The 72,089-nt window shown below is 42.5% G+C and overlaps 1 protein-coding gene and 3 long non-coding RNA genes across 4 annotated transcripts; 1 reads left to right on the plus strand and 3 right to left on the minus strand.

Annotated features, from left to right (window-relative positions):
- Nucleotides 1-5,087: 5,087 nt before the first annotated feature.
- On the minus strand, nt 5,088-31,525 carry LOC116412442 (coiled-coil domain-containing protein 172-like). The gene is made up of 7 exons (XM_031906678.1): nt 31,490-31,525; nt 20,573-20,663; nt 17,847-17,932; nt 15,436-15,552; nt 14,780-14,886; nt 13,149-13,250; nt 5,088-5,264 (listed from the first exon to the last, which is right to left on the minus strand). Exons 1-5 carry the CDS (start codon nt 31,523-31,525, stop codon nt 14,857-14,859), a joined length of 360 nt encoding a protein of 119 aa, XP_031762538.1. The 3' UTR covers nt 5,088-5,264; nt 13,149-13,250; nt 14,780-14,856.
- A 10,306-nt stretch (nt 31,526-41,831) lies between these two features.
- On the plus strand, nt 41,832-50,254 carry LOC108645639. Its single transcript, XR_004220642.1, has 5 exons — nt 41,832-41,963; nt 46,535-46,618; nt 47,585-47,784; nt 48,898-49,021; nt 50,112-50,254. It is a non-coding gene; the product is annotated as an uncharacterized LOC108645639 (long non-coding RNA).
- Nucleotides 50,255-62,193: 11,939 nt separating this feature from the next.
- Nucleotides 62,194-63,544, minus strand: LOC116408349. Its single transcript, XR_004220890.1, has 3 exons — nt 63,207-63,544; nt 62,578-62,658; nt 62,194-62,388 (listed from the first exon to the last, which is right to left on the minus strand). It is a non-coding gene; the product is annotated as an uncharacterized LOC116408349 (long non-coding RNA).
- Nucleotides 63,545-64,725: 1,181 nt separating this feature from the next.
- LOC116408350 lies at nt 64,726-66,085 on the minus strand. The gene is made up of 4 exons (XR_004220891.1): nt 66,021-66,085; nt 65,689-65,752; nt 65,516-65,607; nt 64,726-64,794 (listed from the first exon to the last, which is right to left on the minus strand). It is a non-coding gene; the product is annotated as an uncharacterized LOC116408350 (long non-coding RNA).
- Nucleotides 66,086-72,089: the final 6,004 nt, after the last annotated feature.

Genomic DNA, 72,089 nt, shown 5'->3' on the forward strand with positions numbered 1-72,089 from the left:
GGGGCAGCCATTCCTGCACCGGTACAGCTGGGGTGTTTGCTACAGAAACCCTACTATAGTTTATATAAATACCCCGCTGTGTAGCCCCGGGGGCAGCCGTTCCTGCACTGGTACAGCTGGGGTGTTTGCTACAGAAACCCTACTATAGTTTATATAAATACCCCGCTGTGTAGCCCCGGGGGCAGCCGTTCCTGCACTGGTACAGCTGGGGTGTTTGCTACAGAAACCCTACTATAGTTTATATAAATACCCCGCTGTGTAGCCCCGGGGGCAGCCATTCCTGCACTGGTACAGCTGGGGTGTTTGCTACAGAAACCCTACTTTAGTTTATATAAATACCCCGCTGTGTAGCCCCGGGGGCAGCCATTCCTGCACTGGTACAGCTGGGGTGTTTGCTACAGAAACCCTACTATAGTTTATATAAATACCCCGCTGTGTAGCCCCGGGGGCAGCCATTCCTGCACTGGTACAGCTGGGGTGTTTGCTACAGAAACCCTACTATAGTTTATATAAATACCCTGCTGTGTAGCCCCGGGGGCAGCCGTTCCTGCACCGGTACAGCTGGGGTGTTTGCTACAGAAACCCTACTATAGTTTATATAAATACCCCGCTGTGTAGCCCCGGGGGCAGCCATTCCTGCACTGGTACAGCTGGGGTGTTTGCTACAGAAACCCTACTTTAGTTTATATAAATATCCCGCTGTGTAGCCCCGGGGGCAGCCATTCCTGCACTGGTACAGCTGGGGTGTTTGCTACAGAAACCCTACTATAGTTTATATAAATACCCCGCTGTGTAGCCCCGGGGGCAGCCATTCCTGCACTGGTACAGCTGGGGTGTTTGCTACAGAAACCCTACTATAGTTTATATAAATACCCCGCTGTGTAGCCCCGGGGGCAGCCGTTCCTGCACTGGTACAGCTGGGGTGTTTGCTATAGAAACCCTACTATAGTTTATATAAATACCCCGCTGTGTAGCCCCGGGGGCAGCCGTTCCTGCACTGGTACAGCTGGGGTGTTTGCTACAGAAACCCTACTATAGTTTATATAAATACCCCACTGTGTAGCCCCGGGGGCAGCCATTCCTGCACCGGTACAGCTGGGGTGTTTGCTACAGAAACCCTACTATAGTTTATATAAATACCCCGCTGTGTAGCCCCGGGGGCAGCCGTTCCTGCACTGGTACAGCTGGGGTGTTTGCTACAGAAACCCTACTATAGTTTATATAAATACCCCGCTGTGTAGCCCCGGGGGCAGCCGTTCCTGCACTGGTACAGCTGGGGTGTTTGCTACAGAAACCCTACTTTAGTTTATATAAATACCCCGCTGTGTAGCCCCGGGGGCAGCCGTTCCTGCACTGGTACAGCTGGGGTGTTTGCTACAGAAACCCTACTATAGTTTATATAAATACCCCGCTGTGTAGCCCCGGGGGCAGCCATTCCTGCACTGGTACAGCTGGGGTGTTTGCTACAGAAACCCTACTATAGTTTATATAAATACCCCGCTGTGTAGCCCCGGGGGCAGCCGTTCCTGCACTGGTACAGCTGGGGTGTTTGCTATAGAAACCCTACTATAGTTTATATAAATACCCCGCTGTGTAGCCCCGGGGGCAGCCGTTCCTGCACTGGTACAGCTGGGGTGTTTGCTACAGAAACCCTACTATAGTTTATATAAATACCCCACTGTGTAGCCCCGGGGGCAGCCATTCCTGCACCGGTACAGCTGGGGTGTTTGCTACAGAAACCCTACTATAGTTTATATAAATACCCCGCTGTGTAGCCCCGGGGGCAGCCGTTCCTGCACTGGTACAGCTGGGGTGTTTGCTACAGAAACCCTACTATAGTTTATATAAATACCCCGCTGTGTAGCCCCGGGGGCAGCCGTTCCTGCACTGGTACAGCTGGGGTGTTTGCTACAGAAACCCTACTATAGTTTATATAAATACCCCGCTGTGTAGCCCCGGGGGCAGCCATTCCTGCACTGGTACAGCTGGGGTGTTTGCTACAGAAACCCTACTTTAGTTTATATAAATACCCCGCTGTGTAGCCCCGGGGGCAGCCATTCCTGCACTGGTACAGCTGGGGTGTTTGCTACAGAAACCCTACTATAGTTTATATAAATACCCCGCTGTGTAGCCCCGGGGGCAGCCATTCCTGCACTGGTACAGCTGGGGTGTTTGCTACAGAAACCCTACTATAGTTTATATAAATACCCTGCTATGTAGCCCCGGGGGCAGCCGTTCCTGCACCGGTACAGCTGGGGTGTTTGCTACAGAAACCCTACTATAGTTTATATAAATACCCCGCTGTGTAGCCCCGGGGGCAGCCATTCCTGCACTGGTACAGCTGGGGTGTTTGCTACAGAAACCCTACTTTAGTTTATATAAATACCCCGCTGTGTAGCCCCGGGGGCAGCCATTCCTGCACTGGTACAGCTGGGGTGTTTGCTACAGAAACCCTACTATAGTTTATATAAATACCCCGCTGTGTAGCCCCGGGGGCAGCCATTCCTGCACTGGTACAGCTGGGGTGTTTGCTACAGAAACCCTACTATAGTTTATATAAATACCCCGCTGTATAGCCCCGGGGGCAGCCGTTCCTGCACTGGTACAGCTGGGGTGTTTGCTATAGAAACCCTACTATAGTTTATATAAATACCCCGCTGTGTAGCCCCGGGGGCAGCCGTTCCTGCACTGGTACAGCTGGGGTGTTTGCTACAGAAACCCTACTATAGTTTATATAAATACCCCGCTGTGTAGCCCCGGGGGCAGCCGTTCCTGCACTGGTACAGCTGGGGTGTTTGCTACAGAAACCCTACTATAGTTTATATAAATACCCTGCTGTGTAGCCCCGGGGGCAGCCGTTCCTGCACTGGTACAGCTGGGGTGTTTGCTACAGAAACCCTACTATAGTTTATATAAATACCCCGCTGTGTAGCCCCGGGGGCAGCCATTCCTGCACTGGTACAGCTGGGGTGTTTGCTACAGAAACCCTACTATAGTTTATATAAATACCCCGCTGTGTAGCCCCGGGGGCAGCCATTCCTGCACTGGTACAGCTGGGGTGTTTGCTACAGAAACCCTACTATAGTTTATATAAATACCCCGCTGTGTAGCCCCGGGGGCAGCCGTTCAAAGGAGAAAAGGCACAGGCACATAGCAGATAACAGATAAAACACTATTGTATTCTACAGAACTTGTCTGTTATCTGCTATGTAACCTGTGCCTTTTCTCCTTTTTTCCACCTTGAATGGCTGCCCCCGGGGCTACACAGCAGCTTATTATATACATTATAGCAGTGTTACTGTAGCAAACACACCAGTTTTACCAGTGCAGGGCAACAGTGCATTATATTTTTATTACTTTAAAGCTCTTTTATTTTTTGGTGTTACTGTTCCTTTAAGACTGAAGCTTTAAAACATTTGAAAAACTGCTGTAATTCAGCTGTAATGTTAGCTTAAACTTTAAACATGACTATGGGATTCTAGGGAAATCATTAGGAGTAGGAGTATAGATAACATTGTCTATCAGTTTATTATCAGTTCAGTTGTGTTTTAAGTGCCCCTTCCCCTTCCTGGATGTATCAAATACATTAGCATATTAAAAACAGAGGAGTCGGAGTCGGAAGTATCAGAAACTGAGGAGTCGGAGTTGGAGAATTTATCTACCGACTCCACAGCCCTAAAAAAAAGTTGTGGTCAGTTAACCCTAAGGTTGCTGAATTTCAGTTGAGCCAACAGCCTGATAATAGCAGCTTAAAAGTGCAAATATAAAAAAAAAATGCTGAGTGAAACTCCGGCTATGTTTACAGCAACTTATTTTTTTGAGTTTAGTTTTAAAGGGGTTGTTCACTTTTGGGTTCTTATTATTATTATTATTAACATTTATTTATAAAGCGCCAACATATGCCGCAGCGCTGTACAATAAGTGGGTTTCATACATTGGACATACAGAGTAACATATAAAGCAAACAATAACCGATACAGGAGCCCTGCCCAAAGAGCTTACAATTTAGTATGATGTAGGGACTGGTATTCTGAGACTATTTGCAGTTGGTCTATATTTTTTATTATTTGGAGTTTTTGAATGATTTTACTTTTTGTTCAGCAACTTTTAGATATAAATGTATCTGGAAAACAATGTAAGAAAAGTCAGTTCTCTCCCCCAGGCCTGTTAATCTGTACAGATACAGTGTTTAGGGAGTCAGAACCAGCAGTGCAGGGACAGATACTGCTTCACCTGCCATTACGTTTGCAACTACATGTAAAACAATTTAAATGTTTATTTGAATATTGCTTTATTATTTTATATATATATATATATATATATATATATATATATATATATATATATATATATATATATATATATAATATAAACCATAAAGATAGATTCCGCACTCACAGGACTTAAATAAATTACCACTTTTATTTAAGTCATGTGAGTGCGGAATCAATCTTTATGGTTTATGTGATATCTGCTATACTGCACCCAGGCACATTAGCCCCAGAATTATACGTGAGTGCCTGTATTACCATGTAATATATATATATTCATTAAGCAATTAAAAAAACACTGTTCACAGTAAAGATTTTCTTCCACTTGGGCTGTGGGTGCAGCATGGAACTATGGGAAACCAAATAAAATCAGAGTAAAATACAGTCAGTGTAGGAGTCACACTTTCAAGTCTCAATAACTGATATTCCCTAAATACATGTTGGCAAAAACTTATACCAAAACAGTAAGGGGCAATTCTCTGCTCTACTAGGGGCCCCCATAAAGCCTTAGGCCATAGGTCTTCTACATACAGCTATTTTACTTCTGCAGTAGTGTCAGCCATGATAGACAGAATGTAATTACACATGTTGTACATGTTGTGCGTAAATGTTTGTAGCTTCCAGTGTTTGTTGCTAAAGGGGCATTAGGGGGTGATAGTTTGGGAGCGAGTCTGTTGCACCCCATAATGCGGCCTCTGTGGGCACCCTGGGATTATCAACCTGCTCACGGTGAGGGTAACCCCAGGGGGCTCAAGACAATGAGGAATGAGGAAGCCTACAAAGTCTAAAAAACATGTTTGGACACAAATACCTTTAATGAATAGAGCAAGTACAGCCATGCAGGGTGGGACTGGGTTGGGGGGTCCCATCCCTCGTGGGCCCCACTGACCCAGACCAGATCCCTGCCTGGCCTTCCCCATCACAGAGATTATTCCAGAGTCTCCTTGCCCTGTGTAGAACCTGCCCAGTCTTCTGCCCGTTGTTCTGTTTCTTCTGTAACAGGGAAACAAAAACATGATATTAAGCCTGTGAGATATTCCTATGATACAGACACGCTACATTCTGCAATAAATATGGTGCTTATGGTCCAACCATAATATCCACGGCTTGTGGATTACTTTTCCATAACATCCCAAAATATGAGGAGTTACCAAATGCTTCAATCTTTTGCCTTTCATAAATGTAACCACAGCAGGCCCAGGGAACAGTAGGCAAGGGGGGGGGCAGTAAGGGAAGGTGGTAATTGTAGGTAAAAATGATACGAGTTGGGGAAAGTAAGAAAAGATGGTGACTGTAGGAAACGGTGGTGACAATTGGGTCACATGGAGACAGTAGGGCAAGATGGCGACTGTAGGGCAAGAAGGGAATAGCTGGGCAAGTTGGAGACAGTAGAACAAGATGGAGACAGTAGGGCAAGATGGAGACAGTAGAACAAGATGGAGACAGTAGGGCAAGATGGAGACAGTAGAACAAGATGGAGACAGTAGGGCAAGATGGAGACAGTAGAACAAGATGGAGACAGTAGGGCAAGTTGGAGACAGTAGAACAAGATGGAGACAGTAGGGCAAGATGGAGACAGTAGAACAAGATGGAGACAGTAGGGCAAGATGGAGACAGTAGAACAAGATGGAGACAGTAGGGAAAGATGGAGACAGTAGGGCAAGATGGAGACAGTAGGGCAAGAGGGAGACAGCAGGGGCAAGATGGAAATAGCAGGGTCAGATGGAGACAGTAGGGGGATATGAATGGACAATGGAGCCCTAAACCGTCTGACAGATATCTGGCCAATGCCCATTCACTTTCCTTATCTGCTCAGGTTGTTTAGTGATAGTTATTTACATGGAATTGCCCCCTATTTAGTGGCATTCTGCCCTTGGCACAGTTGTTCCGTCAGACAAATTAAGGCGGCCATACAGGGGTAGATTTAAGAGCAATTTGGCAGCTTATCTGCCTGTGTATGGGCTCCCCCAACAGGCCTACCCAACCAACATCTGCCCTACAATTGGCCAGATATCAACCAGGCAGGTTAACATTTAGTTAACTTTTTTTGTAATAAAAAAAAAAAAATTCGGCAGGTTTGATCTGTCGACTGCCGAGTCCTATGGAGCCTTAGAATTGTAGTAATTACTTCATTGGTTTCTATTTCACCCGGTTTAATGGGGAAGTTAATCACTTCATTGTTTCTATTTCACCCAGTTTCAAGTGAAACTTAAACACATTAGGGCTGATTCACTAAAGTGCGTTAAAACGTGCGCTATTTATAGCGTGCGGTAAAAATTTTATGGCATCTAAATTTTCGCGACTTAACGCACAATTCACTATAAGCATACTTGCGCTAATTTACGCGCAAATTAACGCATGCAATAATACTGTAGTGACTCGCGCGCTAATTGTCGCGTCTTTTTTAACGAAAAAAAACGTGCGATAAAATTTATCGCACTTTAGTGAATCAACCCCATTATTTTTTTCCAAGAATGAGCCCCAATGCTCCTTAAATGGCTGCTGGAGCAATTCCCGTTTGGGAAAAATAAAGACGATTTATGGAAATGAACTTCCATTTAAACTCGAATTTGTCAAGTTTTAACAATAAATTAACTGTTCCCAGCCCAGCCAACCCGGTCAGTATTCAATGTATTCTCATTCGGTACCACTAGATGGCAGTAGAGGATTATTGCAGCAATTGTAATAGCTTCAGCATCGGCACAAAGCCAGAGTTATTTTAAAAGGAACATATATTTTGTAACTTTTATAATGTTGTAATTAGCGGCATTATAAGATAATAAGCACATTGTGTGCATTGCTGTCAGGGACTGTGGGATTTATAATGCATTGTAACCTCGTTTTCAGCTCAATAACTGCCGTCCCGGATTAGTACCAGTAGAACATGGGTTACACTGGACTCTCTCACCCAGAATGGGCCTTCGCTAAGTGGAAGTCCGGCTTGGGACTCCTCCAGTTACATGGGAGTAGGCGAAACAATAGGTTAGCTGAAAGCAGTTCTAATGTGTAGCCCTGGCTCCTTCTGAAAGCTCAGACTCAGGCACACTTTACTGCTGCGCTGCAAGTTGGAGTGATATCCCCCCCCCTCACCCCCAGCAGCTGATCAGCAGAACAATGGGAAGGGAGCAAGATAACAGCTCCCAGTAGGTATCAGCATAGCACTCAATAGTAAGAAATCCAAGTCCGGCTTGGGACTCCTCCAGTTACATGGGAGTAGGAGAAACAATAGGTTAGCTGAAAGCAGTTCTAATGTGTAGCGCTGGCTGAAAGCTCAGACTAAGGCACAATGCACAGAGATGGAGCCTACACACCAATATTACAGCTACAAATACATTTGTTGGTCTGAGAACAAAAGGTTAAATGGCAGAGGGAATTATTAGCTAGATATACAAAGTCCCCCATAAATATCATGATGGTGTCCCTTTAAATAAATATAGGTTAAGGTTGGAAGCATTTTAGGGGATACAAGATGACAATTAAGTGCCACTTCCGTGCAGGGGGGAGGGTATAAATGAAAGTAACAGCCCCCCCCATGCAGTGAAGGGGGCAGAATACATAGGAACCAGGGCTACTTAGTGACACATTAAAGCCATTATTCCAACAGACTATTAATGGACACAACAGGCTGGGCACTAATAGGGAGGGAAGGGAGTGTTTGTGCTGAATGGAAGTCATAAAGCAAAGAATCATAAAACCCAAAGCCCAATTATAAATAATTCATTTCACTGAGCAGAAAAGGAGCGAGGGAATGAATGAGCTGTTGGAGATTAGCAGAATATGCTACAGAAAATAAAAATGCTGCTTGATACTGATTTGTGCAAAGGATTTTGGGGACAAGATCAGCGAAATCAGGGCTGGAGTTTGAATAATAATAATAAGCCCTGCAGTCAATGGGCTTCTATATGGGCACAGAACCCCTCAGTGACTGCTAATATCCTTATCATTTACAGTAGGGGGTACATCATCCCTTATAATACATAGTGATACTCAGAGTTCCCTGTATAACTCAGCCTGCAGCCTTGTGCCTTTATATGGGCACAGAACCCCTCAGTGACTGCTAATATCCTTATCATTTACAGTAGGGGGTACATTATCCCTTATAATACATGAGTTATGCTCAGAGTTCCCTGTATAACTCAGCCTGCAGCCTGTCCCCATCTTGCCCTACTGTCTCCATCTTGCCCTACTGTCTTCATCTTGCCCTACTGTCTCCATATTGCTCTACTGTTTCCATCTTGCCCTAATGTCTCCATCTGACCCTACTGTTTCCACCTTGCCCTACTGTCTCCATCTTGCCCTACTGTCTCCATCTTGCTCCACTGTTTCCATCTTGCCCTAATGTCTCCATCTGACCCTACTGTTTCCATCTTGCCCTACTGTCTCCATATTGCTCTACTGTTTCCATCTTGCCCTACTGTCTCCATCTTGCCCTACTGTCTCCATCTTGCTCCACTGTTTCCATCTTGCCCTAATGTCTCCATCTGACTCTACTGTTTCCATCTTGCCCCTACTGTCTCCATCTTGCCCCTACTGTCTCCATCTTGCCCTACTGTCTCCATTTGACCCTACTGTTTCCATCTTGCCCTACTGTCTTCATCTTGCCCTACTGTCTCCATCTTGCCCCTACTGTCTCCATCTTGCCTTACTGTCTCCATCTTGCCCCAACTGTCTCCATCTTGTCCTACTGTCTCCATCTTGCCCTACAGTTTCCATCTTGTCCTACTGTCTCCATCTTGCCCCTACTGTCTCCATCTTGTCCTACTGTCTCCATCTTGCCCTACTGTTTCCATCTTGTCCTACTGTCTCCATCTTGTCCTACTGTCTCCATCTTGTCCTACTGTCTTCATCTTGCCCTACTGTCTCCATCTTGCCCTACTGTTTCCATCTTGTCCTACTGTTTCCATCTTGTCCTACTGTCTCCATCTTGTCCTACTGTCTCCATCTTGTCCTACTGTTTCCATATTGTCCTACTGTCTCCATCTTGCCCTTCTGTCTCCATCTTGTCCTACTGTCTCCATCTTGCCCCTACTGTCTCCATCTTGTCCTACTGTCCCCATCTTGTCCTACTGTTTCCATATTGCCCTACTGTCTCCATCTTGCCCTTCTGTCTCCATCTTGTCCTACTGTCTCCATCTTGCCCCTACTGTCTCCATCTTGTCCTACTGTCCCCATCTTGTCCTACTGTTTCCATCTTGCTCCTACTGTCTCCATCTTGCCCCTACTGTCTCCATATTGTCCTACTGTCCCCATCTTGCCCCTACTGTCTCCATCTTGCCCCTACTGTCTCCATCTTGTCCTACTGTCCCCATCTTGTCCTACTGTTTCCATCTTGCCATACTGTTTCCATCTTGCCCCTACTGTCTACATCTTGTCCTACTGTCCCCATCTTGCCCTTACTGTCTCCATCTTGCCCCTACTGTCTCCATCTTGTCCTACTGTCCCCATCTTGTCCTACTGTTTCCATCTTGCCATACTGTTTCCATCTTGCCTTTTTCTCAACATCTAAACTTATTTGCACTTCTGTCACATAGCCATACTGTGCCCACCTTGCCCTGTGGTCACTTAATTATCCTGCTGCCTCCAGCTTGCCTCTTTGTCACCATCTTACCCGCCTCTATCTTGCCATATTGTATTCCTCTAGCTCTAGTGTTGTTTCATTTCATCACACCAGAGAAATATTTTTCAGTTCAGACAGGCTGTGATGCAGCTGTACAGTACATAGGGGAGCGTAACTATGGATTTTTAACCCTTAAAATGTCTGGCTATTGTTTGAATGGGCTACATTTCCATTTTGGGATAGGGCAGTTTGGAACTAGGTGCTCCTGTCAGGAACCAGAGGGTGTAATAATGAGAATTATTTTAACAAATGAATATAATCTCCCAGTAGATTAATTAGTATGGTGCAGATCAAATGTCTTCCTGACCCAGAAGGGCACTAACTAAATCCTATTGGGTACAGCACTGCTTACTACTCTAAACTCACTAGTCCTCACCTTAACAAACAAATACTAACACTAAATAGGACACTAAGAATACACAGAGGCTGCAGTGGTTAGCCACTGTAATTGGATAGAGAACTGGCTGAAGGATAGATTACAAAGAGTGGTTGTAAATGGAACATTTTCTAATTGGACCAGTGTGGTTAGTGGAGTACCGCAGGGGTCAGTCCTTGGTCCTTTGCTTTTTAACTTGTTTATTAATGACCTGGAGGTGGGCATAGACAGTACTGTTTCTATTTTTGCTGATGACACAAAATTGTGCAAAACTATAAGTTCCATGCAGGATGCTGCCGCTTTGCAGAGCGATTTGACAAAATTAGATAACTGGGCAGCAAACTGGAAAATGAGGTTCAATGTTGATAAGTGCAAAGTTATGCACTTTGGTAGAAATAATACAAACGCAAACTATCTACTGAATGGTAGTGTGTTGGGGGTATCCTTAATGGAGAAGGATCTAGGGGTTTTTGTAGATCACAAGTTGTCTAATTCCAGGCAGTGTCATTCTGTGGCTACTAAAGCAAATAAAGTGCTGTCTTGTATAAAAAAGGGCATTGACTCAAGGGATGAGAACATAATTTTGCCTCTTTATAGGTCCCTGGTAAGGCCTCACCTTGAGTATGCAGTGCAGTTTTGGGCTCCAGTCCTTAAGAAGGATATTAATGAGCTGGAGAGAGTGCAGAGACGTGCAACTAAACTGGTAAAGGGGATGGAAGATTTAAGCTATGAGGTGAGACTGTCGAGGTTGAGGTTGTTTTCTCTGGAAAAGAGGCGCTTGCGAGGGGACATGATTACTCTGTACAAGTACATTAGAGGGGATTATAGGCAGTTGGGGGATGTTCTTTTTTCCCATAAAAACAATCAACGCACCAGAGGTCACCCCTTTAGATTAGAGGAATGGAACTTCCATTTGAAGCAGCGTAGGGGGTTTTTCACGGTGAGGGCAGTGAGGTTGTGGAATGCCCTTCCTAGTGATGTGGTAATGGCAGATTCTGTTAATGCCTTTAAGAGGGGCCTGGTTGAGTTCTTGATCAATCAGAATATCCAAGGCTATTGTGATACTAATATCTACAGTTAGTACTAGTGGTTGTATATATAGTTTATGTATGTGAGTGTATAGATTGGTAGGTGTGCGTTAGGTGTGCTGGGTTTACCCTATGTAACTATGTAACTAACTATGTAACTATGTGGTTACTGTTCCCCTCAGGAGCCAAACAGGATTTGCCATAAGTCCCTGGTGGGGGGGGGCGGGCAAATTGATACTGGTACTTTTTGCTCAGCAACCAGCTTCTTCCAGTCTTCCTGGTATCCCCAGTCAGGCCTGGACAAGTGAATGTGTGGTATGGAACTTCTAACAAGACTTCTGTACTATACATGCACCCTAATAGATATGGCCCAGGGGTCACTCAAGAGTATGGAAGAAAAATTTAACAAAGTAACTACAATGTGCTATGGGACACTGGTGTACGGCAGACAAGTGGTTAAGGCACTGCATCCCCAAAGTACAGGGGGCATATATAACACTAATTGCCCCTCTGCGGCGCTACAGGAGAGATGGTGCACCTTCTGTGCCAATATTGTACTGCAATCCCTGGTACAGCGGCACGGCTAATTGTGAGTGACGGTTGCCTTTCTATGGCTGTCAGAGAAGGTCAGGCAAATAAATATCATCAATCAAAGTGAAATGTGTGTTTTACTGAGCCCTGGCTAAACGAATGATTTGCTTCCAAGCAACATGAACCTTTTTTACTTCTATGAATCAATGGCTGGATGTATGTTTTCTGCCAAGCGCTCTTTGGATTGACATTAAATAAAGGTGATATTTTTGTGACATGATATAGTGGTTCTATGGGCATGTCATTGGCAATCTTTTATCAGCTGTAACATGCGATTGGTCGTAGATATCCTGGGGGCCTATTGCTGCCCCCCCATTTCTATTTCCGTCTTCTCAACTCTTGTTCACTCTTCCATTTTTCCTCCATCTCCCCTGCTCTCACACTTTTGGGCACCATTTATATAGGTTCTTTTTATGTATAATCTTTAAGTCCAGTGCAACAATCTCCAGCCCCCCCCCCAAACAGGGGAGCGGGCCTGGGTTAGCAGGAGCCCACCAGGTTTTCTTCCAGTGCCCCACCGGTCTAGTCTGACCCTGCCCCTACGCCCAACCATGTATGCTGCAGTCCTATTCCCTTATTCCAAGCTATAAGCTCCCCAAAGAGGGTAGGATTTATAGTACAGGTGTAACTGCATTATTGGTTCAAAGCCATGGCCCATAAAGAAGTAACAGCAGTTAAAAGAAAAACAATTCAGTGTGGAGTAAGCACTGATATTCAGGGCCCCGTCTACTACTTCTACTGCCTCCAGTCTTTACAGCTGACATAAAGTACAATATGGATAGCTAATATGGCTGTTTTCAAACAGGGCACACCAGGGCTGCCCCCTAGTCTGACCCTGAGGGTGTATCTTAAACTATGTTATTTTCTATCTTTCTTTCTTTTTAGTCTTCTATTAAAAATTCCCCATGGGGGCTAATTTCAATATGCTGTAATGGATGTATTGTTGTATTGACAATAAAGTTCTCTTGATCCTTTTGTCTACTTGGGGCATCTTCAGGGGCACAGATCTTCACTGCCTAAAAACTGTAGGTGCCTTGTGCTGGTACAGAACCCCAAAACATAAACTTTGATCAAATTTAGTTCTCCTTTAAAGCACAGTTATCTGTTCGGCTACATATGATGTTCTCTTGCTCACTGGTGTAAAATGGTGCTTGTCTTCAACATCTGGTTGAAAGTGTAGCCATAGCAAGAAAGCCCATTGGATCACAAACACATACGTTACTGAACTTTCCAATAGAGATCCAATTATAGAAAGGAGCGGGTACCTTTCAGAGTATTTTGTAGTTGCGCCAGATTATCGCTGAGTGTCTTCTTCTGAACTTGTAGAGCCTTTACATGGAAACTTTCATGTTTCAAGGATTCTATTTCTGAAAAAAAAATCATCATTATGGAACAAAACTGGCAAAACCAAATTAACAGAATTTGTTTGTGAATTTAAATCAAGTGACTTTTATGGTTTTTTCAGGTCATTTTGGAAAACAAGATAATACTAAGAGGGTGATTTATCCACGGCCGTGCTTAAAAAAAAAATCTATTTTGAGTTATGCTTTGAAAACTCAAATGTTTTGGTTTGGTAAGTGCAAAAAATCCGAAAACTGGAAAATAAAAATGTGCCATGTAAAAAGCTTGCGAGTTTCTATAGAAGTCAGTGGGGGTTGTCATGTTCTAAAACTCAATGTTTTAGAGCTCGTAGACTTGAAAAATTTGAGATGTTCGAGTTTTTAATTAGAACGAGTTTTCCTTATAAATAATAAATAAATAATAAAAATAAGCGACTATTTGGTATGCAAGGTTTTTCAATGTAGCCAAATTGCATTTGCAGTCTGTTGGCACGATGGCCAAGTACTTTAATTTCGTGCAAAAGTGGGGGTGAGGTGCAGCCAACAGAATTATCTATTTGGAAAGATAAATATCACAAACCACCCAAAGGAATGCACACAGGACATGCCACATTACAAGGGTGAAGACACACTGAGCTACTAGTAGCAGCTACTTTTTCATGGCTACTAAACTACATAAAATACTTTGCCAGTAAATGATCAGCATTGTCTATTTTAGTAGCTGTGACAAGTAGCTGCTACTAGTAGCTCTGTGTGTCTTCACCCTAAGGGCAGTGACAGACAGGGAGATTAGTCGCCCGTGACAAATCTTCGTTGCCGCGGGCGACTTCTCTCCCCGAAATGCCATCCCACAGGAGAGAATGTAAATTGCCGGTGGGATGGCATTAGCGTCACTACGATTTCCGGAAGCTGCCCGATCTTGCCTTGAGAGGAAACTAAGAGTGAAGACACACAGAGCTACTAGTAGCAGCTACAGAAATAGACAATGCTGATCATTTACTGATAACTGACACTATGTGAGTTTTACCAGAGGCAATTCTCAGTATTGTCTATGGCAGGGGATTTTCTGGCATTTAGTAGCTGCGACAAGTAGCTGCTTCTAAGTAGCTCCATGTGTCTTCACCCTAATGGTGAAGACACTGAGCTACTAGTAGCAGCTAGAGAAACAGACAATGCTGATCATTTACTGATAACTGTCTCTATGTGAGTTTTAGCAGAGGCAATTCTCAGTATTGTCTATGGCAGGGGATTTTCTGGCATTTAGTAGCTGCGACAAGTAGCTGCTTCTAAGTAGCTCCATGTGTCTTCACCCTAATGGTGAAGACACAGAGCTACTAGTAGCAGCTAAAGAAACAGACAATGCTGATCATTTACTGATAACTGTCTCTATGTGAGTTTTAGTAGAGGCAATTCTCAGTATTGTCTATGGCAGGGGATTTTCTGGCATTTAGTAGCCGTGACAAACAGCAGCCCATCCAAATCCCAGAAAGACAAGCCATTCCCAAGGTGGCAACTAGGCTGGCAGTCAAGTTGCCCATATTATTTGTAGTACCTACCACTCATTAGTGCCGCTGCCTCCATGTCTATCTGCTCCATCTCAGCTTTGGCTTGTTCTCTGAGCAGCAGATCTCTGTTACTTGTCAGCCGTGAAGGGGTAGTTCACCTGCAAGTTAATTTTTATTATGTTATAGAAAGGCCAATTCTTAGGAACTTTTTAATTGGTCTTCATTATTTATTATTTATAGTGTTCAAATTATTTGCCTTCTTCTTCAAACTCTTTGCAGCTTTTAAATGGGGGTCACTGACCCTGGCAGCCAAAAACTATTGCTTTGTGAGGCTCCAGGTTTATTGTTAATTTACATTACTTATTTTTCTATTTAGGTCCTCTCCTGTTCATATATCAGTCTTTCATTCAAACCACACCCTGGTTGTTAAGGTAATTTGTATCCTAGCAAACAAATAGCTGCTGAAACTCCAAATGGGAGAGCTGCTGAACAAAAAATGAAATTATTAAAAAAAACTACAAATAATAAAAAATGAAGACCAATTGCAAATTGTCTCAGAATATTACTCTCTACATCATACTAAAAACTAAACTCCTAAATACAAATTCACCACACTTTACCACAATAGAAATCTATCCTAAAGGCTTTACAGTGAAAGAACCCCCCAGATACAATGCAGTAAAATACCCCTAAAGCTTTTGACATACACGCATGGTTAAAAGTTCCTCTTTCTCCTTTAGCAGATCTTCCTTTTGAGATTCTAAAAAATCCTGGTGCTTCTTCAAAAGGAGTCGCTGGCATTGTTTCTCAGCAAGTCGCTGAACCTGAAAGCAAATGAGATAAAATGAGAGCAGGAGCAGGCAACTAGGGCAAGTTGGTATCATTATAGAGAAAAAATGGCCTTGGTTGAACAGGAAGGATGGAGCAGGCTTAAAGGAACAGTAACATTAAAAATGGAAGTGTAAAAAAGTAATGACAATATAATTTAATGTTGCCTACTTACTAACTGTTTATACCCTCCTATGAGTCTCTTATAAAGGTCTATTTTATATATATTGTATATTATGTAATAGGGACAGAATTCAATTTTTTTTGTGTATTAGCCCAAAGCCATGAACCCCATTTGATACAAATGCCAGTACACAAGCCCCACCCATTTATAAAATATTTGTGATTACATGTCCCACACAATGTCCTTTCTGTCTGGGCAGGGTCCCTCTGTGGTTCCCCATTCTCTATGTGCCCCTCACCTTCCCCTCTGTCTGGACAGGGTCCCTCTGTGGTTCCCCGTTTTGTATGTGCCCCTCACCTTCCCCTCTGTCTGGGCAGGGTCCCTCTGGGGTTCCCCGTTTTGTATGTGCCCCTCACCTTCCCCTCTGTCTGGGCAGGGTCCCTCTGGGGTTCCCCGTTTTGTATGTGCCCCTCACCTTCCCCTCTGTCTGGACAGGGTCCCTCTGTGGTTCCCCGTTTTGTATGTGCCCCTCACCTTCCCCTCTGTCTGGGCAGGGTCCCTCTGGGGTTCCCCGTTTTGTATGTGCCCCTCACCTTCCCCTCTGTCTGGGCAGGGTCCCTCTGGGGTTCCCCATTCTCTATGTGCCCCTCACCTTACCCCCTGTCTGGGCAGGGTCCCTCTGGGGTTCCCCATTCTCTATGTGCCCCTCACCTTACCCCCTGTCTGGGCAGGGTCCCTCTGGGGTTCCCCATTCTCTCTGTGCCCCTCACCTTACCCCCTGTCTGGGCAGGGTCCCTCTGGGGTTCCCCATTCTCTATGTGCCCCTCACCTTCCCCTCTGTCTGGGCAGGGTCCCTCTGGGGTTCCCCATTCTCTATGTGCCCCTCACCTTCCCCTCTGTCTGGGCAGGGTCCCTCTGGGGTTCCTCAGGGGAGCACAAGGGACGATTTTTGCAGGGGGCAGAGGACCATCATCTTTTGAGTTACACAACTGGTTACTTATTCTGTATTATCTCAGCAGAGCCCTTGCTGCAAGTGTCTGGAAGAAAGCTGTTGTTGCTGAACTGTAACTGGAGATGCTGTGGCAGCCTTGTGTGTTTATATGGTCACAGAACCCCTCATTGACTTCTAATATCCTTATCATTTACAGTAGGGGGTACATCATCCCTTATAAACATGAGTGATACTCAGAGTTCCCTGTATAACTCAGCCTGCAGCCTTGTGCCTTTATATTGTCACAGAATCCCTCAGTGACTTCTAATATCCTTATCATTTACAGTAGGGGGTACATTATCCCTTATAATAAATGAGTGATACTCAGAGTTCCCTGTATAACTCAGCCTGCAGCCTTGTGCCTTTATATTGTCACAGAATCCCTCAGTGACTTCTAACATCCTTATAATTTACAGTAGGGGGTACATCATCCCTTATAAAACATGAGTAATACTCAGAGTTCCCTGTATAACTCAGCCTGCAGCCTTGTGCCTTAATATTGTCACAGAATCCCTCAGTGACTTCTAATATCCTTATAATTTACAGTAGGGGGGTACATTATCCCTTAAAATACATGAGTGATACTCAGAGATCCCTGTATAACTCAGCCTGCAGCCTTGTGCCTTAATATTGTCACAGAATCCCTCAGTGACTTCTAATATCCTTATAATTTACAGTAGGGGGTACATCATTCCTTATAAAACATGAGTGATACTCAGAGTTCCCTGTATAACTCAGCCTGCAGCCTTGTGCCTTTATATGGTCACAGAATCCCTCAGTGACTTTTAATATCCTTATCATTTACAGTAGGGGGTACATTATCCCTTAGAATAAATGAGTGATACTCAGAGTTCCCTGTATAACTCAGCCTCAAGCCTTGTGCCTTTATATGGTCACAGAACACCTCACATCATAAACAATATCCATTCATTGTTGCATTTCTTCCCAAACGTACCTAAAAATATTTTAGAAAATCATAAAATTAGAAAATGCAACAGTTTTTGGTTAACAGCTGTGTGATAAAAGGTGAAATTTGCCCTGTGGTTGATGGTGGATTAAGACCAAGTCTACCTCTTTTACTCATAGTTTTACACATTTTTATGGCAAGAATAAAAGTTAAGGTTTAATCTGAGTGCATCTTTCACACATTGGAAATAAAATTGTGTGAATAATACCTTGGTCTCCAGCGTTGCCTTTGCCTCTTCAAGCCTCCCTGTGAGACTTCTTGCTTCTTCCTGACACCTGTGAATTTCTGATTTCACTAAAATAAAATAATAATAATTACCATATTTTCAATAATATAAAGTTTGGTGACAAATGGCAGTGAGGACCCACAGGGGATATATTGGCCTTGATTTATTTTCCAGCGTTCATGTCGGCTCCCATGGGCAAAGGGTATTAACACTTGCATACAATTTATTGTATAGTTAATTTACATTAGTTCTTAGTAGGTTTCTGGCGCTGTTCAACAACTGAAGGCCCACAGGACCGGCACCACAGGTATAAAGTGCCACCAGGACCATTTGCCCAGTTGCAGTTGATGCTATAACTCTCTTATAATAAAAAGCTACCTATTTCTTGTTATGTTTATGCACTTAAGGAATTAATATGACTAAAAATGCCACATTTTATATACAGAAGTTATTACGCCAGCCTAAAGTTTCAGCATCTCAATAGCAGCCATGATTTAGGACTTTAAACTTGTCACAGAGGGTTACCGTCTTGGAAAGTGTCTGCGACACTGCACATGCTCAGTGGGCTCTGAGCAACTGTTGAAAAGCTGAGCTTTGGGGTCATCTCAAATGATCAAGCAGAAAATGAGGTTGGTCTGTAATATAAGCTGATGCTACAGGGCTGATTATTACATTCTGATGCTAATTGCACTGGTTTCTGGGCTGCCACTCAGTAATAATTATCTGTATTAATTACTAATCAGCCTCTTTTTGTGACATTTTTATACAGTATATTGTGAGTCGCCCCTAAGCGACACAGAGCATGTGCTGGGAATCAGCAGAAAAGAAGATGGGGGGCTACTAGGGACATCTTTGGGGGCACAGATCTTCACCGCTAAAGGGCAGTGGTTGCCTTGGGCTGGTACTTGGCCTACTTCTTTAGTTAGGCTTTAGTTCTCCTTTAACCTGAAAAGCCCCAAATCTTATCAACTTCCTGGTTAGCCCCACCCCTTATATATTCCTTGATTTGGAAGTGTTGCCCCTAAATCTTGCCTATTGGGAGGCAACACCATCTTGCCCTGTAACCCTACAGTCACCACCTTGGAATGCTGGGAGTGCTAAAAGTGCGTATCCATAACATGAATACGAAACATCTTATCTCCACATATTCACACACAGTAATTACACAGGGGCAGCAGGACTATAATAGGAGCAGTCTCTCCGGGGAGTTTCAGCCATTCCCAGCACTTCCAATATGTTGGCTGCAGTGTCACCTTTTTGGAATAATCTCCATGCTGAATAGCTAATTAGTTAAGGTGCATATAGGGTTACACCCTGGCCGCCCCATCTGCCCATTTCCCCACTCAATGTCCTCATTGCCCCTCTCCTCTCCTGGTAAATTTATAATACCCTATAAATCCCTTTCTTTCCTCATCGGCTCCACTACCCGATTACCCTTATAAGAACAGACCCAGCTCCACTCTGCCCATTTCCCTGCTCAACCCACCCCATGTCTTTATCACCCCCCTGCCGTTAAATTTGTAATACCCTAAATCCCTTTTTTCCTTATGGGCTCAACTGCCCGATTACCCTTATAAGAACAGGCCCACCTCCACTTCGCCTATTTCCCTGCTCCACCCATCCATTTCCCCACCCCATGTCTTTATCACCCCCTGCCGTTAAATTTGTAATGCCCTATAAATCCCTTTTTTCCTTACCGGCTCCACTGCCCGATTACCCTTATAAGAACAGGCCCACCTCCATTCTGCCCATTTCCCTGCTCCACCCATCCATTTCCCCACTCTACGTCTTTATCACCCCCCTGCCAGTAAATTTGTAATACCCTATCAATCCCTTTTTCCTCACCGGCTCCACTGCCTGATTACCCTTATAAGAATAGGCCCACCTCCACTCTGCCCATTTTCCGGCTCCACCCACCCATTTCCCCACTACAGCCCATTTCCCTGCCCAATCTGTCCATTTCCCTACCCTATTATCGTCATCACTGCACCCCCAAGTGCTCTCATTGCTGCCCCCACCCGAAGGCCAGTATAAAACCCTATTGTTGCACAGAAATCATTGTAGTCTGCAGCAGGCATTAAAAATTGGACAGCCATGTTGGGCATGTATCTACACATAAATAACTTTGCCCCATGCAATCTTTGTGATGCTTATGGAGGTCCCAGCTGGATCAATAAGCAGCTGAAGTAACAAATGCAGCGCCACCAATGCACAGACTCGTTACAGTTACACACAGAGACTTATGAATTACTGGAAATTGATAAACAAGGATTTAAAAGGAATAAAAAAAAAACAGCCCTCCTATATTTTTAAACGTTTGCCCTTTTGGCATTGGCTAATGTTTACAGGCTAGGCTGGTAAAATACCAGACAGGTGGCAACATTACCCAATATGACAACAGAATTACCACCACCTCCCTTTTAAACCAGACATAGGGGGTTATGTAATAAAAGGCGCTACTTTTGCCCAGGAGCAGTAACCCATAGCAACCAAACAACAAGTAGAATTTACTGGTCACCTGTTTAAAAGCAAAAGTCTTATTGGTTGCTATGGGTTAATAGTATATATTTACCTTGCATGGCTTATTAGCGGATATACTGCATATAGCAGGGCACATACCGGATAGCCACAGGGAGAGCTGCTAACTTTTCTGGAAAAAAATACCGGCCTTCCTATAGTTTTATGTTTGTATCAGAGCTAATATTCACCCTCTCGTAGGTGTCGGTTCATCTCAGAGGCCTGTTGTTCTGTCAGCAGAATGTACTGGAACAGAGAATCCAGACTCCTTGTGATGTCTCCCTATATCTCCTGCCCCTTCTTATAATCTAATGTTCCCCTTCACAGCAACAAAATGTCTGACAGTATTCAGGCCTGGGCCCTCCCACTGGCTTAGCTAGGCCTCGTTGCCAGGGCAACCCACAGCAAACATCAACTAAACTGCAGGGAAACTGCATATATTTTTATTGATATAGCATGAATACTTTCATTTTAACCCTTTAAGTGCCAGCCGAATTCGTCATTTCGGTTCCCCCCAGTGCCAGACGTTTTTTAAGCATTTTGTACTCATTCACTTTAACAATGTTTTTTGGTAGGAAAACCTCCACGAAACTAGGGAAATTATATATCGTTTTTTTCGTCACTAATTGGGCTTCGACATACATACCAAATTTTATAACTTTTCTGGAGATATGATGTGTATTTTGGGTGAAATATGTAAAAAAAAAATAAAATTATGAAAAATTTCTGTATATTTTGAGGTTTTTTTCCATAGAAAAGTTAATTTTACTCACTTTTTTTTATTGTTTGTAAAAGCCCTGATACTCCCAATTCCAACGATACCAAATATGTGGTGGTACCCCACAGTTCCTGTCCAGAAGTAACCCCCAAACTAAGGCAATACTTAGTACAATATCACACCAGAACAAAGCAGAAAAGCGCTTGTAACAGTTAATGCAGCATAACTTATATGTAAATCTAAAATATCCCCTCATGTTTGGTATCTTTAGAAACTACAGACCTTCAGGTTTCTAGGTGCAATGTAGTTTTCACTCAAAAGCCAAATACCTTTTGTCAGTGCATTGTGAAATTTGGAACTTTTTATGACATTTTTTTTTTTTTCTAAAACGTAAACTTGGACGCATGATCAAATGTGGATTTGACAAAAAAAAATCTCATAAAAATTTTCTAGCAAAGGCATATTTGAAAGACAAACTTCTCCTGAATAAAATGATGCCCCATATGTATGGGTGCACATAAAGACATGGGCACCAAACACTCCAAAGCAGGGGCAATGCACAAGGGCAATTACAGCTAAAAATGTGGGGGCTGCGCTCTATGTGCACTTCCTGCAGTTTTTCAGTGTTAACCCCCCCTACCTGTGAAATAACCCCCACAAACTATATATTTCTGAAAAGTGCACACCTTCAGCTATTCAGAGACGCCACTCTCCTCTTTCTACATGGAAAATTGTGGCCGCAGTCCCTTGCAGAAGTTAGCGCTTTGGTCAGAAATCAAGGAAAAACCAGATACAAACCTAGATTTCTCCCCAAAATCTCCATGGCAACTACCAAAAACTTACTAACCATCAATCTGCAAGTTCCCCTGAATAAAACGATACCCCATATGTATGGGTGCACATAAAGACGTGGCCACCAAATGCCCCCAAACAGGGGCAATGCATAAGGGCAATTTCAGTTGAAATTTTGGGGGCTGCGCTCTATGTGCACTACCTGCAGTTTTTCAGTGTTAACCCCCCCTACCTGTGAAATAACCCCCACAAACTATATATTTCTGAAAAGTGCACACCTTCAGCTATTCAGAGACACCACTCTTCTCTTTCTACATGGAAAATTGTGGCCGCAGTCCCTTGCAGAAGTCAGCGCTTTGGTCAGAAATCAAGGAAAAACCAGATAAAAAACCTAGATTTCTCCCCAAAATCTCCATGGCAACTACCAAAAACTTACTAACCATCAATCTGCAAGTTCCCCTGAATAAAACGATACCCCATATGTATGGGTGCACATAAAGACGTGGCCACCAAATGCCCCAAAACAGGGGCAATGCATAAGGGCAATTTCAGTTGAAATTTTGGGGGCTGCGCTCTATGTGCACTACCTGCAGTTTTTCAGTGTTAACCCCCCCTACCTGTGAGATAACCCCCACAATCTATATATTTACGAAATGTGCACACCTTCAGCTATTCAGAGACACCACTCTTCTCTTTCTACATGGAAAATTGTGGCCGCAGTCCCTTGCAGAAGTTAGCGCTTTGGTCAGAAATCAAGGAAAAACTAGATACAAACCTAGATTTCTCCCCAAAATCTCCATGGCAACTACCAAAAACTTACTAACCATCAATCTGCAAGTTCCCCTGAATAAAACGATACCCGATATGTATGGGTGCACATAAAGACGTGGCCACCAAATGCCCCAAAACAGGGGCAATGCATAAGGGGAATTTCAGTTGAAATTTTGGGGGCTGCGCTCTATGTGCACTACCTGCAGTTTTTCAGTGATAACCCCCCCTACCTGTGAGATACCCCCACAATCTATATATTTACGAAAAGTGCACACCTTCAGCTATTCAGAGACACCACTCTTCTCTTTCTACATGGAAAATTGTGGCCGCAGTCCCTTGCAGAAGTCAGCGCTTTGGTCAGAAATCAAGGAAAAACCAGATACAACCCTAGATTTTGGTCAGAAATCAAGGAAAAACCAGATAAAAACCTAGATTTCTCCCCAAAATCTCCATGGCAACTACCAAAAACTTACTAAACCTCAATTTGCAAGTTCCCCTGAATAAAACGATACCCCATATGTATGGGTGCACATAAAGACGTGGCCACCAAATGCCCCAAAACAGGGGCAATGCATAAAAGCAATTTCAGTTGAAATTTTGGGGGCTGCGCTCTATGTGCACTACCTGCAGTTTTTCAGTGTTAACCCCCCCTACCTGTGAGATAACCCCCACAATCTATATATTTACGAAAAGTGCACACCTTCAGCTATTCAGAGACACCACTCTTCTCTTTCTACATGGAAAATTGTGGCCGCAGTCCCTTGCAGAAGTTAGCGCTTTGGTCAGAAATCAAGGAAAAACTAGATACAAACCTAGATTTCTCCCCAAAATCTCCATGGCAACTACCAAAAACTTACTAACCATCAATCTGCAAGTTCCCCTGAATAAAACGATACCCCATATGTATGGGTGCACATAAAGACGTGGCCACCAAATGCCCCAAAACAGGGGCAATGCATAAGGGGAATTTCAGTTGAAATTTTGGGGGCTGCGCTCTATGTGCACTACCTGCAGTTTTTCAGTGATAACCCCCCCTACCTGTGAGATACCCCCACAATCTATATATTTACGAAAAGTGCACACCTTCAGCTATTCAGAGACACCACTCTTCTCTTTCTACATGGAAAATTGTGGCCGCAGTCCCTTGCAGAAGTCAGCGCTTTGGTCAGAAATCAAGGAAAAACCAGATACAACCCTAGATTTTGGTCAGAAATCAAGGAAAAACCAGATAAAAACCTAGATTTCTCCCCAAAATCTCCATGGCAACTACCAAAAACTTACTAAACCTCAATTTGCAAGTTCCCCTGAATAAAACGATACCCCATATGTATGGGTGCACATAAAGACGTGGCCACCAAATGCCCCCAAACAGGGGCAATGCATAAGGGGGGGCTGTGCTCTATCTGCAGTTATTTAGTCTAAACACCCCCATACCTGTGAAATAACCCCCGCAAACTATATATTTCTGAAAAGTGCACACCTTCAGCTATTCAGAGACGCCACTCTCCTCTTTCTACATGGAAAATTGTGGCCGCAGTCCCTTGCAGAAGTTAGCGCTTTGGTCAGAAATCAAGGAAAAACCAGATACAAACCTAGATTTCTCCCCAAAATCTCCATGGCAACTACCAAAAACTTACTAACCATCAATCTGCAAGTTCCCCTGAATAAAACGATACCCCATATGTATGGGTGCACATAAAGACGTGGCCACCAAATGCCCCCAAACAGGGGCAATGCATAAGGGCAATTTCAGTTGAAATTTTGGGGGCTGCGCTCTATGTGCACTACCTGCAGTTTTTCAGTGTTAACCCCCCCTACCTGTGAGATAACCCCCACAATCTATATATTTACGAAAAGTGCACACCTTCAGCTATTCAGAGACGCCACTCTTCTCTTTCTACATGGAAAATTGTGGCCGCAGTCCCTTGCAGAAGTCAGCGCTTTGGTCAGAAATCAAGGAAAAACCAGATACAACCCTAGATTTTGGTCAGAAATCAAGGAAAAACCAGATAAAAACCTAGATTTCTCCCCAAAATCTCCATGGCAACTACCAAAAACTTACTAAACCTCAATTTGCAAGTTCCCCTGAATAAAACGATACCCCATATGTATGGGTGCACATAAAGACGTGGCCACCAAATGCCCCCAAACAGGGGCAATGCATAAGGGGGGGCTGTGCTCTATCTGCAGTTATTTAGTCTAAACACCCCCATACCTGTGAAATAACCCCCGCAAACTATATATTTCTGAAAAGTGCACACCTTCAGCTATTCAAAGACGCCACTCTCCTCTTTCTACATGGAAAATTGTGGCCGCAGTCCCTTGCAGAAGTTAGCGCTTTGGTCAGAAATCAAGGAAAAACCAGATACAAACCTAGATTTCTCCCCAAAATCTCCATGGCAACTACCAAAAACTTACTAAACCTCAATTTGCAAGTTCCCCTGAATAAAACGATACCCCATATGTATGGGTGCACATAAAGACGTGGCCACCAAATGCCCCCAAACAGGGGCAATGCATAAGGGCAATTTCAGTTGAAATTTTGGGGGCTGCGCTCTATGTGCACTACCTGCAGTTTTTCAGTGTTAACCCCCCCTACCTGTGAGATAACCCCCACAATCTATATATTTACGAAAAGTGCACACCTTCAGCTATTCAGAGACGCCACTCTTCTCTTTCTACATGGAAAATTGTGGCCGCAGTCCCTTGCAGAAGTCAGCGCTTTGGTCAGAAATCAAGGAAAAACCAGATACAAACCTAGATTTCTCCCCAAAATCTCCATGGCAACTACCAAAAACTTACTAACCATCAATCTGCAAGTTCCCCTGAATAAAACGATACCCCATATGTATGGGTGCACATAAAGACGTGGCCACCAAATGCCCCCAAACAGGGGCAATGCATAAGGGCAATTTCAGTTGAAATTTTGGGGGCTGCGCTCTATGTGCACTACCTGCAGTTTTTCAGTGTTAACCCCCCCTACCTGTGAGATAACCCCCACAATCTATATATTTACGAAAAGTGCACACCTTCAGCTATTCAGAGACGCCACTCTTCTCTTTCTACATGGAAAATTGTGGCCGCAGTCCCTTGCAGAAGTCAGCGCTTTGGTCAGAAATCAAGGAAAAACCAGATAAAAAAACCTAGATTTCTCCCCAAAATCTCCATGGCAACTACCAAAAACTTACTAACCATCAATCTGCAAGTTCCCCTGAATAAAACGATACCTATGTCTGGTTGCACATAAGTACATGGCCGCCAAACCTGAAAATGCATAATATTGGGGCTGCACTCTATGCACCCCTTTTTTTTTGCCTGCACCCGAATGAATGGGATACGCTCGGGTGCAGGCACATGTAGCCGATATACGCATGAAAACGCGTGAGAATGCAAAGTCTCGCGTTTTCATGCGTATATCGGCTACACGTGCCTGCACCCGAGCGTATCCCATTCATTCGGGTGCAGGAACAAGTAGCAGGCGTAGGGCTGAATTTTCGGCAAGCGTTTTTCCACTTGCTGAAAAAATCAGCCCTACGCCTCGTGTGGCATCAGCCTAACCCTTGGCAATAGAAACTACCAGAACAATCTTAGCACCTCTGGACCTTTCTAGAACAACTGAAATCAAATGGAATAAAACCACTAAAAGCAATCAAAGAACAATAGTTGCAATGAAATCGGTAAGAGCCCTGGATCCACCAATGTCACTGCAAAAGCAACCTTTTTGGGGGCACTAAACACACAATAAAGAACAATGCAAAGATAAAACACCGTAAAATCCAATAAAACCACCTAAACCAACAGAAGAACAATAATTGCAATGAAATCGGTGGTCAGAGCCCTGGATCCACCAACGTCACTGCAAATTCAGCACCAAATAGCAATAAAAAAGTTACAGTGCAATAGAATAATTCAAAAACAGAAATCAATTATGAAAATGCCAAAAAAACACTAAAATGCAACCAAATAAATCAGATAATTATAGAGCAAGATCAGAAATAAAGTTTTAGTAAAAAAAAAGACTGCCAAAGAAAGCAAAGACAGAAAGAAAAGAAAAGAAAGAAAGAAAAAAAAAAAAAAAAAAAAAAAAAAAAAAGTGTAAGTGTAAGTGTGTGTGTAAGTGTCTGTGTGTGCTTGGGAAAGTTGTAAATAAGTGTGTATGTGTACAAAAGTGTAATAATGACAAAGATAGAAGAAAAAATGCAAAAAAAAAAAAAAAAAATTTTTTTAGACAGTTGAGATAGAAATAAGCAAAATAAACAGTGGTAGAGAGTTGTAGTTCAGCTTACCCAAGGCAGGCAGACGATCAGGGGCGATCAATCCAGCAGGAAGGCAGCAGGGGAGCTCCATCTTGTCCCAAGTGCGCAGCAGGAGTGAGGGAGCCGACAGTAGGCGGCGCTATTTAAAGGGACAGCAGTGGACACGTCATCAACGCGTGTCCACTGCTGTCATTGGCTGGCGACGCGATCGGTGCGGCTGGGGGACCCGGATCGGTAAGTATGTCTTCATTGCTCGTTGCCTAGGGGGATCTGAGGGGTTTACAAGCGCTGCGCTGCTTTAAAAGCGAGCGCAGCGCTTGTAAACCCGACAGTGCCATTGGACGTAGATTCTACGTCCCATGGCACTTTGGTCCCTTGGTACCTGGGACGTAGAATCTACGTCCCTTGGCACTTAAAGGGTTAAACAAAAGAATCAAAAGTTTGTTTTCCCAGTGATTACATTTATAGTAGATATTCACTCCTCAGTCAGGAATAGGAGAATGCAGCTGTTTGTTTCTTGAGGGGGCTTGGAAAAAACTTCCTTCTTCATGTCTATCAATAAGATTGACATATATAGTATATACAGTAATCACATAGGGTCATTGGAACTTTAATCTGAGAATTTAAAATGTGTTGAGAATAATTCCTTGAACTTTCCATGTGATCTTGGACCTACTGCAGGGGGTATAGCAATAAGGGTTCAAAGGGGATTTCAGAGGTAATGGGAGGCAGTTTGGATAACAGTCCCTGATCAGATCACTACAAAAAGGTGTTAAAATGTCAGAGGGATTCTGGGAGTTGTACCATAATAACAATTAGATGGTCATATGTTTGACAACACTGATGTATATACTGAAAATATCTAAAACACTTTATACCTGCTGGGAAGAAGCAGGGATTTTTGCTTCAGAACGGATTGCAGAGACCTGCAGCAAAGAAAAGTATGGAAGGTAGATGCAAAGTGCAAAAGAATTGGAAATTTTGCCCATTTTGTGCAATTTGCTCCTATTTTTCCACTTCACAAATCAGCCTTATAATACATTATCCCTTATAATACACAAGTGATACTCAGAGTTCCCTGTATAACTCAGCCTGCAGCCTTGTGCCTTTATATGGGCACAGAACCCCTCAGTGACTGCTAATATCCTTATCATTTACAGTAGGGGGTACACTATCCCTTATAATACATGAGTGATACTCAGAGTTCCCTGTATAACTCAGCCTGTAGCCTTGTGCCTTTATATGGTCACAGAACCCCTCAGTGACTTCTAATATCCTTATCATTTACAGTAGGGGGTATATTATCCCTTATAATACATGAGTGATACTCAGAGTTCCCTGTATAACTCAGCCTGCAGCCTTGTGCCTTTATATGGTCACAGAACCCCTCAGTGACTTCTAATATCCTTATCATTTACAGTAGGGGGTACATTTTCCCTTATAATACACGAGTGATACTCAGAGTTCTCTGTATAACTCAGCCTGCAGCCTTGTGGATTTATATGGTCACAGAACCCCTCAGTGACTTCTAATATCCTTATAATTTACAGTAGGGGGTACGTTATCCCTTATAATATGAGTGATACTCAGAGTTCCCTGTATAACTCTGCCTGTAGCCTTGTGCCTTTATATGGTCACAGAACCACTCAGTGACTTCTAATATCCTTATCATTTACAGTAGGGGATACATTATCCCTTTATAATACATGAGTGATACTCAGAGTTCATTTTATAACTTAGCCTGCAGCCTTGTGGCTTTATATGGGCACAGAACCCCTCAGTGACTTCTAATATCCTTATCATTTACAGTAGGGGGTACATTATCCCTTATAATACATGAGTGATACTCAGAGTTCCCTGTATAACTTAGCCTGCAGCCTTGTGCCTTTATATGGGCACAGAACCGCTCAGTGACTTCTAATATCCTTATCATTTACAGTAGGGGGTACATTATCCCTTATAATACACAAGTGATACTCAGAGTTCCCTGTATAACTCAGCCTGTAGCCTTGTGCCTTTATATGGTCACAGAACCCCTCAGTGACTTCTAATATCCTTATCATTTACAGTAGGGGGTACATTTTCCCTTATAATACACGAGTGATACTCAGAGTTCTCTGTATAACTCAGCCTGCAGCCTTGTGGATTTATATGGTCACAGAACCCCTCAGTGACTTCTAATATCCTTATCATTTACAGTAGGGGGTACGTTATCCCTTATAATATGAGTGATACTCAGAGTTCCCTGTATAACTCTGCCTGTAGCCTTGTGCCTTTATATGGTCACAGAACCACTCAGTGACTTCTAATATCCTTATCATTTACAGTAGGGGATACATTATCCCTTTATAATACATGAGTGATACTCAGAGTTCATTTTATAACTTAGCCTGCAGCCTTGTGGCTTTATATGGGCACAGAACCCCTCAGTGACTTCTAATATCCTTATCATTTACAGTAGGGGGTACATTATCCCTTATAATACATGAGTGATACTCAGAGTTCCCTGTATAACTTAGCCTGCAGCCTTGTGCCTTTATATGGGCACAGAACCGCTCAGTGACTTCTAATATCCTTATCATTTACAGTAGGGGGTACATTATCCCTTATAATACACAAGTGATACTCAGAGTTCCCTGTATAACTCAGCCTGCAGCCTTGTGCCTTTATATGGGCACAGAACCGCTCAGTGACTTCTAATATCCTTATCATTTACAGTAGGGGGTACATTATCCCTTATAATACACGAGTGATACTCAGAGTTCCCTGTATAACTTAGCCTGCACCCTTGTGCCTTTATATGGTCACAGAACCCCCCACATCATAAACAATATCCATTCATTGTTGCATTTCTTCCCAAACGTATCTAGAAATAATAAGTGTTAAATGTAATGTCCAATTCCATATGTTTTTTTCGGGGGGGGGGGGGGGGGTCTTAAAATCATAAAATTAGCAAATCTTTCACACATTGAAAATAAAATTGTGTGAATAATACCTTGGTCTCCAGCGTTGCCTTTGCCTCTTTTTAAAGCCTCCCTGTGAGACTTCTTGCTTCTTCCTGACACCTGTGAATTTCTGATTTCACTAAAATAAAATAATAATAGTTACCAGATTTCCAATAATATAAAGTTTGGTGACACAAATGGCAGTGAGGGCCCACAGGGGATATATTGGCCTTGATTTATTTTCCATACATTCAGCGTTCATGTTGGCTCCCATGGGCAAAGGGTATTAACACTTGCATACAATTTATTGTATAGTTAATTCACATTAGACATTAGTTCTTAGTAGGTTTCTGGTGCTGTTCAACAACTGAAGGCCCACAGGACCGGCACCACAGGTATAAAGTGCCACCAGGACCATTTGCCCAGTTGCAGTTGGTGCTATAACTCTCTTATAATAAAAAGCTACCTATTTCTTGTTATGTTTATGCACTTAAAGGAGAAGGAAAGTCAAAACCTATTAAGCACACTATTAAATAGTACTACTATTGCTGTGTAAAAACGCTATATTCCTGGCTTGCCCAGAGAAAGATTTACAGAGATACACATACTAGAACCTACATACTTGTTTCAGTGAACGGCGGCGCCATCTTGTCCAGCGTGTCTGTATGGGCTGAAAAGCACAAGCCAGCCCCCCCTCCGCTCCCCGCTCCTGCCACAAAGCCTCCTCCGCTCCCCACTCCTGCCACAAACCCCCCCAAGCTCCCCGCTCCTGCCACAAACTCTCCGCTGCACCTGCCCCCCCCGCTCCCCCCACCTGCATGTCACAGAGTTCTCCAATGCTGCGTCGCCATGGCAACCGGACGCTCCTACTGTGTGCACATGCGCCGCCTACAGTAACAAGTGGCCAAGTCTGGAAGGAGCGATGCATTATGGGAATCTTCTCTACACTGCTCAGCGGTTTTTTTCCTGTTTGGCTTCTGATCTTCTGAACAGGTGAAGTATGGGGAGACTTAAGGGCACTATTGAGAGAACTGAAGGTATGCCTGCAGCTTTAGATTAACTCTTTATTAGCCTTTCCTTCTCCTTTAAGGAAGAACTAAATCCTAAAAATTAATATGAATAAGAATGCCACATTTTATATACAGAAGTTATTACGCCAGCCTAAAGTTTCAGCATCTCAATAGCAGCCATGATTTAGGACTTTAAACTTGTCACACAGGGTTACCGTCTTGGAAAGTGCCAGTGACACTGCACATGCTCAGTGGGCTCTGAGCAACTGTTGAAAAGCTGAGCTTAGGGGTCGTCCAAATGATGAAGCAGAAAATGAGGTTGGTCTGTGATATAAGCTCATCACCAACCCCCCCCCCACCCCCCCCGGTAAATTTGAAATATTCTATAAATGCCTTTCTTTCCTCACAGTCTCCACTGCCCAATTACCCTTATAAGAACAGGTCCACCTCCACTCCGCCCATTTCCCTGCTCCACCCATCCATTTCCCCACCCCATCTGCCCATTTCCCCACCCCATGTCCTCATCACTCCCTGCCGGTAAATTTGTAATACCCTATAAATCCCTTTTTTCCTTACCGGCTCAACTGCCCGATTACCCTTATAAGAACAGACCCACCTCCACTTCGCCCATTTCCCTGCTCAACCCATGCATTTCCCCACTCTACATCTTTATCACCCCCCTGCCAGTAAATTTATAATACCCTATAAATCCCTTTTTTCCTTACTGGCTCCACTGCCCAATTACCCTTATAAGAACAGGCCCACTCCACTCTCCCCATTTTCCGGCTCCACCCACCCATTTCCCCACCTCATCTGCCCATTCCCCACCCCATCTGCCCATTCCCCACCCCATCTGCCCATTCCCCACCCCATCTGCCCATTCCCCACCCCATCTGTCGATTTCCCTACCCTATAATCGTCATCATTGCACCCCCAAGTGGTCTCATTGCTGGCCCCACCCGAACCCTATTGTTGCACAGAAATCATTGTAGTCTGCAGCAGGCATTAAAAATTGGACAGCCATGTTGGGCATGTATCTACACATAAATAACTAACTTTGCACCGTGCAATCTTGGTGATGCTTATGGAGGTCCCAGTTGGATCAATAAGCAGCTGAAGTACCAAATGCAGCGCCACCAATGCACAGACTCGTTACAGCTACACACAGAGACTTATCAATTACTGGAAATTGATAAACATGGATTTAAAAGGTAGAAAAAAAACCAGCCCTCCTATATTTTTAAACGTTTGCATTTTTGGCATTGGCTAATGTTTACAGGCTAGGCTGGTAAAATACCAGACAGGTGCAACATTACCCACTATGACAACAGAATTACCACCACCTCCCCTTTAAACCAGACATAGGGGGTTATGTAATAAAAGGCGCTAAGTTTGCCCAGGAGCAGTAACCCATAGCAACCAAACAGCAAGTAGAATTTACTGGTCACCTGTTTAAAAGCAAACATCTTATTGGTTGCTATTGGTTACTGCCCCTGGGCAAACTTAGTGCCTTTTATTACATGTGGGGGATAATAGTATATATTTACCTTGCATGGCTTATTAGCGGATATACTGCATATAGCAGGGCACATACCGGGTAGCCACAGGGAGAGCTGCTAACTTTTCTGGGGGAAAAATGCCGGCCTTCCTATAGTTTTATGTTTGTTTCCCTATTAATAATATTGGCATCAAGCACCTTTTTACTGTCCAGGCTGGTAAAATACATACAGTCCAGGTGGTAAGCCAAACCCCAGAGAGCTTGGATCTATAGGAGTGGAAATTCTAATATCAGAGCTAATATTCACCCTCTCGTAGGTGTCGGTTCATCTCAGAGGCCTGTTGTTCTGTCAGCAGAATGTACTGGAACAGAGAATCCAAACTCCTTGTGATGTCTCCCTATATCTCCTGCCCCTTCTTATAATCTAATGTTCCCCTTCACAGCAACAAAATGTCTGACAGGATTCAGGCCTGGGCCCTCCCACTGGCTTAGCTAGGCCTCGTTGCCAGGGCAACACACAGCAAACATCAACTAAACTGCAGGGAAACTGCACATTTGTATATTTTTATTGATATAGCATGAATACTTTCATTTTGTAACAAAAGAATCAAGTTTGTTTTCCCAGTGATTAAATTTACCAATTTATTGGTAGTCTCTCCAAACAAAACTCCTCCTCTTATAAGGATTTATATTTGGGGTCCCTGATGTGTCTGTATCAATAAAGTTAGGCTGTGCCTATATAAATAGGCGAGGTGCTTCTATAGCCATGTGTGCCTGCCATGTCTATATATGTATATGGGCCTGATTCACTAAAGGGCGATAAAAATTATCGCATGCTTTTTCGCGTTAAAAAACGCAAAATAACTTGCGCGCGATTCACCATAGTATTATCGCGTGCGAAAAATCGCCATTTTCACATGGGGTATTTCTCGCACTAGTTTTACCGTTTTGCGTTAATTTCCGCGCTGAAAAGAATACGATCGCATGATTCACTATAACTTTTGCGCGCTAAATATCGCATTTGGCTATACGAAAATTAACACCTACTACAGGCAGGCGAAAAATTATACAAAAGTACAGTAAATGATTTTTTGCAATAAAATATGGACTTACAGTGTTATTTATTCAAGTCTGTGTTGGCCCCAGAGTGACGCAGCCGCCAGTTTGCAGCGAAATGTTCATTTTTAATACAGTAATTTTCCACAAGTATTGGCGTGTATGGCTAACATGGCGTGCGTTCATTTGCGCAACTATTTCTATTTGGCTACAAGTGATGAAATGTTTCGCCAGGCATGGATTCGCAGCGAATTTTTGGACATGCGTTGAATTTTTTCGCGGCGGATTTTTTCATGCGTTTCGCAAAACAATCCGCCAATGGCAAAACGCATGAAAAAATTCGCCACGCAAAAATTCAACGCATGTCCAAAAATTGATACAAGTGTCAAAAAATAATAGTCACGGGCAACAATTTTTTCGCCCGCACAACATTTTTGCCGTTTCGGGGATCTTTCGAAAGATTTGCTAATTTTTCACTAAAGAAACCAGAACACATTTGCTCATCACTAGTGGCTACTATTTATAAGCATCTACTATTTATATGTGGCTAATATTTATATACACCATTTATATGCTTCGACAATTTTTATCCACTATTTCTATGCTACCATTCATATTCGGCGATTATTCGCGTAATTTAGCCCATGTACAGGCAAATACCGCATTGAAATAGTCTTTCGCGAGTTAAATAACGCTTGCAATATCGCGCGTAAAAAAGCGCGAGTATGCTTATAGTGAATCGTGCGAAAAATCGCCAAAATTAAGCGGCGGTAAAAATTTTAGCGCACAATAAGAATAGCGCACGTTTTATCGCCCTTTAGTGAATCAGGCCCTATATGTACAACTTACAGTCAATGCACTCAGGTAGGCAGGAGGAAAGCCAATTAAAAATGACATGTGATTAATTATTTAGCTGTAGACTTATGAAAGCAAAACTCTGATTGGCTGCTATGGGCTTACTACACCAGTGCATAATGTAAGAGTGTTGATTGGCTGTTTAGGGTGGGGCCAAGTGTTTGCAGGTAGCAGCAGTGCCGATATAAAAGCTCAGGTGTCTGCCTCTTGTCTGGTCTCTGAGTGCAGGTTGGTTATTGAAGAGGAGAGGCCAGAGCAGGGTAAGTACATATGCTATAATGCTGCTTGGGTTTCTTGTAACTTATGTGCTGGCCTGGAGTCTTAATTGGCCTTGCCTCATATTGCCCCTCCTATGGGTACTGAAGAGAAAACGAGTGTGCCTTAAGGAGCTATGAATGAGCCTATCTATACACAGTGCACTGTGCTCTTTTAAATTATAGATGCCAAACTGTCCCTCCCCTGTGCCAATATAATGACTATGGCATCTTACAGAAGCCCCCCCTGCATTTACCAGATTCTGCACAGTCTGATAATCTGTAATAAAAGTTGGAGTGAGTTGGGTGGAGAATGTATAAATCATAAACTCATTTCTGTTTCTGATACATGGAGCAGGCTACACTTGTTTCTGTGTTGCAATGTGCTTTTCTTCCCTTGCCTTTTACATGTCAGATGAGTTGGTGAGAAATCTGGTTTGAGCTTTTAAGCAGTTCTGGTTTGGCTTGGGCTCCTCAAGCTGTTCTGCTGCAAAAACTGGACTTTTTTCAACAAGGAAGTAAAAAAAATGTAATGAAATATTTTTCATAGAACGATCAACGGAGCATCAGGATCACTGCAATGGTCATCCAAGCACTTGCCTCCTACATGAAACATAACACACAGAAATGTACTGGGATTAGGGAAAAAAGCAAACGAAATACTAGAAATTATTTAAGTCTTGACTTCCTGCTGAAGGTTACTGTTTGAATAAGAGACAAGCAGAACAGTACAGAGATTAGTGGGTATAATATATAGGGGCAGGCTTTTAGAGAATCCCATTTGCTACTGGCATCTGTCATTGACTTATATATGATCTAGCTGGCGCATGTTCGTGGTCAGAATTGCTGTGGTTTCGTTACATGACAAATCGCAACAAATTTGTCTTTCGTGACAAAATCGAGTTTTCGACAATAAAAATCTGCAACAGAAAAAATCAAGAAAAAGCCCTTTAATGTTGGTTGTGAAGGCTGATGGGAAGGGAATGGGAGGGCTTACAGACACTGATATATACCCTGCCCTCACAGCTCAAGCTATTCTTCTACTTTTACCTAGACACCGGCTTGGAGAGTGATTTTCCCTCCACCCCCTCTAATATTGTCATGGAATACCATGGGGTTGTTAGCTGCCCCCCTTCACATTAGCGGGGCTGGGGTGGATTGAATAATTTACCTTCCTGGACTGTAACGTGAAGAAAAAATGGTTAATATGTGAATGTACCGATTATGCAATAAAATAAGTTTTTATTAATGATAATTTGGTCGATTTGAATTTCTCTGACAAACCCCAAATAAACCCTATGGCCTTTCCACCATATTCTTTGTCTCCGAGGTTTTTTTTAATTTAGTTTTATTTTTGTTAGAATTTCAGCTCTTTAAGTTACCAGGAGTGGCTTATTGCAGTAAGAGCACAGTATGGGGGATCAAACACTGCAATAAACACAGTTATTATACAATTATACACAGTTAGAAAAGATTAAGTGCCATACGTCGAGTAATAGTTGGGGAAAAGATCCTTGTCCCTTAGAACTTACAGTCTAAATAAGTGGGTAAACTATGTTTTTTGAAACTGATGATGTTGTGTCACAGCCCCATTTGGCCAAGCAGTATTTCTTCTTTCCTGGATTTAACATTTTTCTAGAATCTACACATCCATCTTGACGTGGTCCCCTGAGAAATGTTAAATCGGGGTTCTACTGTGGTTATAATGTTAGCCATTCCTTTAGCACATAAATATATTATACTCCGAAAATCACATGCTGCAGATGGCACTCACTGCTAGGGGGTAACCTGTAAATACCCATTATTGCTACACAAATAACACAAAACATAGTCATATTAGCAAAAGTTTTTTTCAACACACATTAGCATAACCCTTTTTTGTGACCATATCATTATTTGCCTTTGCGGGATCCTTGAAGCTGTTCATTCAGGAGCAGTTTGGGGCTGAATTCCATGTGTATCATAAAGAAACTTTGGACTGTGTATAAGGAGCATTCAATGTGCATAAGTGCAAAGGACACAGATATTCAAGCCTCTTCTATTGGGAGTGCTTAAGGGATCACTGATGGTTCTTTAATAAATGAGCTGAAGCAGTAAATCATTTCAAGATGGAAAGTTTTAGAAAACCATAAATGTCATGAATAGAACTTGGTCAGAACACAATCATTAATCAAGTCGGTATTCCTGAGGCACAGATGCAATTCCTTATTCCATTTTCTATTTTGGTTCTTGAAAATCAGTTTTTTAATAGCTTTGCAACCACTCCTGAGAGGAAAATGTAACTTGCACTGTTACATTTATGTTTTTGAGTTGCTTTTTTATTTCTGACTTTTTGTTAAGGTAACTGCCCGAAGCTCAAAAGGCATTGGCTATCTTACCCTTAGTAACCCTCCTCCATCCTTCAGTTCTGAATGTTCTCATCTTCTTGCCACTTATACCCTGATGCCTTGATCCTATGCCCCTTTTATTACTCTGTGCTGATGTTTTTACTCCAGTGCTTACTCATGTATTCAATTCCTCCCCTCTTCTTTTACACAGGCCGGTGTCAAGCTAGTTCTTTAACTAAAGGTGGCCATACACGGCCGATTCTAGCTGCCGATATCGGTCCCTTAGACCGATTCGTTGATGCGGTCCCCGATCCGACTTCTCCTATACCCGTTGTTCTAATTTGATCATTTGACCCCAGGGCCAAACAACCGAATTAGCCTGGATTCGCCCGATATTGCCCACCCGATGTCGCCAAGTGAGCAGATCTCAAGGTGTATGGCCACCTTAAGGCCAAGCTCTGTTCTACCATTAGCCTCAAAACTCATTGAGCCGCTTGTCTACTCTTGTATGAATAACCTTTGATCCCAGCCTTACAGAAAAACCCTCATGTACATTTGCAAACAATCTCCAAATCTCTCTGCTGTTGATACACTCAATCATTCCATTTGGGCAGGCACATGCATAGTCGGCTTTTTGAATCTAACTGAAGGCAAAAGAAGCCAAAAAAGACGGTGACTATGAGCTTCTACAGAAATACCCTGGGGTTGTGCAGTTTTAGTGAACAGGAGCACCGGAGCCCGGGTATTAGGCAAACAGTTACAATCCCTGAGGGATGCCTAACATTTTGGCACCCAAGTGATTATGCCTTAAGTTCTCCTTTAACCTGAAGCTCTTTCCCTAAGCAATGATGGAAGCCCAATATGAAGCAGGGATATCAAAAGATTATATTGAGAATTTGAGATTGATATGATTATTTGAATTCATAACATACCACTTTTACATTTACTGTGGAATTCCAGAAAAAGTGCATTAATTAACTTAACGTAAAAGTTGTTAGTACAGAGGGTCAGGCTGAGACTGGCCTGTACTATAAAACCCACCGAAGGGATCATTTGTTGAGACTGGATAGTTTTCCAACCCCAAATACCATTAGGATATACCAAAGGTCAATTTTTAACAATTAGAAGAACTGCACCTAGCGAATAGAGATGCGGATATCGTTACACAAGTTTTACATTTCTGGCCTGTCTTGCAAAAGGAACCCCATGATAGGGAAGTTCTGAAAAAGACCTCTGTTGTTCCTGTATAGAAATGACCGGTCAGAACTAATATTAATAGCTCTAGGCATGAGACAAGATTTCTAGGGCGACTTTAAAATGGGACCATTCTTTGTCTTGGTTGTGGGTGCTAAAACACCATCATAAAAGGGGATTGGAAAATGCACACACAGAAAGAAAATAAAATAAAATACCCATAATAAGCCATTTTACACGTAACACTGAATCATGATCTATGGTCTTAAGAACCCATGTGACGTTATGTATGTTGGGCAGAGAAGTAGAGGAAAAGTCTATAAAGCAGACATTAACCACGCATGATGGTTTATTTGCATTATCATCTATACACCTGGTTACACTGTGGAGCGGATGCTCTTGTTGGTTGATTTGGGTTTAAACATTCACTTGCTATGTCTGTAAAATTCACCAGTGTGTTGTGGTATGCTTTCTAAGCGACTATTGATTTTGTGTACCCCCCAGAAGTATCTGACTGGAGATGGCACTAAAAACCAAAGATGTGATTTATGAATAATGTAGAAAGTAAGTGATTATTGAGCATCTGGTTTTTGCCCACCACATTCAACTGCTTAAACCAAAGTTTCCAATGACTATCAGTCAGCCAAATGCAATTACCCAATATAATCTGTCTCAACCTCTCAGCTGTTTTTGACACAGAGGATCATCAGCTGCTCTGTGACATCCTACTCTCTCTTGGCATACAGGGTAGTGTACTTCTTGGGTCCAGTCATACCTGCTTAACTGCTCCCTGTAGGTCTCTTTCCTAGATGAAGCCTCTACATTACTACAGCTCTACTTATCGTAAAGGAACCCACCCCCCCATTCACAGCCGGGAAACTACCAAAATACTGGTCAACTCATGAACCATCTCCCCACAAGTATTTATTTGCTTTCCCCCTCTCTATAATTGATCCAAAGTGCTGCAGTAAGAGCTACCTCATTCATCCATCAACCAACCTTTGCTGCTCTTGTCTGTGAATCGCCAAACTCGCTACTTACACATTCTTTTAAACTGAAAATCCTGATCCTTATTTATAAAGTTCTTTTTCATAAAAACCCAGCTTGCGTCATGAACATTATCTAGATGTAACAATAGCATTAACGGGTGTTAAAAAATCTTGTTATGATGAGGATCATATCACCCTCACCCTGAAGGTCTGTGATCGGTTTGGCCTTAAGGTGGCCATACAGGTTCAGATTTTAGGCTTCTTCCGAAGAACGTTTGGATATCGATTGTACGTTTAAATGCAACGATCCATTGTAGATCCCCCAAGGATATCGCACGATACACAATACATTCACAGACTCTTTTAGTTCGAGACTTAATTTTCTTACCATGGCGATCAATCGCTTAGTCGGCCAGGTTAGAAAATTAGACAATAATCCCGAACCAACACACAAAACCAGGTTTTGTACAATTTTATCGGTACGTGTAGGCCAATCAGATCAGCCCGATATCAACCAGATCAAGGTGGTGATATTGGTGAAAGATCCAATTGTTTGGCAACCCCTACGGCTGTGGTGGGATACTGACCCCCAGTGAAATCATTCTATACCCAAAAATTAGGGAATAAGGCATTTTTCACACAACTTTCTCCTAAGGAAGCGCGTCGTTTAGCACTTGCAACGCGTTGAGCTTTGGTTTTATGACTCCGGTCTCATGTGGACACACTGTCATTTTGTTTTTTGGTTTGCTCACTTTGCACAGTTGGTGATTTGTCCATTTGTATTTGTACATATTACACTATATGTTGTTAGTTTTATTTTTCATGCACTTCCAGTCACATTTGTGCACATATTTGAGGCCCATCCAAGGGGGTTTTTTTCACGAGGAAGCAGCAAACAACCTTATAAACTACAAAACTGAGAATTTTATTCAAGATACACCACCAAGAGTGCAGAGTATTGTTTTTTATAAAAAACCTTTATTTTTCACAAAACTGCTTATCAATTATTGACCTGCTAGGCCGGCTCCAGTCTCAATAGCTGCTTCCCTTATAGTTACCCACAGTTTAAGGATCACCATTACAGCAGCAATAGGGGTTCCCATATAATAGGGGCCGGTAATGGCATTCTGTGTAGTTCAACACCAGGAGACCCACAGGCCGGACAACTTGTACTTTTTCTGAAAATATCTAACGACTATCACACAGCGTATTATTGAACTATTAGCTTGTCTTCTTTATATACGTGGCCCTATAAACCTGGGGCCCACTGCAAATGCCCTTTCAGCCCATCACTGCAGTTTTCAGTCTCCTAAAGAGCTTTGTCAGCGGCTTAGCCCACTGGGTGCGGCTGTTCCCAAGCAGGAGCCACTGCCCCGTCACACCAGGACATACCCCCCAACTGTCCCGCTTTTTGCGGGACAGTCCCGGTTTTTACAGCGTGTCCCGCTGTCCCAGATTGTTCAATGAATGTCCCGCATTACGGAAATGCAGAACATTCATTAAACTATCCAGGCCATCGGGATGCGCTGGCTGCAGCCAAGCCGCTCCGACTCCATCTCTTCTTGCGGCTCCTGCTTCCTATTCGGCTCCTCGTACGGCGGCGACAGGTCCTTTTATAAGGTTGCGCCCGTGCGTACATGTCGCCGCCGTACGAGGAGCTGAATAAGGAGCAGGAGCCACAAGAAGTCTATGTGGGGAACTATGTATGGGGGGAATTTTCTATTGGAGGTACTCTCTATGTTGGCAATTGGGAAGCTACTGTGTATGGGGGGCACTGTATAAGGAGGGCTACTGTGTATGGAGGGACTGTGCATGGGGGCACTGTATGGGGGGGCACTGTTTAAGGAGGGCTACTGTGTATGGGGGGCACTGTGTATGGGGGGAACTGTGTATGGGGGACACTGTATGGGGGGCACTGTGTAAGGAGGGCTACTGTGTATGGGGGGCACTGTGTATGGGGGGTACTGTGTATGGGGGGGACACTGTGTATGGGGGCACTGTGTATGGGGGCACTGTGTATGGGGGCACTGTGTATGGGGGTTACTGTGCATGGGGGCACTGTATGGGGGGGCACTGTGTAAGGAGGGCTACTGTGTATGGGGGGCACTGTGTATGTGGGAACTGTGTATGGGGGAACTGAGTATGGGGGACACTGTATGGGGGGGCACTGTGTAAGGAGGGCTACTGTGTATGGGGGGTACTGTGTATGGGGGAACTTTCTATGGGGGCATTGTGTATGGAGGGTACTTTCTATGGGGGCACTGTGTATGGGGGCTACTGTCTGTGGGGCAATTGAGGGCATGGTCTATGGGGTCAATTGGGGGCACTGTCTATGGGGGGTACTGTCTATGGGGGCAAATGGGGCACTGTGTATGGGGGGCACTGTCTATGGGGGTGCTGTCTATTGGGCCATCAGGGGCACTATTTTAACTAATTTAAAAATGAATTTTAAAAATGGGGTGTGGCAATTGGGGCATGGCCACAAAGTGGGCATGGTTAAAAAATGTTGTCCCTCTTTTCATTTTTCAAATGTTGGGAGGTATGCCAGGATGCTGCTGATAAACTAAACTCAATAGACGTGTGAAAACACGGAAACGAAACCGCCTGAATGAACATGTGGAACTTGTCACTCCAGTGTCATAACTGAGCGCCGACGTTCTTGGGAGGCGCGGATAACTGACACCCATTCTATACTGAATGCTAGCTTGTGATTGGCTCCTCGGTGGGACAGGCCCTGGGTGTGGGCGTGGCCTTGTGTGGAGGATGTCGTTGCGATTGGCCACTTGATTTTGCCGGTTGCATCAGCTGTGCGGTATCTTTGCCGTGGGTCAGTGGCTGGAGAACAGGGACGGAGGGACAGCGGGGGATTATGACCGAGAACGTAACAGACCAACTGGGAAACATGAGCCTGGAGAAGGTGAGTGGCGCTAGAGGGCGATGGGTATGGAACACATGGGGCACAGGGTACAATGAGCGGGCTACACGGCTCAGATAGGCACAATGCTCAGTCAGGGTATACTAAAGGGGAACTCCACCCTCATTTCGTGTAATCAAAGAAACTGGTTCTAAGCAACATACAAATAGCCACTCATTAGATATGTTTAATCCAAAGTTTTAAACATCAAGTACATTATGTGGCTGTTTATATTCTCTACACTGACGGTTCTGACTCCTGAGAACTAAATTCTGCTACATTGTTTCATTTACATTTAAATGTAAAACCATTTCACAGTTCCTGCCTAGCCCACCTGTATCATCTGCCTGCCTGAGATATTCCACTTCCCCAGACCCTCTGAGACATACAGAGCCGTGCATTGGTCAGCTACTTAGGTCTGGTACCTGTGCTTCCTGGTAGTCATTGACTACAGGTTGAGACTGAAATTCTATATAGACCCTGGCATTTCTACCAGACAGAGGCCCAAGCAGCACCCCATAGACCCCAACAGCACCCCATAGACCCCAACAGCACCCCATAGACCCCAGCAGCACCCCACAGACCCAATGGGTTTTGTGGCATCCTTTCCAGAAGCTACAGATTGCCTGATTACTGACCTGGAGCTAAAATGAGAGTGGCTGTCACTGCACCGGCTTTTGGCCAGCAGGGAACCTGAAATTGAAAGTGATATAGAAATTTTGCTCTATGTGGTTAGATATAGGGATTTTGCAGTTACATACACTAGAGCAGGGAAGGGGTTTGTAAACTGACATAAATACGTGACTGTAACTTTAGCTACAGTCTTACCAGGAGCGCCCTTGTGGTATGAATTACTGAGCAGGAAACTGTTACTGATGGTTGTTTGTTGCAGTCACGGGCATTCTCGAGAGAGAGACAGTTTCAGTTTTTAAGCAGCAGGAGGTGTTCCTGGGCCAGTCCCAAGAGCAGTGTGTATGGTTAGTTATTGCTGTGCTGCTATTATACAAATTGCTGTTATACACTAGGGCTGGGAAGGGATTAGTAAGATGATGAATGTCATTCAAAACTGCACAGATATATATATACCTATGTATGTATTGATATACAGCCAATTAAACTGAATAGGGCAATAGGGCACAAGCTACATAGATAACAGATAAATTGTGCATAAGACACAGTTTTTAAAGAAAAGATTCCCATTCCTCTTCGGTGATGGGTTGTGTCCACACAGTGTCCTATTTGGACATGTATTTATGCTGGGGAAGTTGGTCATTTGAGTTTATGAGGATTTTATAGACTGTAGAGATCAGTCCTTTCTGGGGAGGCCATGTGTTTCAAATTGTGGTCATTCTCTCTATTGAGACAGTTTCAGTTTTTAATCAGCAGGAGGTGTTCCTGGGCCAGTCCCAAGAGCTGACTCACTTGTGCCGGTGTGTATGGTTAGTTATTGCTGTGCTGCTATTATACACACTGCTGTTATATACTAGGGCTGGGAAGGGATTAGTAACAAGACAATTAATGTCATTCAAAACTGCACAATTATAAATACCCCTGTTTGAGTATTGGTGTGTGTGTGTGTATATATATAAATTACCAGGAGGGTGGCACACCGCTTTAGTTAAATACCCAGGTGCACAGTAAAAATATAACACATAATATTCAAAATCCCAGTGTTGCTGGGATTTTCTTTTAGTACCAGACATAGTGAGACCTGGACCCATTATCATTGTGAAGATTTATTGTGGTTTCAATCATGGAATACCTCTGATCTCCCACATGGCCCATATTCGGTGGAACAGGGGAGTCTTGTTATGAATGTGGGCTATTGTGGATTCAGACTCGTTGTTACTATTGATCTGTAGGCCACTTCAGAGTGTGTAGGAGGTGCTATTTACTTGTTAAAGCTAGCCGGTCAGCAGTTAAGACTTGATTTGCTAGGCTAGGCGTTCTTATGTATTCCATGGAATGGCTTGCCTAGAAGAAAGGTGAGATCGTTTTGGATTGATTGGCAAACCAGTTCATATGTCCTCCCAGAAGGGTTGGATTATTGGGCAGGACAACACAATGTGCTCCAGGGAGCCTGTAGTATGCCAAGCTCTCCAGTAGAGTGGGGAACAATTATGAAAAAAAGCATGTAGTCTCTCTGGTGTGTTATACCAATGCATTAGGATTTTGGATATGTGCTCCTTTTGTCTAGTGCATATCTATTTTGGCATTTAGCCAGATAGAGTCCCATTCCTCTTTGGTGATGGGTTGTGTCCACACATTGTCCTATCTGGATGTATTTATGCTGAGGAAATTGGTCAGGAGATGAGTTTGAGGATTTTATAGCCTGTAGAGATCAGTCCTTTCTGGGGGTGGGAGGCCTTGTCTCGCTAGTGTTTCAAATTGTGGTCATTTTCTCTCGGGTGTAAGCTCTGGGAAAATCTCTCAATTGTAGATATTTGTAAAATGTTGGGTTATTTTGGGGGGGGGGGGGGTTGCTATAGTTCTGGGAATGATTAAATGGTCCCTGTTGTAGGGTTGATTAGATCCACCATAGAGCAAGCCTCTTTTTGGCAGCTTCTATTGTAGAAGTGGGGAGTGGTCTTTGGAATTAAATTAGGGTTTTGGGGGTATATGCTTGTAGTGGGCCAATTGGATTATCAGGGGGTTTCTATGCTTGGCTTTATTTCAGATGAGTAAGGTGTGGCGCTTATTGTAGATGGGGGGAGAGGTGGAACCGTTGCAGCAGATCAGATATAAGAGTTAAGGTGGTACTCCCCTACTGCAAGGTACTCAGTGACTCACAAGGCAGTAGGTATCCAGTGTGACCAGGCAAGAATCTGAATGAGATGGGCTGCCCCATAATACTTTAGAAAAGAGGGGACTCCTAAGCCTCAAGTGAGCAGCTTGATCTGATTTTACACTGGAAATTGTCTTTCCAGAGAACCAGTGTTCTGTATTACACATTATTGCATGATATGATATGGAGGATAGTTGCATCATGCTTCATTTGCCTTTCATTTTGTTCCAGATAAATTAGAAAGCCACAATCTTGTTTCATTAGTACTGGGGATGTGACTTCTTGATGGAGCAGTTCCAAAGATCGCCGTTTGATAAGTGCTCGTGTAAGCCAATAGCCCCGATTGCACTGCGATGACTCAAATTAGGTTTTAAGGGGCGTGTTCCTATCTTCCCACACACAAGTGACATGTAGTCACCCTGCCTGTAATGAGACATATTACTATGATTTTCAGTGATAGCGAACTCTGAGGAAACCATGATAGTCTGTCTTTTAGGAGCCATCCTCCATCCCCTCCACCTTTAAGGTGGCCATACATGGGCCGATTGTAGCTGCCGATATTGGTCCCTTGGACTGATTCAGCAGCTTATCGGCCCATGTAGGGGAAACAACAACTGACCTGCCAAACCGATATCTGGCCTGAAATTGGCCAGATATCAATCGGGCAGATTACAAAATTCAGTCGGATCGGGGACCGCATCGGCTCGTTGATATGGTCCCCGAACCGACTGCGCCTATTCTAGTCATTATAATTCGATTGTTTGACCCCAGGGCCAAACAACCGAATTAGCCTAAACTCCCCCGATATCGCCCACCCGTAGGTGGGGATATCGGGAGAAAATACAATCGCTTGGCGAGCGGATCTTTATGTGTATGGCCACCTTTAGGCTTGTAGCAGGTCTGGAATAGGATTCAGACAATGACATTTCAAGTACACAGAGGCCAAAACTGCCCCCCACAGCCCCAATAAATAGTGACTGTCTATAGCATCTTAAAGCATCCCTCCCTGGTATTTGCAAGAATCCACAGATTTTGCAGTGCATGTCGTCCTTCAGTGTCTCCATACACCAGATAGAGCAAAAAAACAGCTGACGGCACTCTAATTGCCTCATCTAAATTTTTTGGTCAGTCATTGCCTTCCTCACTTTGCTCTGTGTTGAAGTAATGGGTTGCAGGACATATGAGGTGTGAGAAGGTGGCCCATGGGTGGGGTTGTTGGCTGCTTTGCAATCTAGTAGTGGAGGCCAGGTCAAAGTGGGCAGGTGGGCCCAATCTGTAATCTTGAGGAGACTTTTAGGGGCATATTATAGTGTGTAAGCCAGCATTACCAGTGATGTTGCATAGCAGTCAATCAGATCTTTGCTTTTGTTTTTGTAATTGCTGATTGGTTGCTATGGGTAACATCACCAGTGATGTTGGCTTATATCAGGGGTGTCAAAGTCAATCACATAAGGGGGCCGAAATCTAAAATGCAGGCTAAGTCGCCGGCCAAATTTTTTATTAACATACTGTATTGTCAGGCATAGTCACAGCACAGTCAGGCGATTGGTGCTGCACGGTCAGGCACAGTCACCAGGCGCCACATAAAACAGCCAGAAGGGCTTATATAATAAGTATGCTTCTTAGCTTCTTGGTGTACCCCACTGCTGGCTGCCGCAGAACTAGAAACTAGCTGGGCAAACCATTGGTCTCCATGCCTAAGCAGTCTTTATGGTTCACCTTACACAGTATCTCTTGTTTTCAGGTCATTTTATATATGATAACATGACTGAATGCTATTGTCTTCTAGCAGCCAAAGGTCAATGGAGGAAAGCTCAAAGAAGGAGGGAAGAAGAAAGGCAAGGATGGATCAGGAGATGGGGGCCGCAGTGAGGTAAGGTTTTCATTTCATTTTAACCATGCTTTTTTTTATGTTTTTTTTTTTTTTGTCAAATATTGTGCCAGCGAATTATTATAGGCAGTAATACAGGGCCCAACCTTGTGAAGTGTCTGACTGATTGGCCTGTGGGTGCAGCTACCAGTAGATTGTTTAACATAGGCAAACTAGCACACTCAGAATATACCGTACATGAAAAGTGCAGCACTTTTTGCACTTTGCACACTGCATGGGGCATTGTAAGTGAGTCCTATGGCTTTTTAAATAGGCCTGAACCCACTTGTATCCATATTACAGGGATGACTGTCCAGATATCATTCAAAAAGTTTTAAGGTTTCACTGTCACTCTGTATAAAAGCTGAATAGTACCATGTAGTGCCAATACCATGAGATAATCCCATATCCATGTGTTTCTCAGCTCAGTAGGCCAGCCTGCCAAGCACTATTCTAATTTGTCCTGTTGTTTGGGCTCCTATCTGATTGCTGGCAGAACAAGGTATTTGTACTGAACTGATAAACACTGGCACCCATTCAGCTTTCAACTGAGCAGGAACCTGCATGAAGGAAAGATGTCAGCAAACAATCGGCTATGATTTCAGTATTATTCTGGCCTTTCTATAATACTATACTATCTGTCATCTCAATAGAGCCCTGTTCAGCTGCAGGAGGCAAATGTATTGTGCGGCATGGAAAATTAAATAAACGTACAAACAAGCAAGGAGTCAGCTGAGAACATGTGGAGCCAAGAAAGTGGTGTGTGTATTTATCAAGTACTACACAGTTAGTCGGTCCTCGGGGCCTCACTGTGGGGTTTTTTTGAGTTGGTAGAGGGGAGACAATTTCCTCAGTTAGTAGCAAGCAGTCGGAAGGTGGGTTTTCTGGTCTGGTGCAGTAAATACCTGTATGAATGTTTCAGGAATGTAGAAAAGTTACATTTATTTTCATAAATCCCCTGTCCTATAGATGAAGCTGTGGCCTGAGTACATCAATCAGCGGCTCAAAATAACGAAATAACGAAATAAGCTGAAAGCGGAACACGATGCCTTGCTGGCAGATAAAGCGGCAAAGGAGAGCAAAGCTATTAAAGTGACACTACCTGATGGGAAACAAGTAGATGCAGAGTCCTGGAAATCCACACCCTACCAAATCGCTTGTGGGATCAGGTACATAAGCACCTTGGGCTTTATAGCTTGCTAAGGGTTTGTTCTGAACTAAATTTTAATTAAAGGGATACTGTCATGGGAAAACATGTTTTTTTTTTGGTTTTTTTTTTTCAAAACCCATCAGTTAATAGAGTTTCTCCAGCAGAATCCTGCATTGTAATCTGTTTTTCACAAGCACAAACAGATTTTAATTTTGAAATTTCACATGGGGCTAGCCATATTCTTAATTTCCCATGGCAGAAATCATACTTTACTGCTGCACTGCAAGTTGGAGTGATATCCCCCCCTTCCAGAAGCCGATCAGCAGAACAATGGGAAGGGAGCAAGATAGCAGCTCCCAGTAGGTATCAGAATAGCACTCAATAGTAAGAAATCCATGTCTGGCTTGGGACTCCTCCAGTTACATGGGAGTAGGAGAAAAAATAGGTTAGCTGAAAGCAGTTCTAATGTGTAGTGCTGGCTGAAAGCTCAGACTCAGGCACAATGCACTGAGATGGCGCCTACACACCAATATTACAGCCAAAAATATTTGTTGGTTCCAGAATAAAAGTTTAAATGGCAGAGTGAATTATTTCCTATGTAAATAGTGTCATTTAGAAATAAAAAGTACCCCATAAAAATCATGGCAGTTTCCTTTGGACATTGTTGGAAATGGTTAAGAGACATCATGCAGCAGTGCATTTTTTTTTGGTACTTTTGCAGTTCAGGCTACCTTTGGAGCACCCAACCTTGGTCAGGGCCTCCCTTAGCTGATAATGAAGTTACAGTTATAGGGAAAAAAAACATTGCTGTACTAGTCATTCAGCCATAGTTACAAGAATTTCTAGGGCAGCAGATAAGTTTCACCCCAGTTGCCTTTCTAGGGTATCTAGGAGAGAAAATTCTCATCCTAAATGGCCTTTGGTTATTTCTTCAACTAGTTCCTATTAATTATAACAGAAAGCAGTCAGAACTGATCACAGGATTTTCACATGATAAAAAAAAAACATGCAAAAACCTCACCAACAACCTTGTGCCAGCCAAATTTGACTTGCACCTTTAGGATAGCCTTCAAATTTAGTTTTAATGATGTAGTTACACTTGCCTCTTCTTAATGCTTCTTGTCCTTTACAGTCAAGGTCTGGCTGACAATACTGTAGTCGCTAAAGTGAATGGCAGTGTCTGGGACCTGGATCGCCCACTGGAGGAAGACTGCACACTGGCACTTCTTAAATTTGATGATGAGGAAGCCCAAGCGGTAAATAGAAATAAATAAAATATAATTTACTGTTTTGTGAACCCTTCATATATGTGGATGGGTGTAAAGAACTGAATTACTGTGAGGTTATCCCATGTTTTACCTGGATTCTTGATACTTTAATGGGGGGGGGGAAACTAGCAGATTGCTTTGAGTGATTAAATTATTTGGATGTAATTGCTAATAAATGAGAATGCAATTGGCTGGCAACTGCTGATTACTTGTTGGTAGAGAGGTGAACAACCTGAAAGCAGTATGTGCGGCATTTCTGTTTACACTGATTATTTGGCAAAATACTGTTTGGCACCATTGTGCCCACTGTCATAATGCAAGGCTGTAAGAATATGTTATAAGTGTCCTTAAAGTTGCCATACACGTGGCTAAGCCATGGGCGATAAGTGGCCTATTGTTCTACTCATTCGCTGATAGCCAAAGCAGCAAAGAATTATACTTGTACCATCTACTAGCTGCTATGGTTTATTGTTAAATACGATTTTCAAGCAGGTCCAATCCCCCAGTTTACCAACGCTGTAGTACAGTGATCCCCAACCAGTGGCTCAGGGGCAACATGTTTCTCGCCAACCCCTTGCATGTTGCTCCCAGTGGCCTCAAAACAGGTGCTTATTTTTGAATTCCTGCCTTGGGGGCAAGTTTTGGTTATATAAAAACCCAGTATATTGCCAAACAGAGCCTTCTATAGCCTTCTATAGTCCACATAGGGGCTATTAAGTAGCCAATTATAGCTCTTATTGTCACCATCATGAATCATTTTCATGCTTGTGTTGCTTCCCAACCCTTTTTCATTTGAATGTGGTTCATGGGTATAAAAGATTGGGGATCCCTGCTATAGTACATGGATATTGGGTGGGATCCCCAAGGAAAACTGCAGCTCAGACGCTTACTTCCTTATCATACTGCAAGGTTTAAACCCCTCTGCCATGTCTGGCAGCCTTTTGCCTTTGTCATACAGTGGGGGTGCACACTTTGGAAATCCTTGACCCCTGTACATGCAACCAACTAGGTTATATTTAGAGTATATTCTCTCTAAAATCATCCGTGATGTACATTTTGTTTCTCTCTCTTTCCCCAGGTGTACTGGCACTCAAGCGCACACATAATGGGAGAAGCTATGGAGCGGGTTTATGGTGGATGTTTGTGCTATGGTCCCCCTATTGAGAATGGCTTTTATTATGACATGTATCTGGAAGACGGGTATGTTATACATTTGTTTGGTATATTTTTACAAAATACTCCAAACTGAGACTTAAGATATCTGCCTTACGCAAACCATACATCTCAGGAAAGAATGAAAATGGCCTGCACTGTGTAACGGAACCTTGTGTGTCAGATTTATGGCAGTATTTGTTTAAAAAATTTGACACCCAAGGCTCAATGGATTGTTTAACTTGGGATGCATCATACATTTTTTGTATTCATGTCATATCTAGGGTCCGCCATTTAGTGATGGGCTGTGTGCTCCCTCAGAGATCAGCTGACAGGAAATAATGCAGCTCTAACTGTAACAGGAAGTAGTGTAGATGTAAAAGGCAGAACTCTGCCCATTCATTGGCTGATAAGGCCTAGCATGTATGTGTGCCTTGGCTTGTTTGTGCGCTGTGAATCCTATGATCCCAGGGGGCGGCCCTTAATTCTTAAAATTGCAGTTTTCTATTTAGGACTCCCCAATGGCACATACTACTAAAAAAGTATATTTATATGAAAATGGTTTATTTAGAAGAACCAAGGTTTTTGAAGGATGTTTATGCAATATATTATTATAGATACTGAAATTGTTTGGGGGTATAGTTCCCCTTTAAAGGGAAATTAAGCTGCAGGAGCACTATTTATCTTACCTTTTTTTTTATTGGTTTCATCTACAAATGTTCTCTATTTTTGCACCTGTTGATTCAAGCCACATAATGCCTTACCATTTGATGACCTGCTTTGTATCAGGCTTGCAACCCTCACCCCCCCCTTCCTTTTTTTAGTTAAGTTTCCATTAGATATCCTAATGCAAATGTTTAGAGGTCCCTGGTAGGGACAAATGGTCACATTCCAAAACATCGTTCTGTCACAATTTTCATAATAAAATAAATAGCTGTGTGTGTTTATGGGCCATGCCTAATAATGTCCTTGTGTTTTCTGTTCCGATCTGTGCTGCTGCAGAAAATATATATATTTAGCACCATACTCCAGCTCAAACAAACCCAGGAACATTGTAGCTGGAAAGATAAGCTGTGCTAACAGGCCCACGTAATGTCAACATGGCATGTAAATACTGCTGCTTCCTTATTAAAGGGAAAATATTCCTTGCTAAATGGTAATGTTTATATTCTCTTCATTTTTGGTTTTAGGGCAAAGCTTGTGTATGTCGAATTGTTGATTTCTGTTTTGTACATATGTATTACACATATGAAAGGGAACTTTGCCTATTTTCTTCTTTGGCTGATTTCTCTGTAGACCCCAATGGCAATAGTGATCATAAATAGATTGCACCCATGGAATATGCTTTGACTGTGCCAAGCAGTAAGGTCACACTCATTCAGCTAAAGGCAAATATGCACCAAAGGGATATGAATGCATTAAATGGGTTGTTTACCTTTAAATTAACTTTTAGTAGGATGTATGCTATTCTAAGACAATTTGCAATTGGTCTTCATTTTTATTATTTGCGGTTTTGGAGTTATTTTGCTTTTTGTTCAGCAGCTCTCCAGTTTGGAACTTTAGCAGCTATCTGGTTGTTTGGATGCAGTTTAACCGAGCAACCAAGCAGTGGTTTGAAAGAGAGACAGGAATATGAATAAAGGAGGGCAATAATGCAATAAAAAAAAGTATCAATAACATTTTAGCATCACAGAGCAAAAGTAGTTTTTGGCTGCTAGGGTCAGTGACCAGCAGGACAAGATGATGGAGACAGTAGGGTAAGTTACAGACAGCAGGACAAGATGATGGAGACAGTAGGGTAAGTTACAGACAGCAGGACAAGATGATGGAGACAGTAGGGTAAGTTAGAGACAGCAGGACAAGATGGAGACAGCAGGGTAAGTTAGAGACAGCAGGACAAGATGATGGAGACAGTAGGGTAAGTTAGAGACAGCAGGACAAGATCAACCAATGAAAATAATTTCAAAGTTTAATTCCCTGCCCCCCCAGGAGCCACAATAACCACAAAATCAAAGGACAGAGAATCTGGAGGGAAGACAAAGCAAGTGGGTCTGATGGGAGATTTAGTTCTACGTTTAGGGAATGTGCGCGTGTAGGTGCTTACTTGGGCCCAGGCTTTGTGGGGCCCCTCACACTAGCTGTTAAATAGAAAGATATTAGGGTTACATCTTCCAGCCCCTCTTGGCAACCAGACAGCTATTGCTACTACTAAACATACATGGAGCAATCTATGCCCAATTTGACCAATCTGGCTAATCCAATCATTTATGGCCCATAATCCTTATAGTGGGATATGAATGAACAATGGAGCCCTAAACCATCTGACAGATATCTGGCCAATGCCCAATCACTTTCCAATCTGTTCAGGTTGTTTAGTGATAGTTATTTATATGGAATTGCCCCCTATTTAGTGGCATTCTGCCCTTGGCACAGTTGTTCCGTCAGACAAATTAAGGCGGCCATACACGGGCAGATTTAAGAGCAATTCGGCAGCTTATCTGCCTGTGTATGGGCTCTCCCAATAGGCCTACCCAACCAACATCTGCCCTACAATTGGCCAGATATCAACCAGGCAGGTTTGATTTCCCTGTTGGATCCAACGATTTTTCGAAAATAACGCCCATAATTCTTGATTTATTAACATTTAGTTAATTTTTTTTGCCAGAAAAAAAAATTGTCAGGTTTGATCTGTCGAGGGCCACTGAGACCTATGAAGCCTTAGAATAACAGAGGAGCAGACTAGTCAGTGACAGCCTGTCCATCACACATTTTAAAGGGGAAGTTAATCACCCTCACTGGTTTTTATTTCACACATTTTCAAGGGGAAGTTAATCCCCCTCACTGGTTTTTATTTCACACATTTTCAAGGGGAAGTTAATCCCCCTCACTGGTTTTTATTTCACACATTTTCAAGGGGAAGTTAATCCCCCTCACTGGTTTTTATTTCACACATTTTAAAGGGGAAGTTAATCCCCCTCACTGGTTTTTATTTCACACATTTTCAAGGGGAAGTTAATCCCCCTCACTGGTTTTTATTTCACTCATTTTCAAGGGGAAGTTAATCCCCCTCACTGGTTTTTATTTCACACATTTTCAAGGGGAAATTAATCCCCCTCACTGGTTTTTATTTCACACATTTTCAAGGGGAAGTTAATCCCCCTCACTGCTTTTTATTTCACACATTTTAAAGGGGAAGTTAATCCCAACATTCAACCAGTTTAAAGTGAAACAAAAGCAATGTCCATTTAAACTACGGATGCACCGAACCCACTTTTTTGTGTTCTGCCGAACTCGCCCTAATGGATTCTAGCGAATCCCGAACCGAATCAGAATCTAAATTAGCATATGCTAATTAGGAAGGGTTAAGAGATGCCGCGCGCTGAGCACCTAAAAATTTCCCCCCTAAATTTTAACCCTTTCCGAATGCTAATTAGCATATGCTAATTTATGCTAATTCGGGTTCTGATTCGGTTCGCCGGGACCGTGGATTCGGCTAAAACCAAATCAATCAAAAAAAGACTGGATTCGGCCAGAATCCCCAACCGAATCTGGGATTCGCTGCATCCCTAGATTAAACTCAAAGTTTTTACAATAATTAATGGTTCTCAGCCCGATACCCAGCCAACCCGGTCAGTATTCAATGTAATCTCATTTGGTACCACTAGATGGCAGTATAAAATACATTTGTTGGTTCAAGAATAAAAAAAGGTTAAATGGCAGAGGGAATTATTTGCTGTGTAACAGTGTCATTTAGAAATAAAAAGTCCCCCATAAATATCAGGGCAAGGATTTGAGTTTTGGGCAAACTGTAGGTTCATTTTATACAAAAATACCTGAAAATTAAAATTATAGTTCAACAATTGGTTCAGTATTTGCTGAATATTTTGTGGAGAATTTGGCCAATTGTTTACCTTGTGGATGTGCTGTATCGCTGTTAAAGGGTAAGTCCACCTTCTAGTGTGCTTATCCAATCGAGTCGGCCGGTGACTTTCATACTCGGCGAGGGGGATGGGCTGTGAGATGAGAAAAATGTGAGAAAAAGGTCCCAGTCGACAGATGGAAAACACAAAATAACAATTTCACATTTTGCAAAAGATAAAGCACAGGAGGGGCAGTCATAGGCAGAGGGTTGTTTGGGAAGGCTAAAGATGGGCCCTACACAGACTGGCCTAAAGCTAATGGGGGCCTTAGGGGATTTGTAGGTGATGTAAAAAAGAACATCCATGCTATCTCTTGGGGTTCCCAATGACTCCCAGGGATACTGAGCAAAAGTGCGGGTGTAGGTGCTTTATTCACCCTAAAATGCTTAGGACACATGCACTTCTGTGAGGGGTTGGCTTCATTTTATTTTAGTTTGTCTTATAACAAGATAGGCAGTGGGTACTGACACACCAGGCACATTATATACAGTGAGTCTGTAGGTACAAACCCGGCACATTATATACAGTGAGTCTGTAGGTACAAACCCGGCACATTATATACAGTGAGCCTGTAGGTACAAACCCGGCACATTATATACAGTGAGTCTGTAGGTACAAACCCGGCACATTATATACAGTGAGTCTGTGGGTACAAACCCAGCACATTATATACAGTGAGTCTGTGGGTACAAACCCGGCACATTATATACAGTGAGTCTGTAGGTACAAACCCGGCACATTATATACAGTGAGTCTTTGGGTACAAACCCAGCACATTATATACAGTGAGTCTGTAGGTACAAACCCGGCACATTATATACAGTGAGTCTGTGGGTACAAACCCAGCACATTATATACAGTGAGTCTGTAGGTACAAACCCGGCACATTATATACAGTGAGTCTGTGGGTACAAACCCGGCAAATTTTATACAGTGAGTCTGTGGGTACAAACCCGGCAAATTTTATACAGTGAGTCTGTGGGTACAAACCCGGCACATTATATACAGTGAGTCTGTAGGTACAAACCCGGCACATTATATACAATGAGTCTGTGGGTACAAACCCGGCACATTATATACAGTGAGGCTGTAGGTACAAACCCGGCACATTATATACAGTGAGTCTGTGGGTACAAACCTGGAACATTATATACAGTGAGGCTGTAGGTACAAACCCGGCACATTATATACAGTGAGTCTGTAGGTACAAACCCGGCACATTATATACAGTGAGTCTGTAGGTACAAACCTGGCACATTATATACAGTGAGGCGCAGTGTGTGGGAGTGGGAGGATACAGTATATTACCTGTGGGAGTGGGGGATACAGTATAGTACCTGTGGGAGTGGGAGGATTAAGTATAGTACCTGTGGGAGTGGGAGGATACAGTATAGTACCTGTGGGAGTGGGAGGATACAGTATAGTACCTGTGGGAGTGGGAGGATACAGTATAGTACCTGTGGGAGTGGGAGGATACAGTATAGTACCTGTGGGAGTGGGGTAAAAAGTTCACAGTTGGTTCTTAGGTAAAGGTTACAGCTGCAGATCCTTTATATCAGTCTCCATTTCTGCACTGCCTTCAGTTTGTAATATCTTCCCAGCCCTGCCCACACCTGATCCTTGATTGGTCACAAGAGACACCAGAACCGCCGGACGGAGACAACATGGTGGAGGAGCCTCGTGGTCCGTTGGGCCTGACATTAGCCCAGAGCCACAAGCGGTCTCAGGCACAGCCTCGGGGGGAAGCGCAAACCTGGAAGACATGTTTAATATACTGTCCCATTTGCAGACTTTGGGCACTGACCTTAATCATACAATATACACAGAGACTGTGGCACTAAAACAAGAGTAAGTGAGTGTGAGAGACACATTAGGAGAACTGGGGGAGTGCAGCATATCATATAAATAGGGTTTTGCACTACTAGCACATAAAGGCGGTAAGGCTTTTGCCCCACGGTATCCCATGGCAACAGCACAATTCTGCCAACAACTGGACATACCTGTTCCAGGCATCACAGAATGGCCCAACTATATTCTAGGGGCACCGGAAGAAGGTCTCCCGACCCAACCGCCCGAGGTACCCCCCCACCCCGCTTCCCAGGAGAGATACGACTCCATCCAGACAGTGGGGGAAGCGACACCCAATCCCCAGCTCTCTCGCCCAGTGTTCCCCGAGACAAGCGACACTCGGGAAACCTTTAAACACAGCCGAGAGTATAACCCATACGACTTGCCTGCTTCCTACCTAAATATAGCTAAGTCTCATAACGGAATGGGACATTTCCCATCGCTCATGATAAAATAATCTGGAAATCCCAGGGTGTGTATCTGCCCCCAGTATGGAAATGTATATAGTTATCCTATTCCTCCTTATACTGAAGGTTCCCAAACCTTATAGGAAGCTCAGTCCTAACTTTCTCCCCCCTTCCTTCCTTCCCTCCCTCCTCTATATACTGTATATACTCGAGTATAAGCCGAATTTTTCAGCCCTAAAAATGTGCTTTAAAAGTAACCATCGGCCTATACTCAGGTATATACGGTAATTGCACGCAAACTACATGCAATACAGTAGTTGAGCGCTGTTTGCTGGAAAATCCATAGCCTGAATAAATGGAGCTTTTCTTTAAAAATTAGTAGTCCTATGAATTACGGACCTCCAACCTCCATGCAGTGAAGTGAAGAGCAATTCTATTTTATCTGCTGCTTGCAATTTGGTGCAATTTGGTATTTTTAAAGAATACAGAAATGCCATATTTACTTATGGGATTAAAGATTTTGTATACAGGTATATGGATGCTTTTCATGCTGCACCATTGAGGGGCTTATACTCGAGTCAATACGTTTTTCCAGTTTTCTTAGGTAAAATTAGGTACCGCGGCTTATATTCGGATCGGCTTATACTCAAGTATATTCTTAAACTGGCCCCCCAACCTACTTTGCTTCCTGCGCTGAACCATAAACACAGGATACAGTATAATATGTGTATGTTTAACTGAATACACCTATTTTGAAAATCTTGAATAATTTAATGTTAATCATTTTTGGAATTTGAAACCCAAAGGAGTTTACCCCTATACCACGAGTGTAGATTAAACGGCTCATACCAGTTTCTCTAGTGGTTTTCATTTCCCCCCAGTTATTATATTTCTTACTCCCTCTCCACCCAAAGTACATATCCCATTTTTCCTTTCCCCCTTCTCTCCTGACCTTCTTATATCTCCCCCCAGGTGGAAGGAACAATCTATAATGCCTTATCCCAAACCCAAACTCTCACCCACAACTACACGATCAATGCAAATGGATGGAAAGGACAGCCTTGTTGCAAGAATTCAAAGCTAAAAAGATACAGGTTGCGCTGATCCAGGAGACACATTACAAGACCAATCAGATACCGAAATGCTATGACAAATATGATTCCACGATCATACACAGCCCCCCACAATCTACAAAAGTCAGAGGCACAGCCATTGTCCCCACTAATAACCTACAATTAGAGATTAGAGCTGCCAAAATGGACCCTCAGGGAAACGACACATTTCTCAAAGGGAAACTGAACTCCCTTACGTACACATTTGCCTCAATCTACCTACCTGACACAGAGCAGACTGATATCATGAATAAGATCCATGATTTGCTGCTCCTGTTTGCGGAAGGGATGGTAATAGTAGGGGGGCATTTCAACACCCCACTAGAACCCAAACTAGACTGCTCCTCTGGAACATCATCCCTCCCATTTAAACAAATTAAAAGGCTTAAACAAGAACTACATTGGCTTCAACTACTAGATAGACGGAGAACTCTCCATCCCCAAGATAAAAATGGCTCCTTCTATTCACATAGCCATGACACATATAACAGAATCGACTATATATTTATCTCACAAAGCACTAGATAGTACCCAAAAGGAAACAATAGGCTCCATTACATGGCCAGATCATGCCCCAGTAGGGGCATTAGAACCCCTTCTCTCAACTATCCGAAACAATCCAAACATTCAGGGCATCAAGGCAGGAACTTCCCATTGCAAAATTTGTGCCTATGCTGACGATCCGCTCTTTATTCTTACTCAACCTACCACCACGTTACCCAGCCATACGAGAAATAGACCGTTATAGCCTACTAAGGGGTTTTAAAATAAATTACAAATGAAGTGCACCCAACATTAGCCTCCCTCACCCTACTGTGCTAGCCTTAAAAGACAAATTTCTTTCCCCCTGGACTGTAAATAAACTTACCTAGGTATTCTATTGACGGCCAGTTATAAGGACTGGACTTCTACCAATTACCATGCTATCATTAAGGAAATTAGAACCAATATTAATGTTTGGACTAAAATGCCCTTATCATGGTTTGGCAGAGTCAATACTCTCAAAATGAATATTTTGCCAAGGCTAATTTATCTTTCAAACTATCCCACTAAATCCACCTCCAGACGTCTTCCCCATGCTGAACAACTGGCAAGTTTGTATGGAACAATGAACAGTCACGCATCAAACCATTCTCCGCCGCTCCAAAACAGAAGGTGGTCTGGGGTTACCAACACACGGGACTCACTAAAGTATAAATCCAAGCTAATGACAGAACCCTCACTACTGACTCCCCTAACTAACAATCTTGCTTTCCTGCCTGGACTACAAAAAGGCTATTTTACTAACTGGCAACAGGGTACAATACTACACATTTTTCACATCACAAGCAACCCCTCTCCTCTCCAAGCCTACCACATTTTACAAAGTGGGAAAAAGCTCTAAATGAGCACTTCACAGAACAAGAACTAGAAGGAATAACACTCAAATATTTACTGGGCAAAGGAGCTGCAGAATAGTGGAAAACAATGATAAAATCATTACAGGATGGTATAACACACCAGCTAAACGAAGCAAAATTTACCCAGGAACATCAGTTGCTGGCGGTGCGGGCTGTAACCAGGCCCCCTAATACATATACCATAGCTCCAAACATTCAAAAAATTAAAAGAAGGACAAAAAGATTTGGCGCGTGCAGCGCGGCAACATTTTTGACCACGCCAACTGTTGTGCCCATGCCCCAATTACCACACCCCATTTTTTTTTTCAAAAAATACTCCTTTTATATAGTTGAAATGGTGGGATCAGATGCAAAATGTGCTATACCCTCATACTGTACTACCTAAGGAAAACACTATAGCAACTACTACATATAAAATACAAATATAGAGAGAAGGCAGTCGGTTATAACTATGTACCAGTTTGGCCCCCCATACACAGTGCCCCAAATGGCCAAATAGACAGTACCCCCCATTCACAGTGCCCCCATAGACAGTATCCCCCATACACACTGCCCCCCATAGAAAGTGCCCCCAATTTCCTCCCATAGACAGTACCCCCCATAGAAAGTGCCCCCATAGACAGTACCCCCCCATAGAAAGCATCCCCAATTGACCCCATAGACCAGGGGTGGGCAAACTACGGCCCGCGGGCCACATCCGGCCCGCCGTCTCAGGCCCCCTTAAAAGAATGACGGGCTCTGATTGGTTGCGCCCCGTGCGTGCGCACAGCGTCAGCACGCACGGGGCGCAACCATATAGAAGAATGCACTGGGGAGCCTGGGAACAGAAGGACGGGACAGAGGAAGCAGCGGGTCGCTGGGGAGGAGCTGAGAGGCCCCATAATTTTTGATGGCAGCCCCGGGCGTAATGCTGTCCCGGCCCGGTCCGGCCCGTATGTTAGTTAATGTGGCCCCTGAGCTAAAAAGTTTGCACACCCCTGCCATAGACAGTGCCCCCAATGGCCCCATAGAAAGTGCCCCCATATACAGTATCCCCCATAGAAAGCACCCCCAATTGACCCCATAGACAGTGCCCCCAATTGCCCCATAGACAGTAGCCCCCATACACAGTACCCCCATAAACAATACCCCAATAGAAAGTGCCCCCATAGACAGTACCCCCCATACACAGCGCCCCCATAGACAGTGCCCTAATTGCCCCCATAGACAGTGCCCCCATAGACACTCCTTCTTCTTCTGCGGCTCCTGCTCCTTATGCGGCTCCTTGTGTGGTGGCGACAGGCCCTCTTATAAGGTTGCGCCCCGTGGGTACGTGTGACGTCAATACGCAAGCGAGCGGATCTTAACGTGTATGGCCACCTTTAGAGCGGGGAGTTTAAGTGGACTTGGATGTACAGAAGCTGATGATACTCAGGGTGGGGAAATAATAAGAGCTGACGTGTACACTAGACTTGGTAGGGTTCTTAATGCTTTTGAATATTGATGAGCGAATCTGTCCCGCTTCGCTTCATGGAAAATTTTGCAAATCTTTCGCAAAACGTCGAAAATGTTACGCGTCAAAAAAAATTTGTCACCTGCGTCTATTCTTTTGATGTGCGACTATTTATTTTGACGCGTGACTATTCTTTTGACACCCGCAACTATTTATTTTGACCTGAAACTATTACTTTGACGCCTGCGACTTTTTATTTTGATGCGAGACTATTCTTTTGAATAGAGACGTGTGGCGAATTTTTCTGCAGCAAATTTTTTCATCCGTTTCGCAAAACAATCTGCCAATGGCGAAATGTGGAAATTCCAAACCAGCAAATAGCAACGGCACTCAAGAGCTACATACGGGCCTTGCCCTTAAAAAATCCTTTATTGCGGAAATGCAACGTTTCGAGGCTAGGACAGCCCCTTTGTCAAGCATGTCCTAGCCTCGAAACGTTGCATTTCCGCAATAAAGGATTTTTTAAGGGCAAGGCCCGTATGTAGCTCTTGAGTGCCGTTGCTATTTGCTTGTTTGGAATCTGTGGGGAGGGTGCCGATCCCTCTCTAGCATTGTGCACCGAGCGGTGAATTTTCGTTGGAGGGCTGAGGGAGTGCGGGTTTGGATTCGTTGCTTGCACGTAGAAATGTGGAAATTCGCCATGAATCCATGCCTGGCGAAACATTTCGCCCATCACTACTTTTGAAATAGGGGAAAAAGGACGACTAATGGGGTCAGTGGGTTTTGTCTCAGGTATGTAATCCCCATACATGGGCTGTTACCCAAAAGACTAAGATTATAAAGATAGACAGAATACAGTCACTTGTAGGTGCTCTGAATGCTGTGAGATCCACTATTCCAGCTCTACTGGACAAAGCCATATTGGCCATAAACCCTGGTAACTTTGTCCAGTTAGGGCTTGATGGTGGCAACATACTCAATTCAGTTTTTTAACCGAAACACTATGGGGCACATTTACTAACCCATGAATCCGATTCCGAATTGGAAAAATTCCGATTAGAAAACGAACATTTTGCGATTTTTTCGTATATTTTGCGATTTTTTTCGTCGCCGTTACTTTTCTTTATGGAAAAATAGAATTACATTTTTTATAAATTATATGGAAAAATAGAATCAATTATATTATTTCAAATTTTTATTAGAAAAATAGAATTATTTCCAAATTATATAAAAAAATAGAATTATATTATTTTAAAAAGTTTTATAGAAAAATAGAATTACATTTTTTTACAAATTATATACAAAAATAGAATTACATTTTTTACAAATTATATAGAAAAATAGAATTAAATTTTTTTACAAATTATATAGAAAAATAGAATTAAATTTTTTACAAATTATATAGAAAAATAGAATTAAATTTTTTTACAAATTATATAGAAAAATAGAATTAAATTTTTTACAAATTATATAGAAAAATAGAATTAAATTTTTTTACAAATTATATAGAAAAATAGAATTAAATTTTTTACAAATTATATAGAAAAATAGAATTAAATTTTTTTTACAAATTTTTTTACAAAATAGTAAAAAAATAAATAAATATAAACATTTATATAAAAATATAATCATCTTCATAGAAATGAAGACATTTGGCTTTGAACGTGTCTTCTTCCTCCGAGAAGATCGGGTCATCGTTAGTCAGCTGGGGATCTCTGAATTAGGAGGGAGAGGAGAGTTAAAGAGAAAATACAACCTCCGCAGGACACCAAGATAACTCCAACAAGCTGTTTCCCAAGACCCCTTATGCTAAGTGTATAATGCACCCCCTCCCTCCCTCCCTTTGTTCCATTTTTTCTTTTTATTTTTATAAAGGCAAACTCCTTACCTGGACCCGGTTTTCAAGGCAGAAGAGCAGGACAATTCAACTTTTCTAATGCCTCTTCCAATGGGGTCCTGTGGGGTCGTGGGACACCAGCGCCCGGTAAGCGAAGGCGTACTAACTCCACTCGCTCTGGAACACTTATTTGAGGAGTGAATGGCGCCTGTATTTCTTGGCTCAGAAGGGCGTCCCAGTTAAATCCCTGTAAAACAGCAGGAATACTTTATTAGCACTATTTCGTTCTATTTATCTGTTATTTAACATATACAAATTCTATCCAATTCCAAGTGATACTGTATCTGCCCTGTGAAAGTGCGCAAGAGCTCACACAGGGAATAGAACTCGTGGATCTAAATGGCTGCCACTTAGGAGGAGTAAAATATTCACATACCCTGAATAAAGAGCTTTCCATGACTTCTTTAGCGTCTGTTTTATGTGACCCGAGGCGAAGTTTGGCATCTTTTTTCAGCAGCTGCAAAGAGAAAAATGTATCATATTGAGGAGCATAAAGCAAACTCATGTAGGCAAGCGGGTGTGCCAGAAACCGGTACCGTATAGGCAGTGTGGGAGAAAAAATTGTACAAAAAGAAATTGCTCAATGAGAAACATTTGGCATTTTTGGAGTGCGCAGTAAAAAATAAAGCCCCAAAGTTTATAAATGGAAGTGCCAATGTGAGCAAGATTACATTAACATTAGGGGGCAGTAAATGATCCCTGGACAGGGTTGGACTGGGCTACCGGGACACCGGGAAAATACCCGGTGGGCCCCAGTGATCCAGGCCCGACCCTATTGCCGCTTCATCTGACCTCCGATGTCCTCCCCTGACGCGTTTCACATGTGCGCGTTCAGGGGAGGACGTCGGACAGGGGGCCCCTGCGGGGGAAGGGGGGTTAGAGGTGAACGGCAGGGGCCCCTGTGGGGGACACGGTAGCCCCGGTGGGCCCTGCACCCCCCAGTCCGACCCTGTCCCTGGATTAAACATTCAAACAGCAGGCTGCAAAATCCCAACAGGTACTTACCCCTTGTAATGTGACCTTGACACTTAAAAGCAGATCTGGAGGAATTTTCGGCTCTGTATGTATAATTTGGGCCGTCAGGAGCTGCTTGTCTGTTTCGTCGAAAGGAAACTACAAACAGAAAAAAATATTTGGTTTAAAAGCATGAAACAAAAAAATGGCAACAATATCAGTAATGGGGTACGGTCCTGTAATGCTGCACTTTATACATGAAGCTGTAGGCTCAGTCACCATTAAACCCAACCCCAACATGATGAGCAATGTAAATGGTTAGACTTAAGTACAGGAATAGGACCCGTTATCCAGAATGCTTGGGACCAAGGGTATTCCGGATAAGGGGTCATTCTGTAATTTGGATTTCTATACCTCAAGTCTACTAAAGAATCAATAAAACATTAATTAAACCCTATGGAATTGTTTTCCATCAAATAAGGATTATTTATATTTTAGTTGGGATCAAGTACAGGTACTGTTTTATTATAATAGAGAAAAGGGAATCATTTAACCATGAAATAAACCCAATAGGGCTGTTCTGCCCCCAATAAGGGGTAATTATATCTTAGTTGGGATCAAGTACAGGTACTGTTTTATTATTATAGAGAAAAGGGAATCATTTAACCATGAAATAAACCCAATAGGGCTGTTCTGCCCCCAACAAGGGGGTAATTATATCTTAGTTGGGATCAAGTACAGGTACTGTTTTATTATTACAGAGAAAGGGAATCATTTAACCATTAAATAAACCCAATAAGGCTGTTCTGCACCAATTAGGTGTAATTATATCTTAGTTGGGATCAAGTACAGGTACTGTTTTATTATTACAGAGAAAAGGGAATTATTTAACCATGAAATAAACCCAATATGGCTGTTCTGCCCCCAATAAGGGGTAATTATATCTTAGTTGGGATCAAGTACAGGTACTGTTTTATTATTATAGAGAAAAGGGAATCATGTAACCATTAAATAAACCCAATAGGGCTGTTCTGCCCCCAATAAGGGGTAATTATATCTTAGTTGGGATCAAGTACAGGTACTGTTTTATTATTATAGAGAAAAGGGAATCATTTAACCATGAAATAAACCCAATAGGGCTGTTCTGCCCCAACAAGGGGTAATTATATCTTAGTTGGGATCAAGTACAGGTACTGTTTTATTATTACAGAGAAAAGGGAATCATTTAACCATTAAATAAACCCAATAAGGCTGTTCTGCACCAATTAGGTGTAATTATATCTTAGTTGGGATCAAGTACAGGTACTGTTTTATTATTACAGAGAAAAGGGAATTATTTAACCATTAAATAAACCCAATATGGCTGTTCTGCCCCAATAAGGGGTAATTATATCTTAGTTGGGATCAAGTACAGGTACTGTTTTATTATTATAGAGAAAAGGAATCATGTAACCATTAAATAAACCCAATAGGCTGTTCTGCCCCCAATAAGGGGTAATTATATCTTAGTTGGGATCAAGTACAGGTACTGTTTTATTATTACAGAGAAAAGGGAATTATTTAACCATGAAATAAACCGACAACAAAAGGATTCTGCTTTTGCTTTGCCATAAGAAGGATGCGCTGCTCCAGAAGAATGCTGCAAAATAAAGCCATGAAACGTTTATAGAAGAAAATGACATAGGTGGGACATCTGCACCATGAATGTAGTGAATGTAACGCCCATTTATACTAATGGCACTATAACACGTATACAAGTGCAAGCACAGAATATAGTGGCACCATCACCCACCCTGTGCCCAAATACACTAATCAGGCCCTTTGGTTGGTTCTAAGGTTTAGGGTGAAATCATTTCACTTTGACCAATGGGAGGTACTTGTTGCATATTTATAATTAGCCAATCCTACTAAATCCCTATAGTAATAATTAATTAGGGGCATAACTATCAATATCCCAACAACTTATCAATCAGTGGATTTTTTTTAATACAATTGTGGTTTTTGTCCTTGTGTATTTATAAACAATCATCAGTTCTGAAGATCAGATCCCTACTGACTCAATTGCGTCATGGCAGTCGTTAGAAAGAATGGTTTTCTATGCAAAGTGTTGTTTTTTTATGATACATCTCAACAAGTAAAAGGATAAATTGTGATTATGAAAATCACCTCAGGGTGGCAGATTTACAATTTAAGTTTAAATAAATCTGTTAAAAATAAGCCAATGGCACTTTATGAGAGAATGTTATATCAATAATGGAATCTGTATATCTTCTGGAACAGATATAAAACATCTGCCTGTAGGAATGTTCCAGACTATACACACAAATACTTATTGTTTGCGGTTTCCCCATTTAACTGACCTTCTATATTTAAATATAGTTTTGACTGCAGCCTTTGGTTGAGTCTTGATGGCTACAATTCTCCTGGTTTCTCTGTGTTGTGCCCGATATACCTGAAATAAGAGAGAGACCCCCATTATTATGCCTTTGTTCCAATAACCCCCCACCCCATATCTAGGGGGCCAGTAACTCACCTGGCCAAAAGCACCAGCACCCAGTTCACATTGTAGTTTGAAATCAGCCATAGTTGTCTGATTCCTGAGAGAAAAACAAGAATGAAATATAATCTCAGTTACTTTATGGTTGACCTGTGTGTGTCAGGCAAACCAGAAGATAGAAAGATAGAACAAATCTTTATTACATCTTAGATACAGGCCCGCATCTATTTTCTTAATGCATGTGCCCCTGACGAAGGCCCCTCCCTGTGAGGATGAAACGCGTTGGGTTTTTGTATCTAAGATGTAGTAAAGGCTTTTTTATTTTACCATAACAACCTCAGTATCAAAATAGAAACCCAATATCCTACCTTGCGTCCACCTTTACGTGGTTTAGTGCCCTATCAATCTCTCTGATTATTTCACAGTAACAATTCTAGCCTAGAGAAGGAGATGAAACACCATTAATTCAGTCTCACTTGGGCTAATGATACCATACAGTGTAGTCTAATCTTACGTATATCTCTATAAAGGATATTATGTGCCATAATCATTCTTATAGTATATTATTTTACTGCATTTATACACAATACCCTATAAACCCAAATCTAACAAAATCTCACCAGTTCCAGCTTAGAAGGAGATAAACTCTTATCAGAGAAGTAATCACTTGCATCAGTATATTTGGAACTTGGAGCAGTGAACTCGGAATGCGGATCAGTATAGTGATCACTTGCACTAGCATAATGAGAACTTGGATCAGTGTAGTAATTCAGTGGTTCCACACAGCTTAAATATAAGCTCGCAGATTTCTCATCCTTTGCGGGAACATTCTGAGCAATATCCTCCCACGTCAGGAATCACTTCAACATTCTGCGGCATCTCTTCATCATCCTTCTCTCTCTTTGGAATCAAGTATTTCCAAAATCTGAGGAAGGATCACGAGGAATACTTGGAGACTCTGGAAAGATTAAAAATATAAAATTATTTTTTAAAAAGTCACCTTTTTAGTCATATGGGGGTCTCTGTGGGTTTATTGGGCATATATGTCCTTGGTTCTGTACCTGTAAGGATCTCAATTGGTTTCTCCTTCAGTAGCTCCTTTTCCTCGAGGATCATCTCTGTGTTGCTTACTTCCTGCACAATTTCTGAACATTTCTATAGAAAGCCAAATGATAAACTCATGATTAAAAGGCAAAGAATGAATCAGAAACTGATGCTGAAAATTCAGGAGATATTTCTCTGCCAGGAAAGTCAAGGCCGTAGCATTGTTAGTACTAAAGCCGCCCCAATGAGACAGGGGAGCTTGCATTGCACTGAATGTTACTTGCCTGTAGCACCAGCACCTTTTTGTGTAATATATACAAATGCTAGCGCAGCGCATAAAATAAAGCCCTGTTTTACTGTGCCCAGTGGGCAGAGGTCATGGGCAGGGGCGGGAAGGCAAGATTTTTTAGGGGTGGCAACTAGTTACGCCACTGCCCTTAAAGTGATACTGACACAAAAAAATTACTTTGTAAATTATGAATCTACATAAAAAGTAACCTATAGGTCATGTTGATCATTTTTCCCTGGTAGGGCTGCTTATGTAAGTAATTGTCACTTGAAGTTCCTAAACCCGACTGTTTTGCCAACCTAACTGTCCCTTCTCAGCCTGTCAGTTATAGCTTCTAATGCTAACAGCCTACTGCTGCACAAATATGGCAGCCCCCTCATAGAGGAACATGGGGGATCAGATAGGGAATGTAAAAGTATCAGGAAATACTTTTGTAGCAAAATTATAAAGCTCCTGCAAAGACAGTGTTATGATAGAAATAAAAAAAAAAGGTTTCATTTCTGGTGTCAGTGTCTCTTTAAGCCAAATATATTAGGGGCGGTGCTTCAGGCAGAACATTTACAATACAATAACTAATCTCAAAATCCTGTGGCCTAAATGAAACACCTTAAAACAGGATACAAATGTACAAATACTATATTGGTCAAAAAGGGGAGAAGAGCCTAAATATGCAGAATATGCTCCACCTTCTCCACTAGGTTGGACGCACATTTAAGAAGCACTACAGCCTATAGTAACCCAACATAGCTGAGAGAACATTCTTTCCATGTGCTGCTGAGAGAGAACATGAACCAACAGCCAGTGACACTCAAGCCTAAACTCAGAGAGAGATGGTGGAACGTTCCACCTTACCTTCTTTTTACATTGACAGAGGTTCCTAATTGATTTGCAGAGGCGTCGAAGTATTCCTTTCTTCGCGCTTGCTTCTATAGTGGAAAATATAGATTAAAATACATTGAGATGATACAGAAACAAATACAATCACTTTCTAATACTGCCTGGCTGCTCTGATTGGTTAATCAGGAGGCCAAGCCGAGCAGTAGACCTATGAAATCAGGAGAATGTGGAAGAAGTCTATAGACTTTTCACCATAGGAGGAGGACTAGATCCTTAAATAATCATGTGTGAGGGAGGGCATTTATATGGAGTGCTAATGGTTTCTCCTGCTTTAGTACAAGTAGAGGTTGGTCTCAAGGTTTTAGGGATATTTGCCAAATTGGTAAATGACTGAATGCTGTTACATGATCCCCCATAAGCACCCCCTTCAGTTCTACCAACTTGTTCCCCATTGCTATAATATAACCTTGGGTTCCATATTACTTGTGCATATAAGAAGGCTGTGTGTTTCGTTAACCCTGTGAGCTGCGACTAAGGACAAAACAACAAAGTAACGCAGCCGATCCCTCAAATTCAAATACCTGCAGGTTTTTCAGCTTTCAGGTTCGAAGCAGATGAGATGTCTGTCTCTGTCTTTTGCAGAGGAATAGAAAAGACACTTCTGCTTTTAGGTTCCTGTGGGGGGGAAAGATTTTCACAAACACCATTAAAAAAATAAAACCTCCAAATATAAATATATAGATAAATACACATATAGCCTTAAAAACAGAGCTCAGTGATGTCAGCGGGTATAATTATTGCTTGTTGATGTCACTTATGGCTAGGGTTGCCACCTTAACCCTTTAATATCAGTCACATATTGAACCCACATCCTGCATGCCTAATAAGCAATTAAGTTAGATACATGCTGCATGGCTACATATAAATCAGTTCAGTCTGCAGCATGCATCTAAATGAATTGCTAATTAGCCATGCATGATGTCGTATCAATATGTGACTGGTATTTTATAAGGGGTGAGGTGACAACCCTACTTGTGACACAGGCACAGGACTCATTGAAACCCATATGTTATAATAATATAATGATAAATAAATAATGCACCCCCCTAACAGTGTCCAATATACATGAGAAGCTCCTCCCAGTCAGTCCCAGTCCTTCCCAACTCATCCCAGTCAGTCCCAGTCCTTCCCAACTCATCCCAGTCAGTCCCAGTCCTTCCCAACTCATCCCAGTAAGTCCTGGTCCATCCCACTAAAGTCAATACCAGAGGAAGACATTGGGGCCTTACCTTATTTTTAAGTTTAAAAAAGTTGGTAAATATTTTTCGCATTCGGTCACCCATGCTGCAGCTCCTGTAACAGAAAATAGAGATTTTATTTGAGTTTATGCTAAAATAGAAAGGAACCAGAGATTATTGTTAATTCTATGCAATTGTGTGTTTATTTTTAATTGTCAGTGCATCATTCCTATCAGTGCCTGCCCCATGGAGCTTTCAATCTAAATACAAGAACATACAGGCATGGGACCTGTTATCCAGAATGCTTAGGGCCTGAGGTTTTGGATTTGGATCTCCATACCTTAAGTCTGCTAAAAAAATCATTAAAACATGAAATAAACCCAATAGGAGGTAATAATATCTTAGTTGGGATCAAGTACAGGTACTGTTTTATTATTACAGAGAAAAGGGAATCATTTAACCATGAAATAAACCCAATAGGGCTGTTCTGCCCCCAATAAGGGGTAATTATATCTTAGTTGGGATCAAGTACAGGTACTGTTTTATTATTACAGAGAAAAGGGAATCATTTAACCATGAAATAAACCCAATAGGGCTGTTCTGCCCCCAAAAGGGGTAATTATATCTTAGTTGGGATCAAGTACAGGTACTGTTTTATTATTACAGAGAAAAGGGAATCATTTAACCATTAAATAAACCCAATAGGGCTGTTCTGCCCCCAATAAGGGGTAATTATATCTTAGTTGGGATCAAGTACAGGTACTGTTTTATTATAACAGAGAAAAGGGAATCATTTAACCATGAAATAAACCCAATAGGGCTGTTCTGCCCCCAATAAGGGGTAATTATATCTTAGTTGGGATCAAGTACAGGTACTGTTTTATTATAACAGAGAAAAGGGAATCATTTAACCATGAAATAAACCCAATAGGGCTGTTCTGCCCCCAATAAGGGGTAATTATATCTTAGTTGGGATCAAGTACAGGTACTGTTTTATTATAACAGAGAAAAGGGAATCATTTAACCATGAAATAAACCCAATAGGGCTGTTCTGCCCCCAATAAGGGGTAATTATATCTTAGTTGGGATCAAGTACAGGTACTGTTTTATTATTACAGAGAAAAGGGAATCATTTAACCATGAAATAAACCCAATAGGGCTGTTCTGCCCCAATAAGGGGTAATTATATCTTAGTTGGGATCAAGTACAGGTACTGTTTTATTATTACAGAGAAAAAGGAATCATTTAACCATGAAATAAACCCAATAGGGCTGTTCTGCCCCCAATAAGGGGTAATTATATCTTAGTTGGGATCAAGTACAGGTACTGTTTTATTATTACAGAGAAAAGGGAATCATTTAACCATGAAATAAACCCAATAGGGCTGTTCTGCCCCCAATAAGGGGTAATTATATCTTAGTTGGGATCAAGTACAGGTACTGTTTTTATTATTACAGAGAAAAGGAATCATTTAACCATGAAATAAAACCAATAGGGCTGTTCTGCCCCCAATAAGGGGTAATTATATCTTAGTTGGGATCAAGTACAGGTACTGTTTTATTATTACAGAGAAAAGGGAATCATTTAACCATGAAATAAACCCAATAGGGCTGTTCTGCCCCCAATAAGGGGTAATTATATCTTACTTTCTGGATAACAGGTTTCTCTATAAGGGATCCTATACCTGTACTAACTTTTATACTTATACACTTATGCCTCTGATTTATCCTACAGACTATAAACTCCTACACTACTTTGTGGCACTGTAAAACCTATTACTATATTATATATATATAAAAGTTCCTATCAAAATAGTCACAGTCTTGTCAAATAAATCGCCGTTGCATCAAGAAAAAAGTCACAGTCGTGTGTTTGACACGTTGGAATATCTATAGTTACACAGACGGCCCATTCCAGGCCTACAGCCCCAGGCTCACACCCTATTCCCTCTATATATCTGAATGATAAAACCAATTGGCTGACTTACAGATATGGAGCCGAGCGAGGATGCGCCGAAGCAATTCGATGGTAAAGGCTTAAAGCCTAAAGGTGTTAAAGTGGCTTTAAGGAGGCAAAAACAGCTGATTAGGACAGAGCAGCTCCCAGGGGATCTGCCCTGCAACCCAACCAGCTCAGCTCTGACACTCGCTTGGCAGGGAAGCTGCACAAACTTCGCTGCCCATTGTGACATCACAATGTTCTGTTTGTTTGTTATGATGCAGCCTGAAAGGTTATTACAGGGCGTATTGTTCTGCTGCTCAGCTCGTATTCATACAGATAGGGACTGAGTCCCACAAGCATTTTAAAAAGTCAGTGAAATAAAAAAAAAATTGCAGTTGTGTCAAAAAAGTCGCAGTCAAATAAATTGTGGTGACTTCAAAAAAAGTTGTGGTCAGTTAACCCTAGGGTTGCTGAATTGCTGGTTGCCTGTTAATAGCAGTTTAAAAGTGCAAATATCTGTAAAAAAAAAAAGTGCTCCGGGTATGGTTACAGCAAGTTATTAGTGGGGCTTGTGAAGCAAAGCATCCCTATTGTTATCTCACAGGCTTATTTTTCTTATTATTATTATTATTCTTCCGTACAAAAGTTTGGCGCGTAACTAGTCCCGCACCGTTTGTCGTACACCCATGATTAGAAACGTGAAATTTACCACATTTGAAGAGGTTTGCAACCTGTGTCAGAAGATACCCCGCACAAGGGTATAAGTTTTACCCCCGGGGCAAGAGAGGTCCCCAAATTTGCCCCATTTACTTATAATGGGGATTTTGGCAAATAACTAGTTTGTCGTAGACCCATGAATGAGGTGTCAAACCGTGCGGCTTATTCGGGAATGGGGTGCAATGGCTGATCTGAAGGGTGGGCGGTTAGTTGCCCCCGCAGGGGGCAATTAACCGGGCCAAAAATCCCATTGACTTAACATGGAGGCAAACTTTAACGGATTGTAGCGCAAAGAGGGATATTTTTAGAAACGTGAAATTTACCACATTTGAAGAGGTTTGCAACCTGTGTCAGAAGATACCCCACACAAG

Source organism: Xenopus tropicalis, chromosome 1 (assembly GCF_000004195.4).
Source record: "Xenopus tropicalis strain Nigerian chromosome 1, UCB_Xtro_10.0, whole genome shotgun sequence".
In the NCBI taxonomy this organism is placed as follows: Eukaryota; Metazoa; Chordata; class Amphibia; order Anura; family Pipidae; genus Xenopus; species Xenopus tropicalis.

Bases quoted from the DNA above. Each gene is read 5' to 3' on its own strand.
- LOC116412442 (XM_031906678.1), bottom strand. From the start codon at position 31,525: ATGCATGGGTTGAGCAGGGAAATGGGCGAAGTGGAG. The intron at 20,664-31,489 runs GTGGGTCTGTTC...CAGGAGATATAG, and splicing joins GGGAAATGGGCGAAGTGGAG to GGAGACATCACAAGGAGTCT. The intron at 17,933-20,572 runs GTGAATATTAGC...ATTTTATTTTAG, and splicing joins GAACCGACACCTACGAGAGG to TGAAATCAGAAATTCACAGG.